General features: G+C 39.3%; 3 protein-coding genes across 3 annotated transcripts in view; 2 read left to right on the forward strand and 1 right to left on the reverse strand.

Moving 5' to 3' along the window:
• Nucleotides 1-3,391: 3,391 nt before the first annotated feature.
• Polr3C (RNA polymerase III subunit C) lies at nt 3,392-22,619 on the reverse strand. Its single transcript, XM_071672701.1, has 9 exons — nt 22,423-22,619; nt 20,712-20,833; nt 19,255-19,391; nt 15,365-15,524; nt 13,572-13,715; nt 10,940-11,130; nt 10,066-10,223; nt 4,349-4,516; nt 3,392-3,687 (listed from the first exon to the last, which is right to left on the reverse strand). The coding sequence occupies exons 1-9, from the start codon at nt 22,567-22,569 to the stop codon at nt 3,541-3,543; spliced, it is 1,374 nt and encodes a 457-aa protein (XP_071528802.1). The 5' UTR covers nt 22,570-22,619; the 3' UTR covers nt 3,392-3,540.
• A 14,660-nt stretch (nt 22,620-37,279) lies between these two features.
• Nucleotides 37,280-48,744, forward strand: LOC139754504 (uncharacterized). Its single transcript, XM_071671784.1, has 7 exons — nt 37,280-37,853; nt 38,468-38,555; nt 40,912-41,063; nt 42,874-43,065; nt 43,320-43,805; nt 44,488-44,560; nt 46,812-48,744. Exons 1-7 carry the CDS (start codon nt 37,680-37,682, stop codon nt 46,958-46,960), a joined length of 1,314 nt encoding a protein of 437 aa, XP_071527885.1. The 5' UTR covers nt 37,280-37,679; the 3' UTR covers nt 46,961-48,744.
• A 20,845-nt stretch (nt 48,745-69,589) lies between these two features.
• The window catches only part of AdamTS-A (ADAM metallopeptidase with thrombospondin type 1 motif A), a 733,635-nt gene continuing 731,135 nt past the window's right edge, over nt 69,590-72,089 (forward strand). The window contains exon 1 of the mRNA XM_071671786.1: nt 69,590-69,872. Coding sequence (XP_071527887.1) covers nt 69,701-69,872 — 172 coding nt within the window. The 5' untranslated portion in view covers nt 69,590-69,700. The remainder of the gene's footprint in view (nt 69,873-72,089) is intronic.

Genomic DNA, 72,089 nt, shown 5'->3' on the forward strand with positions numbered 1-72,089 from the left:
ACCCCATCCATAAACAAATTAAACAACCATGGAGACATCACACACCCCTGCCGCAAACCAACGTTCACTGAGAACCAATCACTTTCATCTCTTCCTACTAGTACACATGCCTTACATCCTCGATAAAAACTTTTCACTGCTTCTAAAAACTTGCCTCCCACACCATACATTCTTGATACCTTCCACAGAGCATCTCTATCAACTCTATCATATGCCTTCTCCAGATCCATAAATGCTACATACAAATCCATTTGCTTTTCTAAGTATTTCTCACATACATTCTTCAAAGCAAACACCTGATCCACACATCCTCTACCACTTCTGAAACCACACTGCTCTTCCTCAGTCTGATGCTCAGTACATGCCTTCACCCTCTCAATCAATACCCTCCCATATAATTTCCCAGGAATGCTCAACAAACTTATACCTCTGTAATTTGAGCACTCACCTTCATCACCTTTGCCTTTGTACAGTGGCACTATGCAAGCATTTCACCAATCCTCAGGCACCTCATCTTGAGTCATACATACACTAAAAAACCTTACCAACCAGTCCACAACACAGTCACCCCCTTTTTGTAATAAATTCCACTGCAGTACCATCCAAACCCGCTGCCTTGCCGGCTTTCATCTTCTGCAAAGCTTTTACTACCTCTTCTCTGTTTGCCAAATCATTCTCACTAACCCTCTCACTTTGCACACCACTTCGACCAAAACACCCTATATCTGCCACTCGATCATCAAACATATTCAGCAAACCTTCAAAATACTCACTCCATCTCCTCACATCACATGTACTTGTTATCACTTCCCCATTAGCCCCCTTCACTGATGTTCCCATTTGTTCCCTTGTCTTACGCATTTTATTTACCTCCTTCCAAAACATTTTTCATTCTCCCTAAAATTTAATGATACTCTCTCACCCCAACTCTCATTTACCCTCTTTTTCACCTCTTGCACCTTTCTCTTGACCTCCTGCCTCTTTCTTTTATACATCTCCCAGTCATTTGCATTATTTCCCAGCAAAAATCATCCATATGCCTCTCTCTTCTCTTTCGCTAATAATCTTACTTCTTCATCCCACCACTCACTACCCTTTCTAATCTGCCCACCTCCCACACTTCTCATGCCACAAGCATCTTATACACAAGCTATCACTGCTTCCCTAAATACATCCCATTCCTCCCCCAAACCCCTTCCATCCTTTGTTCTCACCTTTTTCCATTCTGTACTTAGTCTCTCCTGAAAAATACTTAGAAAAACGGAAGGATTTGTATGTTGCATATATGGATGTGGAGAAGGCATATGATAAGAGTTGATAGAGATGCTCTGTGGAAGGTATTTAGAATATATGGTGTGGAAGGTAAGTTACCAGAAGAAGTGGAAAGTTTTTATCGAGGATGTAAAGCATGTGTATGAGTAGGAAGAGAGGAAAGTGATTGGTCCCCAGTGAATATCAGTTTGCGGCAGGGGTGCATGATGCCTCCATGGTTGTTGAATTTGTTTATGGATGGGGTTGTTACGGAGGTGAATGCAAGAGTTTTGGAGAGATGGGCAAGTATGCAGTCTGTTGTGGATGAGAGGGCTTGGGAAGTGAGTCAGTTGTTTGCTGATGATACAGTGCTGATGGCTGATTCAGGTGAGAAACTGCAGAAGCTGGTGACGGAGTTTCATTTCCAACACATCCACCCTTCTCCGCACAACCTTATCTATAGCCCAAGCCTCACAACCATACAGCATTGTTGGTACCACTATTCCTTCAAACATACCCATTTTTGCTGATTGAGATATCTGTGCATTTCAACGTATACATACATATACATACACAGATATATACATATATATACACATGAACATATTCATACTTGCTGCCTTTATCCATTCCCGTTGCAGCCCCACCATACATGAAATGGCATCCCCTCCCCACACACGTGTGAGGTAGTGTTAGGAAAGGACAACAAAGGCCACTTTCGTTCACACTCAGCCTCTAGCTGTCATGTGTAATGCACTGAAACCACAGCTCCCTTTCCACATTCAGGCCCCAGAAAACTTTCCATGGCTTACCCCAGATGCTTCACATGCCCTGGTTCAATCCACTTACAGCATGTTGACCCCGGTATACCACATCGTTCCAATTCACTCTATTCCTAGCAAGCCTTTTACCCTCCTGTATGTTCAGGCCCCGATCGCTCAAAATCTTTTTCACCCCATCCTTCCACCTCCAGCTTGTCTCCGACTTCTCCTCGTTCCATCCACCTCTGACACATATATCCTCTTTGTCAATCTTTCCTCGCTCATTCTCTCCATGTGACCAAACCATTTCAATACACCCTCTTCTCTCTCAATCACACTTCATTACCACAAATCTCTCTTACCCTTTCATTACTTACTCGATCAAACCACTTCACACCATATATTGTCCTCAAACATCTCATTTCCAACACATCCACCCTCCTCTGCACAACCCTATCTATAGCCCTTGCCTCACAACCATATGACATTGTTGGAACCGCCATTTCTTTAAACATACCCAATTTTGCTCTCTGAGATAACGTTCTTGCCTTCCACACATTCTTCAATGCTCCCAGAACCTTTGTCCCTTCCTCCACCCTGTGACTTACTTCCGCTTCCATGGTTCCATCCACTGCTAAATCCATATGCATACACACACATATTCATACTTGCTTGCCTTCATATGTATACCATTCTGGATGTATTGATTCATAGGGAAAAGTATTGTTTTAAATATAGCATCTACAGAAAGCCAAATAATGCAATGTCCTATGAAAAACATAAATTTGGTGAAGAAATAAAAATACTACATTTATGAACTGTATCCAAAATCTTTTTATTGCATCTATAATTACAAAAGAAAATCATTCTTAATTACAAAGAATACACACTAAAAATAACATACAATTACATAACTTTTATTTGCAATCTATAAAAAAGATTGAAAAATAAATTTCTTAATCAGAAGTTTAAAAGAAACAGTCAAAAACACTGGAAAAATTGAGTTAAATTAAGGAGCACTTCAGTTAACATGTCCTAAATTCATTTAAAACCAATGAACATAATCACTGGTAGCATATCAAATACTGAAATCATGGAAAAATCCCAGGAGAAAAGATGAATTGCAATATACAACTCTTTATTTGTTCATAAGATCAGCCTAATTTTTATGATTCTTCTAAAAAAATCAAATCATCATGATCTTTTTCTTTCCAAATTATCTAAAGAATATATAGTACTCACAAATAGTAAGACAATGTATATGTAGTAAATGACTTTATCCACAAAATACTAAGTTTACAGTGATTTCATCTTTCAATTTAAATTGTATTCAAAATATTCTTTCAATTTGACATATCAAAAATGCATGATTACTCTCTTCCTACCAAATTCCATCAAGTGTACCTTATTCAAGCAATGAGGGTTATAACACCTTTTCTTGAGATACATGGATTTACTCATCCACATCCAAGGGTAACATAATGCATGCTCTTTATGACATAGCAGGTAACAAATTACACCACATGACTCAAACCTTTTGAATCTGATAGTACAGGAACATCTGGAGAATAAATATTGTTTCATCTAACCCCATCTCAGCATCAAAAAGTTTATCCTGAGTGGCAAGCACTTGCTCAACCAGAGCACGTTCACTTGGAGTCATCATTTCCTCAACCTGAGAGTAAAAGAAAATATGGAGTAATAAGACTGATCAGCTACCTCGCAAACGCGGGAGACAGCGGCAAAGAAAAAAAAAAAAAGTGATCAGGAATGAATCTGAATCACATAAAAAATGGCTCTCAAATATAACCTAAAGAAAATCTGTAAGTATGTACTTAGACTTCTTCCTGTGTCTGAAAACTGGCAAACTTGCTTTTCTTCCAAGAACAGCCCTTTTGAAACTGAAAGTGAAATGCATTAGCTGAGGAATTCTTCTTGTTAATTTGGCGATTAGATAAAAAATAAAACCTTCAGTATTAAACACAGGTAATGTATATACTGAGAATATGAAGTTAACCAACATACAAATGGATAAAAGTAGATATCATGTAAAAGAAGTTAATGGAATGAAGAAAATCATGTCATGTATAAAAATATAAGAAATACCACTGCATGCCATTACATGGTGAGGGTGACTAACAAGGTACTCTAACAAAAGGGCAACAGGTGCACTGTCATTACTTCTCTAACAGTACTGCTTTTATGAATAATCATGGGCAAAAAAATTAGTTATGTATCTCTCCTTCTACCTTAATTAACAATAGACACCCTTAGAAATGCTGAGCCCCAAGTAGTTGGCCCATAGAAAATGTAGGAATTAGTACAAGAATTCTCACCTCTTGAATTTGTTCATCAGTACCTCCTGACTGCTTGAGGTTCTCTACAATAGAGTCGACTCTTGTACGTTTATCTAACAAGCGACGATTATCGATAGCTCTTGTCTCTCGTTGCACCATCAAATTATACAATGCCTTGTAACACCATTCAAGCACCATACGTACAACCTATAGAGAGAATAGACAATTAGATATTTAAACACTGAAAACAAGATTCACAAACAGAAAGTTTTACAATACCTAATTTTTCTTGTCAAACAAAAAGTTCTGCAATATCTTTTTTTTCAATAAGGAACCTTAAGTAAAACCAAATACATAAATGATGTTTGCTTCCCTAAAGCCATTAAATAATCCAATGAAACTAAGTAAAAAAATGTCACTTTATAATGACATAAATTCACTTCTGAAAATATGTCAGCTTACAGGCAGACTTGTTAGCAATGATTGGGTGGCTGTACTTCCACTCGCAAAAAACCACTTCTGATACAGAAAGTCAAAAACAGTATTTTTTGTCAATTCTGGGTAAAAATTTTCATTTTAAAAGGGAAATGTCTAAGCCATACAAAAAAATCAAAGACCACACTAACTTGTTGAAAGAGGCTGAGAAAACATTATTCTGGAATGATACAAGGTGTATTCTTCACTTCATTTAGAAACTTTCAATTTAAATTATATGTTTCATTATGCTGTATATATTTCATTATTCTGAACACAGAATGGAAAAAGGTGAGAACAAAGGGTATAAGGGGAGTGGGGGAGGAATGGGATGTATTCAGGGAAGCAGTGATAGCTTGCGCAAAAGATGCTTGTGGCATGAGAAGCATGGGAGTTGGGCAGATTAGAAAGGGTAGTGAGTGGTGGAATGAAGAAGTAAGATTATTAGTGAAAGAGAAGAGAGAGGCATTTGGATGATTTTTGCAGGGAAAAATAAAAAAAAAAAAAAAAAAAAAAAAAAAAAAAAAAAAAAAAAAAAAAAAAAAAAAAAAAAAAAAAAAAAAAAAAAAAAAAAAAAAAAAAAAAAAAAAAAAAAAAAAAAAAAAAAAAAAAAAAAAAAAAAAAAAAAAAAAAAAAAAAAAAAAAAAAAAAAAAAAAAAAAAAAAAAAAAAAAAAAAAAAAAAAAAAAAAAAAAAAAAAAAAAAAAAAAAAAAAAAAAAAAAAAAAAAAAAAAAAAAAAAAAAAAAAAAAAAAAAAAAAAAAAAAAAAAAAAAAAAAAAAAAAAAAAAAAAAAAAAAAAAAAAAAAAAAAAAAAAAAAAAAAAAAAAAAAAAAAAAAAAAAAAAAAAAAAAAAAAAAAAAAAAAAAAAAAAAAAAAAAAAAAAAAAAAAAAAAAAAAAAAAAAAAAAAAAAAAAAAAAAAAAAAAAAAAAAAAAAAAAAAAAAAAAAAAAAAAAAAAAAAAAAAAAAAAAAAAAAAAAAAAAAAAAAAAAAAAAAAAAAAAAAAAAAAAAAAAAAAAAAAAAAAAAAAAAAAAAAAAAAAAAAAAAAAAAAAAAAAAAAAAAAAAAAAAAAAAAAAAAAAAAAAAAAAAAAAAAAAAAAAAAAAAAAAAAAAAAAAAAAAAAAAAAAAAAAAAAAAAAAAAAAAAAAAAAAAAAAAAAAAAAAAAAAAAAAAAAAAAAAAAAAAAAAAAAAAAAAAAAAAAAAAAAAAAAAAAAAAAAAAAAAAAAAAAAAAAAAAAAAAAAAAAAAAAAAAAAAAAAAAAAAAAAAAAAAAAAAAAAAAAAAAAAAAAAAAAAAAAAAAAAAAAAAAAAAAAAAAAAAAAAAAAAAAAAAAAAAAAAAAAAAAAAAAAAAAAAAAAAAAAAAAAAAAAAAAAAAAAAAAAAAAAAAAAAAAAAAAAAAAAAAAAAAAAAAAAAAAAAAAAAAAAAAAAAAAAAAAAAAAAAAAAAAAAAAAAAAAAAAAAAAAAAAAAAAAAAAAAAAAAAAAAAAAAAAAAAAAAAAAAAAAAAAAAAAAAAAAAAAAAAAAAAAAAAAAAAAAAAAAAAAAAAAAAAAAAAAAAAAAAAAAAAAAAAAAAAAAAAAAAAAAAAAAAAAAAAAAAAAAAAAAAAAAAAAAAAAAAAAAAAAAAAAAAAAAAAAAAAAAAAAAAAAAAAAAAAAAAAAAAAAAAAAAAAAAAAAAAAAAAAAAAAAAAAAAAAAAAAAAAAAAAAAAAAAAAAAAAAAAAAAAAAAAAAAAAAAAAAAAAAAAAAAAAAAAAAAAAAAAAAAAAAAAAAAAAAAAAAAAAAAAAAAAAAAAAAAAAAAAAAAAAAAAAAAAAAAAAAAAAAAAAAAAAAAAAAAAAAAAAAAAAAAAAAAAAAAAAAAAAAAAAAAAAAAAAAAAAAAAAAAAAAAAAAAAAAAAAAAAAAAAAAAAAAAAAAAAAAAAAAAAAAAAAAAAAAAAAAAAAAAAAAAAAAAAAAAAAAAAAAAAAAAAAAAAAAAAAAAAAAAAAAAAAAAAAAAAAAAAAAAAAAAAAAAAAAAAAAAAAAAAAAAAAAAAAAAAAAAAAAAAAAAAAAAAAAAAAAAAAAAAAAAAAAAAAAAAAAAAAAAAAAAAAAAAAAAAAAAAAAAAAAAAAAAAAAAAAAAAAAAAAAAAAAAAAAAAAAAAAAAAAAAAAAAAAAAAAAAAAAAAAAAAAAAAAAAAAAAAAAAAAAAAAAAAAAAAAAAAAAAAAAAAAAAAAAAAAAAAAAAAAAAAAAAAAAAAAAAAAAAAAAAAAAAAAAAAAAAAAAAAAAAAAAAAAAAAAAAAAAAAAAAAAAAAAAAAAAAAAAAAAAAAAAAAAAAAAAAAAAAAAAAAAAAAAAAAAAAAAAAAAAAAAAAAAAAAAAAAAAAAAAAAAAAAAAAAAAAAAAAAAAAAAAAAAAAAAAAAAAAAAAAAAAAAAAAAAAAAAAAAAAAAAAAAAAAAAAAAAAAAAAAAAAAAAAAAAAAAAAAAAAAAAAAAAAAAAAAAAAAAAAAAAAAAAAAAAAAATGAAAAATAAAGTACAGGCCACACCGACCGCCCCCCCCCCACCACGCTCCCTCGCCCCGGCCCCCTCCTCTCTCGACTTTCAAACTCTCTTTAACACAGTCCCACAGCAACTTCTTTGTAAGAAAAGCCACCTCTTCATTCCTCTTTCCCTTTCACTAACCCTGGACTTAACCATCTGAACATTCCTTACACATTAAGTCCCCACTCCTTTTAAATTAATTTCCCTCAGAAGCAGAATATCCTGGTATATTTCAACAAACATAATACCTAATCTCTCGATTCTCATCCTGGTTACATCCAAACACGTTCAACACCCTAAATGAACCATCAAGAAAAAATCGATGCTTGACTCTATCTTCTGTCACTATTTTGGAAAGTGATGATTCAAAGTGGGAAGGTTTGCATCTCCCATCCTTGATAATCACATAAAACAACAGGTTGGAGATATACAAGTAGAATTCTCAGCACCCTATCCCTATGGTGGCTGATTCGAGTAAGAAACTGCAGAAGCGAGTGACTGAGTTTGGGAAAATTGAGAGTAAATGTGAAGAAGAGCAAGGTTATTATGTTCAATAAGGATAAGGGACAAGGTAAGTGGGATGTAAATTTAAATGGAGGAAGTGAAGTGTTTCAGATTTCTGGGAGTGGACTTAGCAGCAAATGGAACTATGGAAGTGGAAATGAGTCACAGGGTGGGTGAGGTGGGTGAGGGGGTGAAGGCTCTGAGAGATGAAGAATGTGTGGAAGGAGAGAACATTATCTCGGAGAGCAAAAATGAGTAAGTTTGAAGGAATATTATATGGTCGCAAGGCATGGGCTATAGATAGGGCTGTGCAGAGGAGGGTGGACGTGTTTGTAATGAAATGCTAGAGGACAATATGTGGTGTTAGGTGGTTTGATCGTGTAAGTAACAAAAGGGTAAGAGAAATGTGTGGAAATAATAAGTGTGGTTAAAAGAGCAGAAGAGGGTGTGTTGAAATGGTTCGGGTATATGGAGAGAATGAGTGATGAAAGATTGACAAAGAGGATATACATATATGTTAGTGGTAGAGGGAACAACGAGAAGAGGGAGACCAAATTGGAGGTGGAAGGATGGAGTGAAAAAGATTTTGAGTGATCAGGGGCCTGAACATACAGGAGGGTGAGAGACTTGCAAGGAATAGAGTGAATTGGAACAACGTAGTATACTGGGGTGGACATGCTGTCAATAGACTGAACCAGGGCATGTGAAACATCTGGGGTAAACCATGGAAAGGTCAGGCAGGGCCTGGATGTGGATAAGAGCTGTGGTTTCAGAGCATTACACATGACAGCTTGAGACTGAGTGAGAATGAATGCAGCCTTTTTTGTCTGAGTTATGAGTTGGGTGAGGGGGTGGAGGATCTGGGAGGGCAAAAATAGGAATGTTTGAGGGTACAGAAGTCCCAACAATTATATGGATGTAAGGCATGGGCTACAGATATGGCTGTGTGAAGGAGGGTGGATGTGTTGGAAATGAAATGTTTGAAGACAATAAGTGATGTGAGATGGTTGGACAAAGTAAGTAATGAAAGGGTTAGAGATGTATGGTAATAAAAAGAATGTGGTTCAGATAGCTGAAGAAGGTGTGCTGAAATGAGAAAAAGTTAACAAAGAGGATACAAATGTAAGTGGAAGGAACAAAGAGAACAGGGAGACCAAACTGGAGATATAAGGATGGAGCAAAAAAAATTTTGAGTGGTCAGGGCCTGAACATGCAGGAGGGTTAACGGCATACAAGGGATAGAGTGAAGTGGAATAATGTGGTATACTGGGGTTGCTGTCAGTGGACTGAACCAGGGCATGAAAAGTGTCTCAGGTAAACCTTGGAAAGGTCTGTGGGGCATGGTTGTGGATAGGGAGCTGACTTTAGTACATTATGCATGACATACTGAAAGGATGTGAGCAGATGTGGCCTTTCTTCACCTTTCCTGGCGCTAACTCACTAACAATGGAAATGTTGATGAAGTATGGAAAAATGATATTATTATTCATAATAATAACAATAATAATAATAATAATAATGATAATAATAATAATAATAATAATAATAATAATAATAACACAGGAGACAACGACAAAGTATAATAAATATAAAATATATAATAACTAATGAAAGAATAGATAATAAATAACATTATACAAGCAGGGTGGTGTGACACATGCAAGGGATAAAGCAAATAGGAGAGATATGGCATACAGGTGACAATGCACCATGGGAAACCATGGATAGGTCTATGAGGCCTCATTGTGGCTTTGGTTTCAGAGCATCTTACATGACAGCTAAAGTGGATGCAAGCAAGTAAGGCCATTTATTTCTGTTCCTGGCACTACCTTGTTAATAAAGGAAGTGGTGAACATGTATGAAAAAAGTATATGATAAAAAATATGACTAATGAAGGTGGGTCTGTGTAGAGGTATGTGATGTCACCATAGTTGTTTAATTTGTCAATGGATGGGATGGTGAGGGTGATATATGCAAGGGTCTTGGAGAAAGTGGCAGATCTACCATATGCTGGGGTTGGGAGGACTGGGAGGCAAGGTAGATGCTGTTTGCAGATGACAGCATGCAATATGATACTGAATTTCTTTAAATTTTATCCCTTTGTTTAAGTGTTTATCAAAAAACACCTTTTCTTTCTTGTCAGCTTCAAGTGACAAATTTCATATCATCACCGAAGTAAAACCCACAAAAAGAAATTCATTCAGAATCTTGATACTCTAAATCTTGAACCAATGGTATACGTTTTCCTTAATCTATAACTAACCTGAAAATACGAGCTGCTTTAGAACCAAATCTTTCTTGCACAATATTGTAAATTAGAGTGTAAGTGAGAGACTGGAATGCATTGGCCATACTTAATCTGTACTGACCACCACCAGCATCACCAACCCGCTGGACACATTCTCCACTCTGCTCCTCTGAGAAAAAAGTATAACAGCATAACAGATATCCACTATGTGTCCTTGTCAAATGCTATGGGTATAGGTACCAATATTTCTAAGAATATTATATTTCTCTGCTATATACATACACATGAAATTTGTAATAGAAATATAACATCTAAATAGATTTCAAATTTCAGTGATCTTGTAACTGACAGTATTATTCTCATAAAATGAAGAATTAATCAATTACAGAAAAATAGACAACAGTAATAATATTTGTTATGTACTTCAAATCGATAAAAGGAGATAATCATAATGTACCATATACAATAATGCAATGAAAATGTGCACTAGATACAAGTAGATCCTGCATTGCACTTTATGGAAGATTAGACTACAGATTTTGTCTTAGCACTGTATGTCTCATACAAAGCTGTAGACTATATGCTTGTGTACTGGTGACAAGAGGTAAGATATGGATAAAAGTGTTCGATATCAAGCAAATGAGCATGAAAACATCAGAAAAAGATACAAAACTTTTTGCAAGATGTAATAAGTTCAGGAATGCTTGAGGAGTGAGCATGAGCCAGCCATAAATTGGAGAAATTACCAGAAAAAACGAATTTTTCCTTAAACAATATTCTCATCATTGTTCCTTTATCGGTGACAGTGAACATGTTTTTCCAAAATCTATGAATGTGAAGTCTTAAAAATCATGAAAATTTATGAATTACTGGAAAATATCTTACCTAATATCTTAAAGTACTGATCTAGATACTTCAGATCCTTGAGTTGGTCCCTGATCTCTGCTGCTGTAACAACATTCATAACTGGAGCCCAGGGATCAGAAACTTTGTATGACAATTTTAACATAGCACCCAAACATTCTCCTGCCAAGGGGTCAACTCGTCTCACAATGCTGTTACGAATTTCACTGTCCCTGTAAGATTTTCAGTTTAAGCAAAGAAAGTTTTGCATTCATCATGGATGAAATACACATCACTGTCTCTACCCATCAATCTAGCAGTTGTTCATGATGCCTTTCCATACATTAGAATTGCTATCAGTTACACATCTCACTGAAGGTGACTTTTCACTTGAGTTGCAAACATAAACTGGCATACTCCAGTGACATCAAACATTCAAACAAGAGACATATAGAATCTTCCCAAACAAATTACTCGCTAAATGTTTCTCACACATATTCTTTAAAACAAACAAATGATCCATACATCCTCTACCACTTCTGAAACGACACTGCTTCTCTCCATTCTGATGCTCAGTACATGCCTTCACCCTCTAAATCATTATCATCCCATACAACTTACCAGGTATACTCAACAAACTTATGCCTCTGTAGTGAGAACACTCACCTTCATCCTCCTTGCCATTATACAATGGGACTACACATGCATTCTGCCAATCCTCAGGCACCTCACCATAATCCATACATACGATGAATATCCTTACCAACCAATCAACAACACAGTCACCCACTTCCTTCATAAATTTTACTGCAATACAATCCAGTCCAGCTGCCTTGCTGCTTTTCATCTCACACATTGCTTTCAGCACCTCTTCTCTCTTCACCAAACAACTCTCAATGACTCTTTTACACTGCATACCACCCCTACCAAAACACCCAACACTCTATCATCAAACACATTTAACAGTCCTTTAAAATACTCACTCCATCTCTTCACTTCCTCACTACCAGTTATCACTTCCCCCTTTACCCCCTTCACGGATGTTTAATTTGTTCTCTTGTCTTTTACATATCATTTAACTCCTTCCAAAATATCTTTCTATTTCTCCTAAAGGTTGATGATACTCTCACCCTAACTCTCATTTGTCCTCTTTTTCAACCCCTGCACATTCCTCTTGACCTCTTGATCTTCTAATTATATGTACTCTTTCCCTGTAGATCGCCCAATGCATCTCTTTTCTCTTTCACAAGCAACTCTACCTCTTCATCTCACTACTCACTACCATTTCTAATCTGCCCACCTCCCTACTTTGTATGCCATGTGCATCTCTTCCAAATGCAATCGCTGCTTCCCTAAATACCTCCCATTCCTCAACCCCCAACCCTCTTCATTTAATTTCACCTTTGCCATTCTACATTTAATCTCTCCTGGTATTTCTTCATATAAGTCTCCTTTCAAAGCTCGTTCTCATCACTCTCTTCTCCCCAAACACTGTTTCCTCTTTTCTGAAAACCTCTACAAATCTTCACCCTCCCCTTCACAAGACAGTGATCAGACATTCCACCAGCTACCCCTTTCAGTATATTTATATCCAGAAGCCTCTCTTTTACAAGCCCATCAATTAATATGTAATCTAATAATGCCTACTGACCGTCTCTCCAACTCACATTCATATACTTGAGTATATCCCTCTTTCTAAACCAGGTATTTCCAGTCACCAGTCTTTTTTTCCAGCAGATAACTCCACAAGCTCTTCACCATTTCCATTCATATTACTGAATACCCCATGCAATCTGATTACATTCTCAACTGCAACATTTATTACCTTCACATTTAAATCACCTATCACTAATACCTGGTCTTGCACATCAAAACTGCTGACACACTCACTCAGCTGCTCCCTAAACACTTGCCTCTCATTATTATCATTCTCACAGCCAGGTGCATAAGCACCAGTAACCACCCATCTCTCACCATCCACTTTCAGTTTTACCAACATTTACTTCTTTACATTCTATCACGCACTTCCACCAATCCTGTTTCAAGAGTAGTGCAACTCCTTCCTTAGCTCTTGTCCTCTCATCAACCCCTAACTTTCCTCCTAGATATTTCCAAGCCATTCTTCCCCTTTCCTCGTGAGCTTTGTTTCACTCAGAACCAGAACATCCATGTTTCTTTCTTCATGCATACTAACCATCTCTCCTCATCTTAGTTACATTCACACACATTCAGACACCCCAGTCTGAGCCTTCAAGAGCCTTCAAGGAGGATAAGCCCCCCCTGCCTGGTTCCTTCTGTTTCCTCTTTTAGAAACTGAAATACAAGAGGGGAGGGTTTCCAGCCCCTCTGCTACTGTCCCCTTTAGTCACCATCTACGACATGCAGCAAATACATGCCCTCAGGGAGGGCAACAATTTAACATAAATAAGCATTAATAGCATTTATCATGTCTAACTTTCTCTATGGAAGGATAATGTATAACAGGTTAAAAAACAAAACCCTGTTATGTTTTATAAATCGCTATCAAAATATAAAACAACTCAGGTAAGCAACTAAAGTCTCCTTTGATAGTAGAATATCTTAATAACACTTTGAACCACAGCCTGTATCACAGGACACAACCAAATCTAAAGTTAAGATTCAAGGACTGAATACATAAACATCTGATACCAACCTGAACTCTATGTGGAACCTATCATAGTTGAGCCTCCAGAATACATTAATGTCTGGATGTGTGACTGTGGGCTTCGTGTTTTCTGTGTGGCGATGTTGGATCTCCTGTTGTAAAGCTTTCAGATCAAGCAATTCCGAGGGCAAACTGTATAAATGAAAGAATTGATTCCCAGTTCATATGTAACATTCATTAAACATTTATCCATATATGTCTGTCTTTCATTTTCATATCTAGTTTCAGTTACATGAGGTGAATCAAGTGCACACAGCTACTCAAATCACTCCCACACCTATTCAAACAATGATCAGTGTTCTCAAGTAAAATATGGGCTACCATGCTAATACAATTGAATTTTACTTCTTTCCTTAGCATATTAGGATCATTCATCAAGTGTGACAAGTCTATTTGCAAATCCACCTTCACAAAAATGACTACAGCAAATTGTCAAAAATAATTCCTTGGTATCTTCACCTAAACTGCCTCTTACCTTTATCAATTCAGTAGCTACATCTGTGCATCTCCTCTGCAATATCCTTCTTTTCTTCATATCTCTAGAAAAACATGCATATATCTTCTTAAATCAACCTATTCTTCCATGCATTCTCTGTGGGTATACTGTACCAGTTTAAGACTCTCAGCCAAGTGTATTTCATATGATTCCTTCTCACTACATAACTTTCTCCTACCTTCATTCATTACTCTTTCTACACTCTTAATCCTAGCTATGCCATATAAACAGTGAACCCGTATTGCTCTTATTTATTTTCTACCTGAACCAGAATTAGAAAAATGTTACATGGAAGAGTTGTATCCCCTGTGTTACAGCATACTGTATTTACTTCTATCTTTTATACATGTTCACCACTGCCCGCATGAATGAGGTAGCGTTCAGGATGGACAACTGAGCCTCAGAGGATAAAAGACCCTCATTTGCCTCTTTCCTCTGTTCTTTCTTTTGGAAATAAATACAGTAGGGGAAGATTTCCAGCTGCCCACTCCTGACCCTCATAGTTGCCTTCTATGACAAGGAGATACAGGAGTAGTACCATTTCTCTCCATCTCCAGGGATAACTATATTCACTAGAGATAAAATAAGAATGGTTGCTGAAAATGTTTGGAAATTATAAAAAGAAAAAAAATTGTACTGATTAAGGTCCTGACTAAACCTTTTAGAAAGGGATATACCTTAGCAAAAGTCCAAATTCAACAGCATAAAGTGCAGTAAACTGCTTGATCAATCTGCCCTTATCTTTATGAGTAATGTTACATGCATCTTCACTAAAGCAAGTTTTGCTTCCCAACAATAGATGGAGGGATGGCAGGGTAAATGGATGGACAGATAACAATGAAAGCAAAAAACAATCCCTATGTGTCTGACATAAGGCCGGCAACACAAAGAATAAGGTTTTACATCCACACTCTGGAGTTTAGGACAAGCACTCCATCATATGAACTATCCTCATACTCCACACTTAAATTCTTTTATCAAAGCAATCAGTGCACCTCAAATACTGCCTTAATACACCAACACACAACTGTTTTGTTGAAATATTAGTCTCTTCATGAACAAATCCTGAAGTTATGTAATCTTCCTGTTCCTGTTCAGTAACAATCCATAAAAGGCAACCATACCATCAAAGAAACTATGATAGAAAGTAAGGAAATCTATAGAAATCATTCTTATTTGAGATTCTGCCTATTGTTATCCAATTGTAATTGTGTAAAGTGGCACAACGGTTGATGAAACAATGTACATTAAGGAAAAAGCAATATGTATCAGTTTATTTCCCTACCTATATAGTTCTTCTTCTTTGATGGTGAGAACAGGTACTTGTTTGCTAGAATCTTGTGGAGATGGACATCGTTGTATAAATTCATTCTCTATTAGCTTCAAGAGATGGTTTCTGATTGTTACATGCCGCTGCTCATAGCTACTTCCACTGCTTCCTACATCTAAAAAAAAAAAGGTGACTAAAGAATGATTATGAATTGGTCTATTCAACAAAATATCAAAAATTCAATAGGTATTTTGCAGACCTCGTCTGCCTCACGGAATGAAGCAATCCACACCATATCATTGTAACTGCATCCTTACTACCAAAGAATATCACAACAAAGTATGGTCAAAACCCTTCCTGTGATCATCAATAAAACTAATATCACATAGCCTACTTAAAAATCAATGCAGTATTACAGATGTTATTGCATAAATGTAACAGGGAGAACTACCTATATTATCTATGGAATAATCAATTCATAAATCTAGAATATAACTGAACTACTAGCAGATGATTTAATTCATCTTTGATTTATACATATCTGCCTTTCTCAATTCAAAAAGGAAGCATAATCAAAGCGATTAAGTATAATGATAAAAAAATACATATATGTAACAAGAACTGCTTATATTATCTATGGAATAATCAATTCATAAATCTAGAATATAATTAGACTACTTATGGTGAATTTAATTCTTCTCTGTTTTATACCTAAGTGTCTTTTCCAATTTAGTAAGGTAGCATAAGGAATACATGAGCTCATCTAAATACATGCAATCTTTACCCATCACGTTTAAAAACTTAATTCATGTGTCTAGAATAAAACTATATATGATAACAGATTCTTCTATAGCTTACTTTTTCTTTTCGGCAATATCTTACAGCAGGCTAATTTGGTTATTTCCCAAATATCTTTAAAACTAACACATATGGGTTTTTGTAATTCATATAAGGTAAACAGTACCTTGACACATGATTATCCATGGCACATTAGCAAGCAACCCCATGTATCCATGGGATGCCTGATCTATAGATCAAGCAGCTAGCAGAGAATACCCACTCCCTGGATATAAAATAACTTGAATCCTAAGCCAGTAGCCATGCCAATGCAGTGTTTGAAAGCATGAATTGATCAAGTGAGCATAACATGATCCCAAACAATCACATGTTGACTGCAAATACTTCAAAAATGAATGAAGAAACAATCTGACATATGAATTATTTTGAGCAGCCTTGATGTAGAATTTCTCTTACATTGTGTAGTAACTAAGAAAGCTTTTTCCATAATACTAAAATGGAAAGGAGACAGTCTGATAACATAACTACAAATGATGACAGAAAGAAATATGAACATAACTGATAAACTAAAGTCTAAAGTTTTCTTGCAGTTTGTAATCCTTTGGCCTAAGCCTTCAAAGGAGGCTTCATGGCTGGCAGTTATGTTTTTTCTTTTCATACCTGATTGCCATTTCCTGCATTGGTGAGGTAGTGTGAGGAACATACAAAGAAAGGCAACATTTGCCCACATCTGTACCCCTCCTATTATGTGTAATGCACTGAAATTGCATCTAAACATCTTCATCTTAAAAACTGTAACTGTGTCTTTCATAATCTTAGGTGGCATTCCCTAAAGTTGAGAATACATAAAGCATGAAATCTTCTACCATGCATCATTCTGGTCTTATTCAACACACAGAGTGAATACATGACCTCAGTATGTGAGAATCTAGTAAGTTTCTTTAGAAACAATAAGCAATAAATCAATAAAGGTATAACCAGTGGTGAGGATATTCCCTCAAAGGCCCAGTCCTCTGTTCTCAACGCTACCTCGCTGATGCGGGAAATGACGAATAGTATGAAAGAAAAGAAAGATGAACAATTCAATACATTCATTGTGATGCTGCATTTGCATCAGACTAAACTGGAACTCAGTTTTATATCACTATCTAACTATCAGTAAACAATCTAATAGTTTACTGAATTTCACAGTGCATACAATTAACAGAATATCAGTTTCATAAATCAGAGCGAACTTTTGAATGAGTCTTTGTAAGTACAATGCATACTTGTCAAACTTATTTTTCCAACTGCTTTAGACTTATAAAAAAATTGAAATCAATAAAAACTTAAAGACACTGAGATAAATAATGCAACAAAAGTAGATTCTCAAACACTTGGCTTGAAATCCTGAAATTCTGGCAGAGCTTTTGAAACATTTACCCCAGGGATCCCAGACAAGAGAGAGTTTTTGCTCATCAAAAACCTTGTATATATATGTACCACACTGGTCTCTCATTCTCCAAAAGACAGTGAAGGTAGGAATGAATGACTGCTGGGTGCAAAAGAGATACCCCAGGAGCTAGTATACAGAAGTGGTAAAGTCAAATAACCACTCTTATTAGGGTTCAGCTTCAGTAACTTAGAAACAGCAAATATCAAAGCAGCAAACCTTATCAGTGAATTTAGAATTTGATGAGCAACATGATGGACAAGTTTAGAGGGGAAATATAAAAAAGAAGTTTATTCCATTCTTCTCAAAGTTTGATGTAACACAATAATGGTGGGAAAGATTCATCTGATGAAGACTGGCACATGCAAAGAGTTAGGTATTGCCATAATTCAACGATGGTGCAAGAAAATTGGCCAAAAGCATTCCTTAAACAACTGTCCAAATTTCCCTATCAGGCACCTTGTACCCAACTAGATTATCATGACTTCAAGTCAAGTGACCAAAAACATGAACAAGTGTGCTGATCACTGACAATGGAGTGCAAAAAGAACTTCTAAGATGTACCACAAAACATCTTTGCTAAATATCACCTCTGCTAAACAATGAAATGAGGCAAAGCAACTGAGTTTTGACTAATCACACAAATTCATGTCTTCATTTATGTGTCTTCAAGGGATTTACAGAACCAGCTAAGAGCAACACAGATTGAAACCTTATGCCCCTACTCCCTCATACTGTCAACAATATATTTCCATTACTCCATCCCCCTGCTTCATATCATCCACAATTCCTTTTCATTTCTTCAAACTTTTCTGTTCCAATCAGCAGGAGGGTTTGGAGAAATGGGAAGGAATGGTCGATGATATATCAGTTATACAATGTTAATCATGGACATGATATATCCTGACATCAGAAAAACTATATATAATTATCAACGGATCATTTTCAGTAAGAACTACACACAGAAATAAGGGTGATAAGTCACATTTTGTGATAATCCATGAAACTTGGCTGCTTCCTGATGAAGAGTACAGAACAAATTACCAATTGAACCACCATCAAGAAGTTATCCATGCACTCCAGTGAGACCCTTCAGCTGACCCCAGATCCTTTATCTGATTTGAAAATATCATATGAGCATTACCCTTTTATAATCTTTGAAAACCCTAGGTCTTTCTAACCATATTATCCTTTCTTTTATTCATCCATATCTATATTCAGTCTTACTCATTTTCAATGCACCTTATGAAGCATAAAACTCATCTTTTATACAATATTCCCATAATTCAAATCCATCACATTTTACATTGATATATTACAGTGAAAAATATGTCTTTGCTATAAATTCAACATAAACTCCCTCTTTGCATCTTTACTGCTTTACATTACTCTTCTAGACTTCACTTATATCTATCCAACATCCTAATTCTGGAACAATCATGTTTGATAAGCAAAACTTTGCTCCTTCACACTCAGGTGTGATGGAAAAAAGGATAAGGAGATAAATGCCTATACCGAAACACAGACAAGCATTAATCACTTACACATCCCTTCAACTAAAGGGGCGTATAGAAACAAACACAAGGTATGACCAAAAATGCACTTTAATTCATCTATACCTTTGTAACTGCTACATAAAATGAATCAGATCATGAGGAAGAAACTTTGACCTTACCACTATCAGATGCTTCCAAAAGTTTAACACAAGACGTAACGATAATATGTGAGGCAGTAGCTTGTCCTTCCTTTAATAAAACATCTACTACCATTTCCCCTTCCTCACCAAACTGCTCTCGGACCAGATACACATATCTGCAATGGGATTGCAAGTAAATCACTCTTGCAAAAAATTGTTTTTGTGTAGCAGTGAGGATGAAGATTATGTATTGCACAGTCAAGCCACAACTTAAAATCTATTTACATACAAAAGCTAAGCAATGGACACAGATATTTCTGAAACACTTTAGTCACTATATATAAATGAAGATCAAACAGCTATGCTCAAAACATTTGCCTAAGATCGCTGTATGTTTGTGTAACAGTTGCAAAACAGATGATTTACCCAACTAGATTTAACCAATGCTAGAAAATGCATTAGCAGCCTGATCTCTGTTTAAGGATACAAATTAAACTGCTGGAAACAGTCCAAGAGGAAAGAACAAGGATGATACAAGTGAATGAAATGAGTTATGAAGTAAATTTTCAATTTCAATGAGACAGAATAAATGGCTCACAAATTCATAAGGAGCCAAAGTAAGGTTAATAAAGGCAATATACCAACTTATCAATCTATAATAAAAACTCCATTCTAATTCATATTGAGTGGATCAAATCCACAATTACACTTTTTGAAGGATGAGTTTTGCTAATATGGGGCCTTCATTCCTAACTCCACAGGTTGGTCAAATTACCATATGACTTACATAAGAAATCATAACAAGAAGCTTGGGAAGGGAAACATCAGGAAGGGTGTGCAGACATATTTCTTCAGCATACAAAGTTGTAGCCATGTGGATCAGGATAAGCAAAGATAGTAAATGCAGTGGCAATAGAAAACTCAAAAGTCTGTAAAAAAGTAAGCTGCAAACTGCTACCTCCCCATATTTACAAATAGCAAAACCACAAATACATAATCACATTAACTCATTCTCTTTCGACTTAAACATTTATTTTCTACAACAGTCAAATTTGCACTATTGTTCATTTCAAATCATTCATTTTACTATCATATGAACAGATCACAAAGGCTCAAAATCTTGGTTTAATAGACCTTTGACTGCTGCATAGTCAGTCAAACTTATTCTTTTCAGAAAACAGCAGGATAAGCTTCCTTGCACAACCATTATACTATCATAAATCCCCTGGGGATAGGGGATTAAGAATACTTCCCACGTATTCCCTGCGTGTCGTAGAAGGCGACTAAAAGGGGAGGGAGCGGGGGGCTGGAAATCCTCCCCTCTCATTTTTTTTTTAATTTTCTAAGGGAAGGAACAGAGGGGGCCAGGTGAGGATATTCCAAAAAAGGCCCAGTCCTCTGTTCTTGGCGCTACCTCGCTAACGCGGGAAATGGCGAATGGTTTGAAAGAAAGAAAATCACACAGAACACTCTACAAGATACTAAAACATCTTAACCTGGGAAACCGCAGAATTAGAAGAACTCGGTCATGCAGTAAGGTATAACAGGGGATTCCTGGCCGCCATTCCTCCCATGTCACTAAGTTATGTTTCACCAGGACTGCTATGGCCTCAGCTACCTGTCATACATATAAAAAAAAAAAGTTATCAAACAGTTCTTCATTATGGTTGTTATTTGTTTTCTGTAGTTACCTACCAAAAGACTTTACAAACTAATTAACATGAAACCAGGGATCATTAGACATTACACATTCACCACAATATCATATTAATACATTCCTGAGATTTTCTTGAAAATATATTCTATATCACTTAACAATCTCAGCTATGGTTGTAAAGAGAAGCTAACTTCCAATCAGTAAGATTGACTGATAGATTTTTGGCTGTTGTTCTATTAAAGAAACAAACATATATCAATATACAAGTTAAAACATAAATTGAATCAATTTGAAAAAAAGGGCAAATAAGGCTCCTCTATAACAATAAAACAATAAAACTCAGAAACTTAATGATTGCTTACCCTTGCTAGGATGGGTTAGATAATGGTTCAACAATCTATAATGTAGAGTCTTTAAAACCTAAGCTAATCTAAAGATCAAGAGAAAATGTGAGGTTACTGATAAAGAATATTATATAAACAATCAATCAGGAATAATAATATCACATAAGTTAATAAGGGTTATGAATACCAGAAAAATAAAAAGGTTAATAAAGGTAAAAGTAGTTAATACACTTCCAAAATATCAACATAATCTGTAAAAAATTAACCTATCGTCATTCAGTAGCAGCAATAACAGTATGAATATACCAACATTACATATTTTCAAGTGAGATCGAACTGTCACTTACCTGCGTTACCTGTTTATTGACATCCAGCACTACTATGATAATTCTTGACTGTTAGATACATTAGGTGGAGTTTTCAGAGGTTCTGATGATTTTTTACAGGTGTATTACCTAATTCTACAATAGTTATCCCTTCACTTTTCCCAATATACTACTATTGTCTTATTCAATAACTATCAATACGAAAGATATGTTATAGCAGTCTACACGTATTATTGTAATCGCATCAGAAATGATAGTACAAATATACCTACATTATATGTGTCTCCTGCTGGATATCACATGGCTGCTCGCTGTGTCATCTGTCTGTTGACATTCAGCACCAATGACCATTATGATAATTCTTGACTGCTGAGTTAGGCAAGGTTTTCAGGGATTCTGATGAATTTTATTCATGTGTAATACCTACTCCTACATAAGGAAACCCCAAAGTTTCCCTTATATACTACCATCACCTTATTCAATAACGATCAGGACAAAAGATAATATATAATTGTCCTCTATAAGCATCACTATAATTCCCAAGTAAGTAAGTAAAGCCCCTAAGCATAAGTAGCTAACTATCTCTTAAAGCTACTTTCGATAAAGGGGTAAAATATATGTTCTTTGCCTTTATTCTATAATTTCCCTCATATTCAAAGCCTGCCTAATAAGTGAGTTACTGACTTCAAGACTGAGACACTGAACGGCAATAATACATGGTTTAAATCAATTGCCCTGATAATGAAGAGTCCATTTTGTGTTTCATCCAAATCCATAGACGATTTCTGGAGTGCCCTTAATGAAGAACTTCACCAAGTTTCGTCAAGGTCCCTCCTATACTTAACAGGATTCATTTGCAAAGTACGGTACTAAAACTTACTTTATATAAGGGGAGTTTAGCGTATGTTTTTATTACTCGCAATGGGTTAGAGCCCTTCTGGAACAGTACTTCACCAACTGTGGCCACAATATTCCCAAAGTATTCATTAAGTATTTTATGACAAATCTTCTGTAAGTAATATGACATTTTCCCAAATGCCGCATACACGTTGTTGTCACAATTCTCACCAGCTGATCGTCAGCAGAGATTGCGAGTACATTAAGAGATATGTATATAAATATTCAAAGTAATATATTGTGTCTATCATTTCAAATGGTTGTACGATGACTAAAAAAATATCATATGAATTGTATGCTGAAAATCACAATACTCGTATTCGACATCTTTTAAACATAGTATTTATAAAAACTTTAGCCCTGTACTACCTACTTGTTTACAAACATTTCTGCAGACTCGAGGCGGATTCAGATTCGGATTGTCTTAGAATGATTGTGTCCTGTCGTAAGAATGACTGTTATCATCATTGTCGGGTCACACACTGCCAGAACTGCAGGAGTCAGCTCTTTCAATTACCTATTTGTATAGTACGGGGAGGAAATTGTAGTCATGGGTCCCCATCTTGTGAACATTTCTTCCATGCATATTTTGATTTGTTAGGTAATAACTATAATTCTAGTCGCCACTGTTACGATACCAAAGAACTAGGTACAGCTGCAAGTGGACAAGACTGTAAAATGAGTCAAAGAAATCCTAACAAACTAACAGCCGTGAGACACATGCAATAAGAAATCTGATGTACACATCCGTAAGTTATGCACTTTGAACAGTAGAAAAGTAAACAAACAAATATTCTGAGATCCGCTAATTATTCAAATGAGGAAAATAATATTGTTATTGATAAAAAAAAATAATTCTCATTGCCTAGCAGCAAGTAATACAGGAAATGGAAACTAGATGTCATAAATAAGAACCGATTACAATACACTAAAAACAGTTCTGACACTTTTGAACGCTGTAGTAAGACCACAGCTTAAATATGCAATCCATTTCTAGTCCCCAAACTTCAAGAAAAACTGAATCTGGAAAAATAAAAAGAACAGGCTTCAAAGGTGATTTCAGTTTTTGAGAAATCTGGCTAAGATCATATATATATATATATATATATATATAATATATATATATATATATATATATATATATATATATATATATATCCCCCGCTCCCGTCCCCTCTAGTCGCTTTCTGCGACACGCGAGGAATACGTGGGAAGTATTCTTTCACCCCTATCCCCAGGGACAATATACACATATATATACATATACACACACGCACACATACACACACACACGCACACACACACACACATACATATATATACATATGAAAAATGTAAGAAACAATTTAGAAAACAAACTTTTAGCTTGAAATGAATGAAAAAATGAATGACACATAATGGTTCAACCTCTGGCTATGGAAAAGGAAATGTACAATTTATTCACACAAACGTCAATAGCAGTTCTCATCAATTTCACCACTGTATCAATAAGCTTCAATGTCTAAGCTACATTTTTCTCCAACTTCACTATTTTCTTGTCCAAACACCATGCATGAAAACTATCACTCCATTAACACAACTATAACATTTATTTCCCTTTTAAAAGTTCTGGGGAAGTCTGTCTCGATACACTGCGGCGAGGCGACGCGACGCTGACACAATCACTGTCACAATATCACTTCTGCCTCCTCAAGTCAATCTCTCAGCCACAGTGAGAATGGACTTGTTGATACTTTCCCTTGGTGTTGCACAGGTCCTTGATGACCCGGATGGTGCCAGCGTACAGCTTGTTGAAGTACTCGCGATGCTTCGGTGTGAGGCAGCGACGGGTGTAGTTGTCGATACATTTCCAGTCTGAATTATGTTCACCATTTCTCAGACCAACTTCGACCCCCCGATTCTCCAACGCGACACAACACCACAGGACGTACGCAGCTCTTTCTTTACTCGGAAGAGATGCTCCTTCAACTTCGAATTCGTTAGACGCTTCTTAGTATGAACGTGGAGGAGGTACCACCCTCCTTGAGGCAAGACACTTGAGTGCTCTCATGACGGCTTCCTCCCTCCCTCTTGCGACGTCATATATATATATATATATATATATATATATATATATATATATATATATATATATATATATATATATATATATATATATATATATATATATATAATCAGCTGGTGGCTGATTCATGTGAGAAACTGCAGAAGCTGGTGACTGAGTTTGGTAAAGTGTGTGAAAGAAGAAAGTTAAGAGTAAATGTGAATAAGAGCAAGGTTATTAGGTACAGTAGGGTTGAGGGTCAAGTCAATTGGGAGGTGAGTTTGAATGGAGAAAAACTGGAGGAAGTGAAGTGTTTTAGATATCTGGGAGTGGATCTGGCAGCGGATGGAAACATGGAAGCGGAGGTGGATCATAGGGTGGGGGAGGAGGCGAAAATTCTGGGAGCCTTGAAGAATGTGTGGAAGTCGAGAACATTATCTCGGAAAGCAAAAATGGGTATGTTTGAAGGAATAGTGGTTCCAACAATGTTGTATGGTTGCGAGGCGTGGACTATGGATGGAGTTGTGCGCAGGAGGATGGATGTGCTGGAAATGAGATGTTTGAGGACAATGTGTGGTGTGAGGTGGTTTGATCGAGTAAGTAACGTAAGGGTAAGAGAGATGTGTGGAAATAAAAAGAGCGTGGTTGAGAGAGCAGAAGAGGGTGTTTTGAAATGTTTGGTCACATGGAGAGAATGAGTGAGGAAAGATTGACCAAGAGGATATATGTGTCGGAGGTGGAGGGAACGAGGAGAAGAGGGAGACCAAATTGGAGATGGAAAGATGGAGTGAAAAAGATTTTGTGTGATCGGGGACTGAACATGCAGGAGGGTGAAAGGAGGGCAAGGAATAGAGTGAATTGGAGCGATGTGGTATACCGGGGTTGACGTGCTGTCAGTGGATTGAATCAAGGCATGTGAAGCGTCTGGGGTAAACCATGGAAAGCTGTGTAGGTATGTTTATTTGCGTGTGTGGACGTATGTATATACATGTGTATGGGGGGGGGGGGTGGGCCATTTCTTTCGTCTGTTTCCTTGCGCTACCTAGCAAACGCGGGAGACAGCGACAAGCCATTTCCCGCATTAGCGAGGTAGCGTTAAGAACAGAGGACTGGGCCTTTGAGGGAATACCCTCACCTGGCCCAATTCTCTGTTCCTTCTTTTGGAAAATTAAAAAAAAAACGAGAGGGGAGGATTTCCAGCCCCCCGCTCCCTCCCCTTTTAGTCGCCTTCTACGACACGCAGGGAATACGTGGGAGGTATTCTTTCTCCCCTATCCCCAGGGATAATATATATATATATATATATATATATATATATATATATATATATATATATATATATATATATATATATATATATATATATATATATATATGACGTTAGGGGAGTGGGGAGGAATGGGATGTATTTAGAGAAGCAGTGATGGCTTGCGCAAAAGATACATGTGGCATGAGAAACGTGGGAGGTGAGACCTTTCCATGGTTTACCCTAGACGCTTCACATGCCCTGGTTCAATCCATTGACAGCACGTCGACCCCGGTATACCACATCGTTCTAATTCACTCTATTCCGTGCATGCCTTTCACCCTCCTGTATGTTCAGGCCCGATCGCTCAAAATCTTTTTTACTCCATCCTTCCACCTCCAATTTGGTCTCCCGCTTCTCCTTCCCTCCACCTCTGACTCATATACCCTCTTTGTCAATCTTTCCTCACTCATTCTCTCCATGTGTCCAAACCATTTCAGCACACCCTCTTCTGCTCTCTCAGCTACACTCTTTTCATTACCACACATCTCTCTTACCCTTTCATTACTTACTCGATCAAACCACCTCACACCACATATTGTCCTCAAACATTTGATTTTCAACACGTCCACTCTCTTCCGCACAACCCTATCTATAGGCCATGCCTCACAATCATATAACACTGTTGGAGCCTTCCACACATTCTTCAATGCTCATAGAGCCTTCGCTCCCTCACCCACCCTGTGACTCACTTCCGCTTCCATGGTTCCATCCGCTGCTAAGTCCATTCCCAGACATCAAAAACATATCACCTCCTCCAGTTTTTCTCCATTCAAACGTACCTTCCAATTAACTTGTCCTTCAGCCCTACTGCACCTAAAAACTCTGCTCTTATTCACAATTTCTTCCACACACTATACCAGACTCAGTCACCAACTTCTGCAGTTTTTCACTCGAATCAGCCACCATATATATATATATATATATATATATATATATATATATATATATATATATATATATATATATATATATATATATATATATATATATATATAACTTTTTGTATCATATTCATAGCTTGATAAATCAGGACAACCTGGCTCGTTGAGGGAGGAGCCGTAAAGTTTCAGATGTGTTACCTGAAAGCTAATGAAAAAATCAGTAAGTCGCTTGGCCTAGTGCCATCTCATTCTATATTCTCAAGGAATGGGAAAAAAATCTTTGGAAGACCATTTGAAATGTTTAGGTTTATCTGACGAAGAATCGAAGGAAGACAGTGGGAGAGAAGGAATTTACCCTTATATCAGGAAGGAGATAAAGGAAAGTGTTGAACAACGATGCGGTATTACGACAGTGTGATATGTAGGCAAATGAAAAGGCTACTCAAGAAGCAGAAAGACAATCAATTCTGGAGGATAAACTGCCTTAGCAGAAGACAAGGAGAGGTCGAACGAATAACTTTCTGCAATGACTTCTTTTGAGCCTGTGATAGAGTAACCGCCTGAAGGCATTTGACGCTGTACCCCATATAAGAATAATCAGAGAACAATACGAAGAACATTCTCCCAAGAAAGCACTGATTATTACAGGGTTGGAAACAGATGACGCACGCCAAACTGGCCAAAGGAAGGTTACGGTGCTCCGCAGGAATCTTTCCTGGATCTGCTATTATTCTTGATCCTATTTGACAACTCGCCAGAGAGACTTGATTCATATCTAAATATGGATAAAACGATATTAAACATATGATGGAAATAGGTGACTCAAACTTCAATAACCAAGAGAAAAAGACAAGCTCCAGCAATGGTCAGATGCTCAGCTCATTAATGGTATTCAACACAAACACATGCAAAGTTATGAAGGCGGTTGAATACCATACGGGAAATAGGCTTTAAGAAAAGACAAAAACCTTTCATTTTCCTCACTGGATCGTAAAATGTGGATATCGATCAGCTCTTTCAGACGGGAAGGAATAGTTTAACTGGATGACACGACCATAAGTCATACGAAGACGATTCACGAAAGATGTGAGAATGCATTACTACAGCAACTTATCAGTAGAGAATTGGAATAAATTAGATTTAGAGAAGGATAATACAGTGATTAATGTAACATTTCAGTACATACTGTATAACAGAATATAAAAGTTAAGAAACAGCTTCCCATGACTTTGAAACTCCCTCCTCATAGTCACAAATAAATAATGCACATTACAAACACAAAATAGTTTAAGTATAAAGTATTTGGACAAGATGTTAAGAAGTGGTGGATGAATGGAATAAACTGAGTTATAGATATGTCGATGTTAACATCTTACAAGCTCAGAAACCTGCCTGATGGTGGGGAAAGTTCAAGAGATGCGTTTCCCCCTGCCAGACAAATAGTTGAATACATATAACATATCAGTTTCATTGCCTGAAATGTGTAACACTTCCAAAAGAAGTTTATGGCAAGTATATTTCTTAAGACTAAAGACAACGTGAAGAGTGAAATACATTTTTCATGTACTCTATGACCCATATTTTGTTTTATATTTAATTATCGGTGGGTTGTAATGACTATCACAGATTAAGCAATCAAATTCTGAGTCTCTGCATCTAGTTATGGAAATAAGAATTCAATTAGATGATCAATAAGATTAATAATGTATGCCTGATGGTGCAAGAGACGACGGTAGAAAAAATTCGTTTCAGGATAAGCGGAGAGATGAGTCGGCAAGACTGATCGCAAATGAGCGCGGTTTACCTAACGGCAGTGTGTTAATACGTAGGATCGTGAGATGATGCTTGCCAAATCCCGCGAGACCTGAATTAGAGCATGAATACGTTGATTCTGTCGTAAGTAGGATGAACGTGCCATAACCCGGCCGTAGGTGATCAATGCAAGTGTGTGCCAGACGTCCAGGCTGGTGAAGCTTCTTGGTGGAGAGTTCCTTGCAAGTGTATCCTGTCTCACCTGGAATATACTCACGGACACATTAGGCCAATGATTCCCTGCATTCCCAAAATTTCTTTAACTTGCATGTAAGTCGGTAGGTGAACACGCATACTATGGAATTTATAAGCAGCATCTAAGTATAGAGTGAAATCAACGTGAATGTTTCCAGGTGGTGGAAAGGTCTCGATGACGCTGACTCTAGATCTAGAGCTGTGGTTGTTGGTGCTACCATTCCCCGGGAGGGTAGACTCAACCATACCTAGGCTTAACCATGCCCCGGGAGTGTAGACTCAGGCATAAGCTTCATACACATGGCAAGAGAAGGGTTAGGTCATCTGCATCCTTTCTCAAACCTAAACTCTCATTTCTTGGACGTTCATCTTGTGCTGATGGTATATTGCAAGAGTTTGTGACATGGGACGAAGACCCAATATTGAACGGTGGATTAAGACTATCATGAAGTAAATGTTAAATAGGAAGGGAAGCATTGCATGTCAGGGCGGGGATTGAGTTTCTTGGTAATGACTAACAGGAAGAGAGAAGTGGTTGCGTAAAGTATGTAGATGTCAGGCTGGTTAGTCAAAGATAACCAGGAAAAACGATTTTTCTTTACTGAGAAAAAAGACCAAGACTGCACTGAAGTAGATGACCTGTGGGAATGAACTGGATTTAACGTAGAAAATGGGGAATATATTGTGGAGTCCTACCCATTCTGTGGAAGGCGATACTAGGTAGCTAAAGTGTTTGACCTTAGTGATTAATTCATATAACAAGTTACACGATGAGACAACTCTTCATAATATGCGAAGTTAGGGTATTTCCCAATTGGTTAGGGGCAAAACGTCATTGTAGATAAAGTGCATGTACTTGTAATGCGTGAGAGGAATTGTTTCTGAATTGCCCACGTCAAGTATTCTATATCCTAGCCGGAGTTAGGCGACAGTTACAGTAGAAGTCCACTGACCTTGTTCAGAAGTCATACATCTAGGTTCCTGCGTCACACCATGATGGTAGAAGAATCGACTACTGTCAAGTTCCTTCCGTCTTCAGCCTAGAGAAATTTGTTCGTTCTTTCTATATGACAGCGTCTAAAGTACATGCAGACAAACCTAAGTTACAGCGAAGTCCATCTTAAGAAGCATATATTCTGATAAGTTCATCGGCCTTAATCGTGTATTCTGAGCTTAATTAGGGAATAAGTTGGAGGAAAATGTACTCCATCATGGATAAGTCCGTCTTTTGTCGTGCTTCTGACACAAGCATATTACAATCATGTTGAAGGGAGTCGCGTTCCCTTCACACTAAGTAGCGGGTCGAGGGCATTTGTCTGGCTAGGACAGACTGCTTTATAATGCCAGCATCCTTTCTATTTTTTCTTTTTCTTTTTTGAGAAAGAATGCATAGTACAAAGTGATTTACTACAGTAGAAGACACCATATTTCTGGAGAGGGCTACATTCTATTCATGCTGCAGTTACCTAGTACAAAGTGATTTACTACAGTAGAAGACACCATATTTCTGGAGAGGGCTACATTCTATTCATGCTGCAGTTACCTAGTACAAAGTGATTTACTACAGTAGAAGACACTCTATTTCTGGAGAGGGCTACATTCTATTCATGCTGCAGTTACCTTGATAATCAAAATTTGTGCAAGATGATAGTGATTTTTGTATTAACTAGATTGCCCTTGATATTGCTGTTCCTCAATTTGATGAGCCATGTGAAATGAACTTGCCAGATACGATACGCTGTAAGACGTGTCTCTCTCCACACACTAGGCGCAGAAGAGCCTCTGAGTGATGTATTAGAATCACTTGCTTTGTTGGTCTATGATGAAATGATATTTGTCTCACAGAGCGATAGCTTTTGTGGCTGCATAATGATTTTGAGCCTTAGGTACATAAATGACTGAGTAAAAGCAGGGCACTTTGTTTTCATAGACACTGTTTTGAGTGATGATTTGATACAGGGCTCCAGCTACGGCTCAGGGTCAGTGTATATATATATATATATATATATATATATATATATATATATATATATATATATATATATATATATATATATATTTTTTTTTCTTTTCTTTTAAACTATTCGCCTTTCCCGCGTTAGCGAGGTAGCATTAAGAACAGAGGACTGGGCCTTTGAGGGAATACCCTCACCTGGCCCAATTCTCTGTTCCTTCTTTTGGAAAATTAAAAAAAAAAAAAAAAAAAGAGAGGGGAGGATTTCCAGCCCCCCGCTCCCTCCCCTTTTAGTCGCCTTCTACGACACGCAGGGAATACGTGGGAAGTATTCTTAATCCCCTATCCCCAGGGATATATATATATATATATATATATATATATATATATATATATATATATATATATATATATATATATATATATATATATATATATATATATATATATATATATATATATATATATAATATGGAAAGGATCACAATTTTGCACGTGATCAAGATATTCCTATGAGTCCACGGGGAAAAATGAAACACGATAAGGGAACTTATTGTTTCATTTTTCCCCGTGGACTCATAGGAATACACACACACACACACACACACATATATATATATATATATATATATATATATATATATATATATCATACAAACCTTCAACAGCCAGGATTGAACCCGGGACCCCTGTGCAAGAGGCAGGAATGCTAACCGATATGCTATGGGCCTGGCTAATAGGAACTAACTATTCGAATACTAAGTACTTGAATATCCTTCGTGTCACATTGATGAGCAACGGGGTCTACACCTGTTATTTCCAAACGGGCGCACATAGCCAGCAGATAGCATTTTACCGAACCTAACTGTACAACGTGGAGGTATATGAATACGAATAAAGTGCACATGAACGCGCACCTTCATAGAACATACAAACCTCCAAAAGCCAGGATCTCTTTTGACGATGGCCTTGAACATGACTTGCGTTAGTGAATTTCAAAGAATGATCTGATGAACAACCAATGGCTATGCCAGCTTTCTTTTTTGCATGTTTCTAAACCTGTTCATCCGTTACGTCAGCAGCTCTGTCTTCACTATCTTTTGAAGTTCAGTTTTTTGTCTAGAACATATTGTTCGGATCTGGACGACATAAAGAGATGGAAAATGATCCTTTATGTATTACTCAGAGAAAAAACAAAGATTTTTTTGAACCCCAAAGGGTCGATACTCAAGTTTGCTTCGAGCGCACCTTCTGAAGTTGTCGTTGCTGTCGAAGCCAAACAAAGCAAATTGGGCGTGATGAAAGTGAGCTTTTATCAGATGATATGTTCGTCTTCACATGTCGCTGACGCACTCGCTGATTCTACGAGCGATCCTTGACTACGACGTAAAGATAGAGTAATCCTTGTACATTCTTCGTCGAAAATAAGCCGATATAAAGCATGGCCTTGGATTTCCCGGCAGACTCCATTAAAAGACGGTTTAGGTCCCTGATGCAGCACAACCGGAGGCTATTCAGACTTGCTGCCACTCGATATTAGGTCATGTTTTCAGCTCTGTCCTAACTATGCCTTTTGCTTTTTGTAAACTGTTTCATTCTGATGAGACCATTATTCTTGCACTCGATGGATTTGGAGACGATAAAAACATTTACTCTACACTCTCAGCTTGAAAAGACCTCATGAATGGTACACACCACATAGGTGGTATAGACCTCATAGATGGTATAGACCACATGGGTGGTATGTGAAAATGAATCAAGATAGAGAAGAGGCTAATCAGGCTGAAGACCATCACCGAGATGTATCAGAGGTTATTCAGCCACCATAAACTACATTAGGAAAACGTATCCTCTACGTAATCCAATATCTAGCGGGGCACAGTATGACTTACCGTGGCTCTGTCGACAGGTTGTATGTGCCGCGTGTGTTCATGGTTTGGTACAACCGTGTTCTGAGAACGAAGAACGTTTCAAGCTTCGTAATACGATACGCGATTACTGTCTTGGAGAGACATTTCAAAACGAGATGATACAGATGATGGCGAAAGCTACGAGAAAACTTATTCTAAGATCAAAGCCAAGTTATACAGTTCGGTAATATTAAAGAAATTGAATAAAGAAATTGACTCTTGTTCATACCTCTTTGATGAACGATAACTCATAGATAAGTAATGAATCTACTTCTTGGTATATGCCATTGGGCAACTTATGCCAGTGTTCAGGAATTTTGTCCATAAAGAAGTATTTCTCTACAGTGGTGTGACACGTTCATCTTAAGTTCTAACCCATTGTCTCTAAGTAAAGGTTCCCTGTATACTTCGAACAGTGTCTACATCTATGTTACCACAATCTTTGAGTATCTTAAAATCTTCTGTTAAGCTACCACGCACTTATCGCGTCTGTAGAGTGAATAGTTTAATTTTCTATCTCCACATACGAATTGGTTCCTCGTCCGTCATTCTTATTGCTTTTTTTTCATCTCTCTCAATCCTAAGTATTTTTCATAATGAGGAAACCAGACCTCTCCCACTTATTCAAGGTATGACCCTACTTGCAGCTTTCAGGTCAAACGAGGTATCTATTTTTGTAAATTAAAGTCCTCGAGATGAATCTAGACACTGTTTTTTGAGCGGGAGATCTATTTTCTGTCTAGCCTTCATATCGTCACTACTGACGACTCTAAGAACCTTGTTTTGTTCAGCCTCTGATGTGGTATTGCAATTCTTATTTTATTTGTATCAATTGCTTGAGTTTCATGATGTATTACTTCACGTTTATCAAAGTTGACTTTGATTTTCTATTTCTCTGCCCACACTTATAATTTCTTTAGGTTCATCTTAAGTCATCCTCGGTTATCATCTTACATCCTCAGGTACCTGCAGATATGATAAACGACTTCGTAAATAACATCTCGTTACTCATGTATTTCGAAATCTGTGGTTACAGCTCATCTGTGAATATAGGTCGTCTGGATTTGATAAACTAATCGGATCCAGTTTTTACTTCGATGTTTTATCTCATCCACTTTGATCTTGATATCAGCTTGTCATGTTCTGCGCCTGAGAAAAGTTATGCGGTTTTGGTAAATTTGTGACGTTTTCTAATATACAGGTTACGCAAAGCTTCACTTTGTACTGATTCCTCATCGTAAATAAGTCATTCATTTTCTTCCATCAATAGTCATAGTCTTTTTTTCTACTATTGTTTCTGTTCCTCATGTATTTACAAAATTCATTTGGATGACTTATAATGCTTTTGAACGTCCGTTTTTCTTAACTTTGTTTACCTACTCGTATTCTATTCCAGCACTCTCTCCGCAGGTCTCGTGACGCACTTGAACTGTTTAATCTTTAAAAGGGTCGTCAGTGCCTGAGTAACTACCTACAAGGATTCTAGCTCTGACGACGATTTTCTAGCAGATGAGCTTGTAGAGGCGCTTCCAATTGCTTTCGAGTTGTCATGCAGAAGAAACACCTCGGCTATGTAAGCGAAGATTTACTCACGGTTGATCCAAACGAAGATTTTCGAGATTGTTTTACGCTGTGGTTGATTTTGCCACAGTGTGGTTGAGGAAAGGTTTCAGCAACCAAAGGAACATATTTGGCTTCAAACATTGCTAACAGGAAATATCAAGCAAAATTCAGTTGGCTTATAAGATTTTTAGGCTCGTTCTCTGTTCATACATACATACATATAAGTGCATGTCGTACGTGACTCAGAATAGTTTGCGACTTCGCTACAAATTCCGCTTCTCGCTTCTTGGGTTTACATTTTCTCTTGGCATCCATATATTCAACAATCATATAACCTTTCCAGGTAATCCAGCTGGTGCATGTGACCGCTAAATGTACGCTTAGTTTAAAGCGTCGTAAGACATAAAGAGGTTTACGCTGCGTGTGTATTGGGCATCACACGATGATCTGCCTCCGGTCCTGCACATGCCTAGGGCCGATCCTGACTGCACTAGTAGCTTAGGGTCCCGCAATGGTTGCGGTTAGCTTTGGCCGAAACAGTGACCAGTGACTTAGGATGGCATGGATGGCGGAGTTAGGTTGAGCCGCTCAAGTTATCCTCTTAACATTCAAAAGTAGTGACGTCAGTGGAGTGACGCTCTTAGTGAAACCTGATTGGCCAGACATATCCGCAAAGAGGATTACTATCAGCAAGACTGGTCAGGAGTAAAACACGAAGCAGGACACACATACACACACACACACACACACACACACACACACACATTGGGCCTATGTTGACACTGTTGGCTCAGCAGGCCCACAGTAGTTTGGAAACATAAAGTCTTCCTCCACCGCTCACTTCCCTGTCAGCCTCCTATACTTCATTTACTGCAACATGGAGAAGCGCAAGACCTCCCTGGCGCTCACCTTCGTAGACGTCACTAAGACTTTCGACCTGGTCAACCATAACATCATCATAAAGAAAGCCGTCGACGTGGGACGACGGGGTGTCTCGTCCCGTGGCCGGCGGACCTCTTGACCGGGAGACTCCAAGCAGTCCGCTTTAGGGAAGACTCATTGGAATCACTACCCCAAACATGAGGTGTACCACAGGGCACCAAGACTGGGCCGCTCTGCTTCCTCATCCTTATCAATGACTCCTTGAAGGACACAACCACTGCTGGAAGTACGAAGACAACCCCAGCTTTAGCGTCACTATCAACAACTTGCCTGACTTTAGTGCCCTTCAGCATCTCAACACCCTTCAGGAGTGGACTACGGTCAAAGATTTCACCATCAACCACACTAAGACTGTGATGATTCACATCAAACTGGGTGTAGACAACATCCTACCCCTTGACATCACACTAGGCCCTTATATCCTCCGGGCGGTCGGAAACGTAAGTTTCGTGTCTGCACGTTCTCCGCCGACTGAAATCACTAAGCATTCCACCAGTTAAGTTCACGAATGTCTTTACCACCTTCATTCTACCTAAGCTCACCCACGCCTCTCCAGCCTTGTCCTCCTTACTAACAGCTACACAGAGGGACCGAGGGACCAACTAGAAAGAGTGCAGTAAAGGGCTTGCAGAATCATCATAGGCCATTCTTACACCACGTACCAAGAGGCCCACATCTCGCCCAACCTGTCCACCATCTCCGACCAACGGCAGCAGCTCACACGGCAGTTTGGCAATACACTTCTGGCACATCCCCGTCACTGAGACCTCCTCCTCCACCCGGAGCCTCTTCCCCACGGACCGCCGTTCGTCACAACAAGCGACTTGTTCCCATCACAGCTCCTACGAACACACATGAAAGCAGTCCTATACCTATCATTGTGACGTATAAACAATACATAAACAACTGCACTGCTAAGCAAATGAACAGCTCAGTTTTCTGTTAGTCAGGATTTATTGTATGTCAACAAGTCTTACTTTAACTATTCATCACTTGACGTTCAACTAAGTGCATAATGTATAAACCATAGTAACTATTCTGTAAACATTCTCGCTCATCTGGTTCCTGATTATCTAGATCCACTAAACTGTTATTTGTTTATCTATTTACATTCCCTGACATACAGGAAGGACTCGGTGAAATTCACGTTCGTCGCGTTCGTAATGTTCAGCAGCGATCTTATGACGCCATGATGGGCGACGATTGTAAATAATGAATTGAGTTCCCGACGCATTTTCGCGAGTGTGGTGCGGACGCGACCACAGAAGATCGAATACATTATATGTAAATACACCAAAATAATCCTGATTTCGTAATCTAGTAATCCAAAGACCCCCACCACTAGCTCGACCATGCAATACTCGGCAAGCTACTGCGTCACATGATTACTGTGTGGCCATTGGCAATTCAAGGATTGGCCATTTTGATAACTGTTTTTCCCTACACCTCGAAGCTTTAAACTCTATACCCATTTATGTCTTTCCCAATAACTATGACCAGACATTTTTTTTTTTAAAGAACTAGTTTTTCACTTCCAATATTCGCAAATACCTTCCTTGTCTTTTTTCTCCCTCTTCATTAACATTTTCATATATTAGTGAAGGTCAGGCCTTAATGTGGACTTCTGTGCTTGACTGGAGCCTCCAACGTAAAAATAAAGAATAAGGAAAGAGTTATAAGAATACTGCGAATAGACTTCAGTTCATAGGCAAGGAAGAAAAGAGGAAGCTAACATAGAGAAGGAAGTCGTACGCTGAGTGATGCCAGACTTGATTTCGTTTCTCAGTGAAAATTTAGTATGAAATTTCTCGCGTCACAAGTTTTTCCAATTCCCGTTAATTACAAATTAATTTTGTAGGAAATATTAGTAAGTTGAATATCACGTAGCGCATGAAAACAGAATAATCATTTCTTTATAGAAATATTCATTTCATTCGTTTATCCTTTATTTTCCGTCGTTCTCGTCATTCTTTTGAATGACATTTTCCTTCGTATGTACGATCTGGCCTCAATGATCAGAGCAGAACACTATGATGACAGTGTACATGACTGCGAGTGTATGAACAAGGATAATGAAGCTATAAGGCTTCCCTCGCTCTGCTCGTTACTGATGAAAGACGCCGTTACTTAAGCTCATCCATCACCCCTCTCCCCGACCCCCCTAATCCCTGCCCCTCACCATCCCTTGCCAGAGGTTCCTAAAGCAAGTGCCTCAGCCCCAGGCCACTCTGACGCTCGTCCTCGCCCCGTCTGGAGCCATCGCTCTCCGCCCCAGGCAGGCATCGACCACGGAAGGCGAACCTCGGGTTACACTACGCTTCGAGTGTGCTTCACATAATCTTCCAGTGTTGCTGGCCATATCTCTGACGTATCAGGGACTTCATCACCAGGATTCTTAGTATTTCCACAAACTTGGATCACAACATCAGAGTATCGTCAAGAATCACAACCTGCTCTACCAAGGATAAATAATTTTCTTACAAAATATGGAAGACTTTTTCGCTACAACTTGACGACTTTACAGCAAAAATCAGTCTCGTTTCTGATCCCATAAGAATTGCTCAAGAAAGTCGCTTAAAGGAAGTGTAGAGTGCTTCAACCGTCAACACTCGCTACCCCTTTAGGTCACTATGACCACCTCTCTTACAATGAGTCAACAGAGCGCGAGGACCTTCCTGCTGCTGACGGTGTTGCTGTCTGCGTCCAGCGTCCCGTCTGTGGAGGCAGTATTTGGCATTCCAGACTTTCTCGAATTCGGTACTTGTGCCAACGTTACGCTCATGGAAAACTTCGACCCTGTTAAGGTGAGATGAAGAGAACAATTTATGAAGTCAAGGGAATAAACGGGGTCCTATGGTGGATAGAAATGGGTCTGATCAAGGAAGAAATGGTTCGTCATTATCATTTGAATGAGCTAAAAGGAAAAATGGAGAACTGGTCTCAGTTTAGGAGAGTAATATCTGTTATCTAGTGACATATGTGTTTAATCAAGGGAAGTAATAGGAACTTGACTCATAACTAAGCTACGATACAGACCAAACTTATGTAGAAAGACAGTAGGGGCGATTGGTACAGACAACCTGGGCGAAGTGGTCACTCTATAACAATATTGACTCACTTACTGTTAACTGGAAGGGAAAAGCTGGGAAGTATAATACGTTAGGGAAATCATCAAGGTAGGATATGTATACACACCACTAAACTTGTAATGATACAGACGTGAAAATATAAACGTAAGCACGAACCTAAGACGTTAACGCCATTCAGGTAACTTTGAGGCAGGGCTTACCGAGAGAGAGAGAGAGAGAGAGAGAGAGAGAGAGAGAGAGAGAGATTGCTGAGTATTCATATTGATTTTACAGAATTGTGTTGATCCTTGTCTCAAATCATCCAGTAAAGTTCCTCCTTCACCCCACAGTACACGGGCCTGTGGTTCGACATAGAGAGCGTGCCGAACGAGTACCAGTTGACGAAGGCGTGCGTCAGCCACAAGTACTCGTGGAAGGGTGAGCACAGTAACTCCTGACTGTTGTATCATTGCTTGAGACTTTGGACTTGAGGGAAACCATCTGCAATAACAATCCTCTGTTTTAATGTTTCATATATTTGTAGAAGTGTATCATTCTTATGTCATTCATGTCTTTAGATTTTTGTAATACAGAAATATGAATGTTTTGAAACACGTTGAATATATCTAAAAAGCGTAGTTTTCTGTGTGATACACAGCAGTCATCCTAGGGAAACAGTGTACAGGATTATTTCTGGTCAAAAGGAGAGAAAATCAAAGCTTCGAAGCAGTTCAAATTCGCTGTGACAACTTGCTGACGAAAGATGAATCTAACATAGTGGATGATAATTATCTGTGGTGATGCGAAAATCTTTTTTTTTTTTTCGTTTGTAAAATTTTCATATTTTGTTCGTCAAATGTTTCGTGGAAAAAATATTTTGAAAATCTTGAAATGCTGAGATATACTATAATTGTCTTCTGATGTTTAGATAAAAATTCAGGTTGGACAAAGTTGGCAAAAAGAAAACAGAGACACTAAGTTCTTATATCTTATATGCAGTGATGATTACTGGAGCTTAATGGTTATATACTTACAGATTCATCCAAAGGGGAGTGAAGATACTAGGTTTCAAAATACTTTGTCTTAAGGTAGATTGTTTGTTGCTGATAGCTGATGTAGAAAGTTTCTGTAGACTCGATTCTTGCAGCAGTAAGCAGCGAATTTGTTCTGTCCTCCTACCCATCCTGCAGACGTTGACGCATTGCATGATACATAATGCGTAAAAGGTTCAGGAAGTGAGCTCCGTTCACTGAACGAACACAATTAGCGGTGCATGGCGTAGCCTTACCATCCGTCAGGCGTGACGTAGGTCAGGTACAGTCTGTTCGAACGTGCCTCGATGTGCTGACGGCTGGTATGAATTAACACTGCGCACGTCATGCTCACAGAGGAATTCCTTCTTTTCAACAGTCACCATCATATTGACTGGCTATGTGGAGGCGGTAGACCTGGTGTGAGAACGCATGCTCGGACGCAGAAAAACAGTGCTATACTTCTTGTTTATATCATCTAGGGAAGGGAAAGACGTAGAGTTAAAAAGAATTTAGAAAGCCACAGCTCAGATGTCAAATGTTTATACTCAAGAAAATTAGGATCCCCATCCAATATAAGGTGAGATGCCTACAAAAAGCCATTAGTTGGTACGTACTTCTGAATAATTTTGTCACCTATACAGAGGAATACAAATGAATTCCAACAAAAGTGGAAGATACCAGAAGGTCACGTATTAGTGTGGTAAAAGTTTGGAGATACACAGCTAATTCAGCGAGAATGACCTGCAAATTATCAATGTGGGTTAAGGAGGCGCAAATAATGCAAGTCTTGGACCTATGACAAATACTTATAAAGTCTGTTCTTAAACGTATATAAATTTCTGCTTTCAACCACTCTGAGTGGCAAATCGCTACATATGTTAACAATCCTATTGAAGAATAAGTACTTCGCCTTATTCGAGGTAAAACGTTTGCCTACGAGTTTATATCCATTACTGAGCGAGATCAGACAAATCAAAGCTTAAGTAATTTAATGAATCAAGATTATCAAAGCCTTTGATGATTTTGAATGCTTAGATCACGTCGTACCCTTCTCTTTCTAAGCTAAATAGATTCGTTTAATCTCCTCTCGCAGGATTTGTTTTTCAGTCCAGAGTTATCATAGTAGCTCAACGCTGCACCATGACCATGACAGGAGTTTCTTCTTCATTTCTTCGAAGTTTTAGTTGGCTGTGTAAGGCATCAGACGGAGGGAGCGCTTTATGGGAAATATACACTTTGCATATATTTTGCTGATTTTTTACGTCTAACATCTTTTTCAGAACATTCTAATCGAAACTACTACATGTAATTAAATGGGTTATCGAAACTGGTTAACTTTGCTGAAGAATTAACATATCATTGAAGGTGTACAGTTGGATGAGTTGTTTCCCAAGGTTTTGCACACTGAGGAAGGCTAGGCCAGCCTATGTCCACCTGTTGCATTCCAATCCAGTTTTCGCTGAGGAAAACATCGAATCATCCCACCTAAACCCAAACTTCACACTCACAATGAACACGGTTCGACATTTTATTGTCAGACTGTCCAGCAAAAAATGTACACTTAAAGGAAAAAAAAAAAAATATATATATATATATATATATATATATATATATATATATATATATATATATATATATATATATATACAGATATATATATATATATATATATATATATATATATATATATATATATATATATATATATATATTGTGTAACATTCATAGATATCTCTGACCGTGCTTCATTATTCCTTCAGATGATCACATGAACGTGGTATCCCGAGGTTTGTCACAGGACGATCAGAAAATCCGAGTGTCGTTAGCTTTCCTGCCAGATGAGGAGCATCTGCCTCAGGACCCTGCACGCATGAAGGTCATCGCGGAGGGCACGCCAGAGTCCCCTTACCTGGTAAGTTAACGCACCAACTGTCTCTCAGGAAGTACTGTCACCTCCCTTATTAATCCACCTCGTAACGTCTTACACCACGTACTGTCCCTTCCTTGTTAATGTACCAGGTGCTTTCTCTTCCCTATGTTCTCTGCTGCCTATTTCCTTGTTCTTATTACCTTATCTCACCAACAATTGTTGTCGCATTATTGCAACTTTAACAGGCATTGTTTCCTGTTGTTTTCCTCTCAGTCGTATCTCACCTGGCATAAAAAAAGTTCTGTCCTATATCATATTACAACTCTACTTTTTACTTTGTATCAAACAATGTTCGAACTGAGCTAACTCCAGGTATTACACTCTTGGTATCAGACACCAACACCAGTCGGAAAAAGTCCTTCACCAGTTATGTGATGGGCACAGCAGCATGTAAGGCAATGCACTTTACAAAATAACTGGAGGGAAATGTATGGGATCAGAATATTGATAAAACTAAAGTTAAGTATACCAACAGTTATCATACTCATTTTGATAATGATATGATAATACCCGATAAAGTTTATTTCTGATTACGAAAAACAGGTGATATTCAAATGTGTAGGCCCTGAGGATAGCAACACAGATTATCGTAAAGAATCACACGTCATCTTGTTACGCACCAAATTCGTTTGGTTTTCGTGTAAAGCCTGAAAACGATTCAAACTATAAAGTTATCACTGATTAAAAAATCCTTAAATTGTAACATGGTAAGAGTATTTTCTTATCTTTTATTGTTGTAGCTATATATGACTACAAAATGATGTTGTTATTACAGATTGAACCACTGCATTATTAAACATTTTCAAAATGTTCTGACTCTAATAAAAAAGTTGATTGTGTAGGCGTTAGCCCTATCAATTGCCACGGCCATTAAGAGATAAAACAGATATTCTCACAACAACGGACTATCAGTTTATAGATTAATCATACATATGATTGGTAAGGTAAGACAAACATTAAGGACCACATACATACATTGTGAGAGAGTACACAGCCTTAGAATTCCTGAAATTTGAAAAAGTTTAGAAACTTTATGGTTGATGGACGTAACTTGAAATTGACAATTTATGAAGGAGGACCCCAGAGGCATCCGAACAACCTCTTTGCTCAACGCCAGATAAAAAAAAGAAGAAAAAAAGCTGAAACAACACAATATGTGCCTTGCATATGCTGTACAAATTACGTAATAACAAATTGTGGAAGGTGACTGAAGCTGGACATCAGGGAGAGACGGCTTGACAGCTGTTGCTGCCAAGACATGCAACATACTAGTGGTGAGATCCAAACGAACTGGGTAAATGTGTTGTTGGATGCACTGGATATCAACAATGTGGTCATTAAGTTGATATTCGTGCCATAAGTGAAAATTAATGTGTGCGTATTTTGTTTCAGGATATGGGCGTTAAGGAACGCTTCCTTATATACAATAGCTTAGTTGGCAATCAATTTGCTAAGTCATTAATTAGGCAAGCACTCATTGACGGCTAGTCTCGTCATCGTCAGCTTGGCAAGGCACGGCTATCCAAGCTAGTTAACATACTAACATTTAACGTTAACCAACCCACTTATATGTGTTATATTATGGTTGAGATTGTGCGTGTTGCGGTGTTGATATGAAACCTCTAACTGTTTTCCAAGTACAGGGGAAAACTAAGACCTGTACTGACTCTATGAGTGAGGATATGATGGCTGCTCCTCAAGTAACTGGTCTCGCTTTGTATTGTTCAGATATTTTTACCATATGATAAAATCTCTGTTTTTCTATGATTTTAACCTCCTGCTCTCCTCTCAGGTCATCGACACCGACTACCGCACTTTTTCCTGTGTGTACTCCTGCCTGGAGTACTTTAGTTTCCGTGCAGAGTTCTTCTGGTTGTTTGGTCGAACACCTACCTTGCCGGAACACACCGCCAACCGTTGCCACGAGAGACTCACTGCCATGGGAATTGACTACACCAAGATGGCAGTCATCAGGCAGGGCGAGGTGTGACACCCTCTCCTCTTCATCCATGTCAGACATTCAATACTTGATTTCGTTTGAATTGTTACAGACTTTATGAATAGAGTTGATGATAATTGTTAGTTGGATGATTGAGTATGTCGAGTGGAGATGAGTGTACGTTATATCGAACATAAGAAATGGATTGTAGTGACAGTCAAGTAATTTAATATTATCTTAATTTTGTCTATGTACATATGTGTACACATATACAAACTGTGAGTATCTGTCTCCCTCAGACCTGTCCTTATAACAAAAAGCTAGAGCAGTTGCTGAAGAACAATAACCAACTGATGGACAGAACACTGGGCCCAGAGTTACCAAGAGAGATCGTCACGACCCCAGCAACTACCAATCCTCCAGCCACCAACCCAGCAACAACCCGCCCTCCCACCACCACCCCAGCAACCACTCGCCCTCCTGCAACCACCCCAGCAACCACTCGCCTTCCCACCACCACCCCAACAACCACTCGCCCTCCCACCACTACCCCAGCAGCCACTCGCCCTCCCACTACCACCCCAAGAACCACTGACCCTCCCACCACTACCCCAGCAACCACCCGCCCTCCTACCACCACCGCAGCTGCCTCAAGTCCACCCAGTGTGGCAGAGAGCGTTCCTTCATCTATCACCATTACTACCACAGCACGCAGGCCGCGGCCTAGCTTTACCATAACCAGTGGAAGAGCCGCCCAAGGGATCCTGCCCGACACGACGGAGGAGGTAAGTATGTCTCCGTCGCCCTCTGTTGCAGGCAAAGTAATATTGTCATTTGTACCCATATTTGATCAACCATTCTCTTGAGAAGGAGACCTGGAATTAAGAAAATTTTCTGTGCAAACTAATTAGTTAATCATGGGTGAACATGAACAAAGAATAAAACGTTTTGATAAGCGTAAAGAAGAAAGAAAAAGAATTTTTAAATACAATACCGAGATTTTGAGATGTATGAATGATACATGTTTCTCGTGGATAATTAATTACTGGATGCTGATGGTAATGTGAAATGTAACAAGAAGACAATATCATGGCATTTTGCATGACCACATAACTCTTGAATCACAGTGTGGAGAATACTCAAAATATAAGATCAACTAGATTTAGAATAGTTGTAAAGTCTCCTTTAGATGATGATTATGGGAGTGTGGCTGATGGTCATCACCAATGACGTTGCCGTCGACATGCTTCCGCTAAGAGAGGTTTGGAAGTCTAATGCCTTACTCGAGCGGCTCGTGCGGTAGGCTGCACACTGATGTGCAGGAGTGAGTGAGGATGGCGGACATTACCGTGCTCAGGCGACGCACGGCTCCGACTCACCAGCTCTGTTGTCATGTTCGGAGTGAACTACTCATGAGAAAACATTACATTTCACCTTAACTGGACATCTTTTTTTTTTCCCCCTCAGGATATGGATGAACAGAGTGGCGAGGAGAAAATCACAGCTAGCAGGCAGCAGACAGTTTACAGCAATGCTAAAGGTAGGCACCGTGCTGAACCTGCGTCCGCTGGGAGGGGGTCCGGGGGTCCTCATTCCCACCGTTGCTCTCAGATCAAGCGGCGCCATGCCTGGCTCGTGTGTGTGGGTTCTGCATTTTTGTCTGTTAACCACCCATCCACGCCTGGCGGACGGGTCTGATGGACCACTCCTGCGGAAGGTTAGGGTGTGAGCGAGTGAGAAAGCTTAATGAGTGGTGGGATGAGGAAGTAAATTTGTTAGTAAAAGAGAAAAGAGAGGTGTGTGGACGTTACCCGCAGGGAAAGAGTACGAGTGATTGGAAAAGAAATGTACAAGGAGAGCGGCAGTTGGCCAAGATCAAGGTGTGAGACTAAAAAGAGAGGGTAAATGAGAGTTTGGGGTGAGTGAGTATGAGCAAACTTGAGAAAGAATAAGGAAATGTTTTAGGAGGATGTTATTGATGTGAGGGGAACAAGAGAACATATTAGGACATCATTGAAGGGAACAGAACAGGCAAAGAGGTGAAGGTGAGATGGAATGAGTATTTTGAAGGAATGTTGAATGTGTTAGATGATAAGCTGGCAGATGTGGGATGTTTCTGACGTGGAGGTATGCGAAACGACAGTCATAGCAAGTGGTTCGGAGAAAAGAGAAGAGGTGATGAATATGGTGTGGCAAAGCAACAAGAGTGGATGGAACTGCCATTGAATTTTTCAAGACAGGAAGTGATAGCGGAGTTAACTGGTATATCCTGAGTGTGGCTCAAGGTAAGGTGTCAGAGGATTGTCAGAGTACCCGTATATTGCCACGGTAAAATGACAAGGAAGACAATAGTGAATGTTCGAATCACAGTCGTATAAATTTGTTAAGTAAACCCCGTAAGTTGTATGGAAAACTGGTGATTGATAGGATGGCGGCTTGCATGTGACTGGGGAGGATGGACGTGGCTTTAAGACTTGTAGAGGATGTGTAGATCAGGAGTATATGGAAGGAGAAAGTTGAGACTTAATGTATATGTAATCAAGGATGTAAAGGTTAGCAGGGGAGAGAGTCAGGGTGGTTGGAGTGTAGTTTAAGTGGGGAGAACCTGGAGGAAGAGGAGTGTTTTAAAAGCCTAGGAGGAGTGGACATTGCAAATGATGAATCCATGAAAGCTGAAATGAGCCGTAGGATCATAGATCCTGGGCGCACTGACTGTGAGGGCAAAGATGGGTATGTCTGATGGTATTGTTACCCCGATAGTGTTGTATGGATGCGAGACGTGGGTCATAGGCAGAAATGGACACAAGAAGGTGTTGGCAATGAAATGCTTGAGGATAATATGCGTTGCGAGGAGGGTTGATCGAGGAGAAAATGATAGGATAAGAGGATGATGTGGTAGTAAGAAGTGTTATGAGGTGATATTGGCGAGAATGATTCTGTAGCTTCTCCCCGAAATGTGGATAAGATCAATATGATGGTTGGAGAAGGTTGGGTGGACTAATGTGTTCAGTGCCTGTGGATAGGATGATCATATATGTAGCCTTTGCCATGTGATGGATAAGGGGAACTAGTTGGTGTGTGTGTGTGTGTGTGTGTGTGTGTGTGTGTGTGTGTGTGTGTGCGTGTGTGTGGTGTGTTGCAAACGAGATCTGAATATGAATAGTGTTACCTTCAACGTCTTTGTTGGTCGTCCTTTTTGTGCGTTTAAATCTGAAACAAAAAGCAAAAAAAAAACGATCATTTAGTATTGAAACTGTCAGGTAATCAGATGTGATTATAGGCCGATACCAGGATAAGGAGGCAGACAAGACATTCGCTGGATGATGGGTCGTCAAGAAGCTCACTGTAATACTGGCATTACCCTGTTAAACTCAATGACACGCTCACTACAAAGGCTTCACATCGTAAGATGATTACCTCGTTTAAACCCACGTCTGCAAATCTACCACGATCTGATTAGCATAAGTCCAAGTTCACAGTCGAATGTTGAGTATATACCGTCAGTTTCACGTATAATCATGAGTAATTTTGGCCTCCATTGACGTGTATGAATGTGCACGTTTGTTGATGTGCCTTTATGTTTCGTTGTGTATACGTATGTGTATGAGTATCAGTCTGTATGTTCTGCATTCATACATCAGTGTGTGTGTGTGTGTTTGTAACTCTGATAAATGTATATTGACACTAACTATACATGTACGCACATATATTCATAAAGGCTGTTACACACGATTCACGTATATTTTCTTATATACTAAAAACACTGTAAAGTCGTTCTTTCTCTTCTGCAGAGGTGACGCCCTCCGGCGAGGCATGGAAACAAGAGCAGGCGACACAGGGCAGCACAGCGGGCATGACCAGTGGGGTAGGGCCAATGGCCATACTCATGCCCCTGCTGGAGATATGGGTGGTGACCATGACCTGCATGATGGCTCTATAGGACCACGAGCCACCTGTCTCGTTCTGCGGCCATCCCATCCATTCCTCTTCCTTATGTTGTGGATCCGAACCTGCGAACTGTATTCCTTATATAGTTAAAATAAGGTGTAATTGAATTCCTTTTAATTCTTCGTCTACTTTCCGTCTTACTGTTCTTTCATTAAGCATTATTTTCATCTTTTGTCCATGAAAATCGTAGATTTTCTTCCCCCGACGATCAGTATCCTCCTCATAACTGAACCCTTCCTCTTTCTTAATTGCCACAGTCCTAAGACATTATAACTAACTGACAAACACCGTATGTTTAGATGAAGGCCAGATAACAGAGAGATCGTGTGTGGTTTAAGAATTATCTGTCACACCCCGACGTAGACGGCCTTCATGACCTTGGTAGACGGTAGGTCTACAGCTCATGTAACCAACTTAATCTCTCTGTGAAAAAGAGAACCGAGCTGTCTGATGACCAGGTCACTAGCCAGGCTAAGGCCTAAAGTATCTTCAACAACAACAACAACAACGTTACTCTGGTCGAATCATTTGACTTGACTGCTGACAACGTAGCATATTAGTTCAACTCAGGGCTGCATGTAACGTTCCTGTTTATATTCTATTTCCTTCACCTTTCATCATCGCACTCCTGAGAGACCTCTAAGGAACCCCTGTAAATTATTTAGCTTCCAAAGCCCGTCTCTCTCGTCAACAGCCAAGAGAAATAATCTTACTCTAATCTCCAGCCACGAGGATCTAAGAGGGGGTCATTTTGTACTCTCGATGCTGAAGCTTCTTTCATCATGAACTACATCGTCACTGGCACAGATAATACTCCACAACTTCAGGTTCTTCCTCCAATGAACCCAGACTTGTAAGCATCAACTATGACGTTTCTAAAATGGAGTCATGCAGAACTTGTTAACATAATGATGTAGCAAAGACATAATGCCAGACGTCCGAGACATTATGATCATAGATGCACCACTCTAGCACCGTCCCTCCTTACTATTACGTGCAGGGATCAAAGTCATCATGTCTGTTCTCTCATGGAGACACGTTGTATCAAGATGGTTCCGCTGACTCAACATGTGACTATTGGTTTGAACAGCTCAGGAAGTTCTACATACCACCAGCCACACTAGAGACAAAGGAAGACTGTCTGTGTGGCTTAACGGCTTAGTGCTTCACAAAGTGGTGCCAGGGCGAGGCTTTGCCGAACATCAGTGTGAAGGAGCAGAACTACTGAGCACAACAGTGTGCTGGGGAATGTTTGCCTCCTTCTTTTAGACTTTGAAATACAAGAAGGGAGGGGAGTTTCCAGCCCCCCGTTCCCAACCCTTTTAGTTGCCTTCCAAGACACACAGGTAATACTGTGGTAGAATTCTTTCTCCACCACCCCAGGAGACTGTGGTTCAGGTGTATTGCGCATGACAGCAAGAGAATGTGAGTAAATGCGGCCATTCTTATTCTGTTCGTGGCGCTATCTTACTAACGGGGAAAAAGCTATCAATATATATATATATATATATATATATATATATATATATATATATATATATATATATATATATATATATATATATATATATATATGTATATATATATATATGTGAAAGCATTTCACTATCGTCAGAAACTTTGACACGTACGTCCCAGTTTAGAAAAACCAGCAGCTCAGCATATTTTTTCTATAACTGTAATACCTACAGAGTATGTGCATCCTCTGATGGATGTCACATCTGTGCGTCATCAACAGTATACCAAAGGTAATGTAAACAACAAATAAAAAAGTATCATTCATTTTGTTTGTTTATTTAAGAGTAGAATTTGTCCTCATTACATTGTGTTCCAGCTTGGGATAAGTACAGATAAATATGATGAAAACTAACAAAATGTTCACCAAAATTAACAAAATGTTCACCGTTGTTATGTGATCATCACGGCAGATGCGAACGGCTCTAGGCACCGACATGAGCTCCAGTTCAGTATAAAGTGCAGGACGTGCATAACACAGTTACCATCGTCCTGCATCAAGTACTTCTTTAATTTTTAGTCAAACAAGTGTTGTATGTTTTTTCTATATCTGATCAAATGGTGTTCAGCATCACACAGTTTGTTCCAGTTTGATGATATTTCATCTGTGTTTTTCACAATGGAAGGAAGCGAGTGGAAGTTAGTACTGAAGTGATTCTTGACAGTTGTTGATCATCGTCACTGATCGATATGAAGATATCTTCTTCAGTCACTCAACACTGCTATATTTCCTCGAGGATCATTCAGATCTAATCCACAGAGTCATAACTTTATGTCTTCCAAAGAATCCATCATCAACACAGAGATTCCCAGTATGTAATCTGTTTAGCCCACCTGTTATCAACAACATACCAGTCAGAGAGCACGGACGGAGAGGAGGTGCTATACTGTGTTTATCGTTATCAAACCAAATACGTATTAACCACATCAGTCTCTCCGGAGAGCAAGCAGAGGCAACCACTGCAGAAAACTAAGACTCATCGTTAACACAGTGTCCTGAGTGGCCGCTCACATAGACCATAACACACAGTTTGTGTACCATCACTAACAGGTTCCATAGCTACATAACACAAATTTCTCAGACCTCAAAAGATACACTCGTTTCCTTAGACGTGTTTTCCTCAACACCTAAGTGAATTTCTCTATATATAACCACAAATTCAAGATCACTAATGACCTTGGTATCATCAGACTAAGCAGTCTTTTCAATCATTAATAAAAACATAGACTTGCTTGATATGTATCCGCCCACCCACCCAAACCAGCCTGAGCCCGTAGGTCGGGAGGTCAACGCACAGGTGACGGGATCTTACAGAAATCAGAATTCCATGTGATGCTTAACAATATGTGGCAGAGCACATGTGGCCCTTTGAAATGTTAGAAGAATTGTAATTCATACACGCTTGTGTTTCCATGATCATCAGTCCATATGCATAAATACGATAGCAACCGAAGTGGACACAATGTTTGATAACAAAAATATGTACATATTGCTGCATGATCTGTGGAATATGATAAGGACATGCCATGCTGTTAACATGCTTGTCTTTCATGGGTATACTTATGGTCAGTCGATCCGTCATTTCAATGAGCAGATGTGATGATGAACTGATGAAATAAATGTCTTCGTGATTATTCTATTTTTCTATTTTTCTCTGGAAAATAAATTCACTTCAGTACATCGTATTTTTAATGCTGAATACAATTTTGTGGTTGAATATTGTTTTGGCGTCATGAAATCCTGTAATCATGCATTGAAAAAATAAGATATAAGAAAAAATAATTCGCTTCATATTGATCTGGTATCAGTTGTGCAGAGGAAACATTGTCATATTTCACATCATTATCTAAAGTGTAGAAGTTTTTAATCAAATTACATTGACCTTCTGTTATCCAAAGATTTTCATCCTGAAAAAAATACCTTTTTTGTTTTGAGGTTGTTAAGTCCTATATCTGAGAATTTAAGTGATTACATGTTAAATATATTTTATGATTTTTCACTTCATAAATATTCTATTTACTTTTTTACGTAGGAGACTCCAGTCACAGACATATGTCCACATCAAGTCTAGGCATTAGTTGAAATATCAAGATTATGAAATGGAAAAAGAAGAGACAAGGTAAAGTATTTACGAATTTTGGAGAAAGTGATAAACCTGTCTTTTGAAATGTGCCAGGTCATAGTTATTGGGAAAGACATGAGAAGGATAGAGTTCCAAAGCTTTGAGGTGAAGGGAATGAAACAATTATCAAAACAATTCATCCGTGAGTTGCCAACGGCCATACAGTAATTATGTGACGGGGTAACTTGCTAAACATTTCTTAGTCCAGCTAGTAGTGGGGGCACACAAGCAGCTTGCTCTCGCGAACAAAACCAAAGAAATACCTATAAAAGAGGGAAAGTGTACCACCACTGCAGTGTATGACAAGTAGGTCAAGTTTTGAAGTTAAACTGGAAGAGTCTGTAAGTCACAATGCTTTATACCACTACATGTTTAGAATATTTTATGATTATTTGCTTTATAATATTTTGGAATTCGTATGCTAGAGGAAACATTGTGAGATGCTTTCCAGTGTCATTTCAAGTACAGAAGCGTTTGATTCTGTTTATATTCTAATTCTGATAATAAAAGATTTGTTTCCAACACATTTCTATCATTAGTTTTTGACTTTTTAAATAAAGACGACTTTTCTTGTTTCTTCAAAACTTCTCTTCATTGACATTGTTCTACTGACCCCACTGCTCCTTGAATTTGTTTCCATATCATTTATCAAGTAAGTAGTACTGTTGAGAGTACATTAAGGATCTGGAATAACTCTCCTCACCAAATCACTGTGTCCTTAAAGACTAAAATGGGAAATGTATATAGTGTTGACGTTTACCATAAAGATCGTTTTCTTTTAAAGGCTTCACAGTGAGAGGAGATTTAGGGGATACCCCACTAAATCGTTGATGCTCTTCTAAATAAATGGAGGTATATGCTTTAAGTTTTCTGGTAAATATACCACCCTCTTTGTTATTTTCCCTCACCTAGTAATATTTTGACCATTGTAACTTCGATAGACATCTAAGAACCTTTCCTATATTCTTAAGTTTACCAAAACCCGTCCCTTCAATCAATAAGCATATAAACATACATTGCTGTATCTCCAGCCACCTGACCAGGGCGTCGTAGTCGTGAAACCTTATCTTGCCCTAGACAAGGTTAGTTTGAATAAGATCAAGATCTTTAGCCTCCAACATTTTATTATGATGATGAATATCATAAACTGACATTTAGGAAAGTTCCAGGTCTAAAATTCCATTGCTAAGTTCAGAATCTTTTTCTTAAACTCTAACATCATTTCCTCTTTTCTTTCTTTACAAGTGATAAGAGATGAGTGTGTTTTGAACCGTTCTAATGCAGACAAAATGCCCGTAAGTAGCTCTATAGGCGACTCCAATGAGACGAGCTTGATAAAAAGTGGTGCAAGTCGCCTCTTACCTTACTCTCCAAGATGGAATGTGATCACCACACAGCCTTCATGTGACGTCTGATGATGCTGACAAGTTAGGACTGCGTACCTGCAGTTGGATAAACAAACGTTCTGGTATACGTTTGAGCCATTTGATTATATAAAGAAATGACTCATACGACATACTGAGTTAAGGTGCCTTTGATTGGGCCATCTGCCTTAGTACCAAGGCCTCGGGGAGAAGAGATTGCTGAAGGAACATAGCACTGAGTCCCACAACATCAGGTTAGCCTAGCTTTTGCAAACATTTGATACAAATGGAAAGCTTCAACTGAGTATGGAAAGCTTGATAGGTTCATATAAAGAAATGTCGTCAGTATCTTATGATTTTATCAGACTTCTGATGTTGCATTTCTCTTTCTTCCTCTGAAGAACTCTACCATTCATCGTACCATTCTCTTCATTTTTCTCAAGTATATAAACCCAAACTTCCAGACTTCATGTTCTCTACTGTCAGTTCATTTTCCATTTCCTTCACCATTCTCACATTCCATTTTTTTTACTTCCATTATGTGTGGTGGCTTTCACAGTTCCCTGCCATCCGTCTCCCGTGTGTATTGGCTAACGACACAGTTCCTCCCTGGCCTTGTGACACCCTCCCGAGGCCAGACTTTCCTCCATACCGACACCCCTCCTCTGCTCTGCCCCCCACATGAGAGCCACGTCTACTGCCCTTGGCTACCCTTGTAGGGTCTCAGTTCATAGTAGCGTTATGAACCCAACATATACGTCACACTATCACATATTTTTGTACAACAACAAACTTTTATAACGATTCTAATCTACCTTATCTATATGGAATGTCTGACTTAAAACAGTGAGAGTTGTAAAGGATGAAAAATTAAGCTGGTCATTGGTTAGGTGAACCATAGAAAGGGGTACGATCTCATGTATATATATATATGGAAAGAATACGTTTAAGGATGCTATGGTGACTAGCTTACGACAGGTATAGGACACAAGAGTGGATGGGAATGTGTGATGATAGATGGTAAGGACGATGATGCAAGATGCCAATGTTGTTTCACGAGAGAAATGGGAACATATGTCCTTGTTCAAGAATGTGAAATACTGCCAAGGTTTAGAATGAGAGGAGATATGATTTTGATCATATTACACTGATAGAACTCACTGGTGAGATTGTCAAGCTCTTGAAATAATGTAAAGAGAAGATATTAATGTGACGTCATGTGTGCCACTGTAATGTAGGCACCTGAACTTACTATGGATAGGGTCTCTTCTCTAACAGCTTTCGATGTAATTGAAAAAGATATATATGTATATATATATATATATATATATATATATATATATATATATATATATATATATATATATATATATATATATATATATATATATATATATATATATATATATACTCATGTGGGACCTGGTTACGCTAAAATCCTGACAATTCAACTCGTAATAGACATGATCATACGAATACTAGTCATCTAATACCTTTCACCTCACGTGCATGAACAATGGGGTCTGGATCGGTCATCTTTCGTCAGGCTCACATTACCCAGGAGCTAGAGGGTTTACTGTCGCACGATGAGGTATTAGAACAAGAATATAGTATACTGAGCGTGCATTTTCATACAACACACTCTCCTCCAATAGTAAGGATTCGAACCACTACCACAAAATGTGGGAACTGGCCTCCATAGCGTACTGAGAGAGAGAGAGAGAGAGAGAGAGAGAGAGAGAGAGAGAGAGAGAGAGAGAGAGAGAGAGAGAGAGAGAGAGAGAGAGAGAGAGACTGTGTGTGTATTCCCAGATAGGGTACCTTGAGGATAAAACTAAACTGTAAGTTATTACAGAAATGAACTTCTTTTCAGCATGCTTTTCAGTGCTATTGATTACACCTTATGTTACACTCAAAATCTGTAATAATAAGAGAAATATGATACCTATGCTCAATTCCTTTTGAAACATTTCAAACCACCTTACAAAGCTCAGTATGGTGTAAGGATACTCGAAATATTATAGTTACTCCTTCATATATCTTCGTTTTCTCTGAATCCTTCACCCGAAAGATGTCACTAGTCAGTTTTCATTTCACGTTATACCATTGACATGGACAGAAGAAGAGATTTCCTTTCTTTATCGTATTCTACGACCTTGTCTGGTGAACTAGTTGCAGGACAGAATTATAACTGGCAGACCTTCCGATATAACCATAGGGGACAGACGTGTTGTCAGGGAGGACTGCGTAATGAGGTCTACCACCACTCGTAACTCGATGGTGTGTGGGGCATAACTCGTACAACAGGTGAGTTCAGGCGGGCAAGATCCAGAGCTTGTGAGGCGTCATTACGTGTTATGTGGAAGACTTGTTACGTGTTTTGAGAGAGAGAGAGAGAGAAAGAGAGAGAGAGCCGCCATGAGAGATAGTTCGTGGTATCTATCAGTCCAGTGATCTATATTCAGATTCAGGTCTTTCAGAGTTTGGCTAACTTTATTCCGAACCATTAGGTGTGTGTTGTGAGTGTGTGTGTGTGTGTATTAAGCAGGGAGGAGGGGAGGGGGGGGGTGTTATTTAGGGCGCTGGGCTGTAGGTTGTTGCATGTTACACAATCTGGCTCTGGGTGAGTTTGTTCAACACTAGATTACTGTCAGGAGTATATAACGAACACTTGTGAGGTGTTTCCATTACTCTAATTACTCATTATCTCGTTATATTCATTATTAACCACCAGTTCCCTAGTTTTGTATTGTTGTTGGCGTCCAGCCAGTTGGCTCGTATGTCCAGCTGATATTTTAATCTTTGGTTACGATTCGGGTGGTAACTTCAGGGGTGTTACCGGATTCCGCCAGCTTAAAATTATCCCGCGAGGAGGGTCGACTTTGGCGAAACTGTATGATCGGAAGTACAGCTTTCTCGAAGTTTTTAACATCAAGGGAGTCCATTGTTTCCCTGCTGCTGGAAGTAGCGCAGCTTTAGAGCTGCGCGATCAGCTGGAGAAGGTGACCCCGGAGTAACTTTATGACGCGTTCAAGAAAATGTTTTGTGGACAATGACAAATAAATGGATAAATGAATAACTTCAGACTGGTTTAAGCAAACATGAGTAAACCGAATAGATTTTAAAATGTGGTTAATTTTCTTAACGAGCAGACAACCACTAGGTCACTGTTGGCGAACAGTCGAGTTGTTAGGCTTGACATCATTAAGAGGAGAGGTCAGTAATGATTGCCACGTAAGATAATGATAGTAGAACTAGATGGCAACCCACATGTCTACAGTGTTGGAGACATGTTGCCATAACTTTTCTGGTCAGATCGGGTATACATAGTTGTACTTTCTCCTTTGGAATATAGAAAGTCATGATATTTTCCTAGCAATATAAAAGGTAAAGACACGGTATACATTAAGATATGAACGTCTCGTCTTATACGTATGTGTTGAACTAACACAGTCATGACTGGTAGGTGCGTCACTCATATTTTCCTCAATGAGCTTAAGAACTCTGGGTAGAAATAGCGAAGCAGCGACTAAGGATTCCTCCGTAACTGGTACTTTGGCCCAAAACTACAGTCAGTTGTGGGACCTGAAACTTTATAAGACCTTACACCACACGATAAGGACAATAGAAATAGTATACATTCTGTATACGTCCTCCTTTCTGAAGTCGTTGGCTACAAGAAGCTGAATTTAGCTTCTGTATTGAGAAGTTATGTATGATTACAATTATACATCATAGAATACACTCATGATGGACTGCAGGACTGTCGTGTGGTTATTCCATCTGATTAATATATATATATATATATATATATATATATATATATATATACTCAGAGTTTATGAAAGTTTAGAAGTTGGCAAGTATGGTGTGTGGATGACGTAGAGTTTCTTCTGCCCCTCTCTCTCTCCTGGTGACGTCACGATGGCTTGTATAACCGTAATATATTAATGCACTTGATTTCGATTTTGATAACTAGCCTTTATATGTGATATATATGTAATATTTTATCGGTATTACCATCATATTAGTTATCAAAAGTGTAGCAGAATAGAAGAAGAAAACATTGGAGGTTGTGTAACTTTCAGTGTGTGTGCCGTGCGTATGTTGGTGTACACGTGTGTGTGTGTGTGTGTTACATATTTCTGTTATTTAGATATCTGATAATTTTGCGCATGGTATTATCTGTTTCACATATAAACAAGATCTGGAGGAAAAATGTATTTGAATTTAAATGTTGAGTAAAATTGTGTTAATATCTGTCTACATTACTGGCTGGTTGGTGGTTTGGGGTCATGTGTATCACCTGCCACGGTCATTAAGGCCGTCAACCACCATCGTCAAATCTTGAATTCGAGAACAAGTCGCGTTCTCACTGCATGTATCGCCTGTGTCACTGTTGTAGTGTGAATGATTCAGTGAAGAGTATGATGAACACAAGATTTAGGTTAGTATAAGGGAAAAGTAAGAAATTTTTTTTAAAAAGATGTATAAAGAGAGTGGGAAGACCTCCTTGTTGTAGTTCATCCATTCGGCCAGTCTGACTGCTAGTCATGTCATATATAAGTGTGTGTGTGTGTGTGTGTGTGTGTCAGGTCCTGTACATGTATATCATACACTGTCCTTAAGAAATATAATCTTTATATGTATGTAAGCGTGTATGTATGTTATGTTTATGTTAATTTTGCTTTATTTATGCATGTACTGACGTGTGTGAAATTATACAGACCTGTGTTATGAAAACCAGTGTTGTAGTCAAAACACAATGTGACACTTGTTCTCATAATCTTTTGTATGTTCACTTGTCTGTATACACACGATTGTATACAATTTAAACAGGTACCTATCTATTAGTCTATATATATATATATATATATATATATATATATATATATATATATATATATATATATATATATGTATATAACTCAGCAATTGAAACCTACGCTCACACAAACGTACGCGCGAGGTTCAGTTACACAAGAGGTCGTGACGTCACAAAGCGGAGCAGACTGATGCTCATGAAATATGGGAAATAAACGCCACTTGTACGTTTAGATTTATCATACACACACACACACACACACACACACACACACACGTGTGTTACCGGGCTCTGCCTGCAACAGGTTACGCCGCAAGCGAGAAGTCAACTTTGGGGAAGGTGTATCATTAAGAGTAGATTGTCGTCAAAGAAATTTTCACTCCAAAGAACCTCGCATTTCCCTGCTCCTGGGATTAGTGTAACCTTGGGCAGCAAGAGGCTATATAAAGAAGGGCCCGGCAACCCATGACTCTTTCATTGACACTTGTTTTAGGGTAATGATGAATGAATTGTATATATATATATATATATATATATATATTTTTTCATACTATTAGCCATTTCCCGCGTTAGCGAGGTAGCGTTAAGAACAGAGGACTGGGCCTTAGAGGGAATATCCTCACCTGGCCCCCTTCTCTGTTCCTTCTTTTTGGGAAAAAAAAAAAAAATGGGGCGGCTCCCGCAGTACTCAGAGGGCCGGTCGCGTCCACTGGGCAGCACCAGAAATGAAGTGTTGGTGATGGTGTTTGAGCTTGTCTCTGAGGGTAAGTATGACACTCGAGAAGTAAGTGTTCATTGTCTTCAGTGTGGGAGCTCCATCTTGGGTATGAGGGTTCTTGCGATATTCTGAATCTGTTTGTAGTAATGGAAAGATTCGTGTTGTCCAGAATGCAGGCGAGAAGGGATACCTTGAACATGTCTGGGGAGCATGGTTTCAGACGGGAGTGCATCTGGTAGACTGCTGTTTAAGACTGGGTGGGGAAGGCAGTTGTCTTGTGCTTGTTGAGTCATATCGTCTTGCATGTGTTTTGTCAGTTTCGTGACTGTAGGGGAGGGGGAGATCTGTAGTTATAGGGTGCTGAAGCGGGTATACATTTTGTCTGTTTCCTCTTGGTGGTTGGTTGGGAGATGTCTTGGATGGGAAAGATTGGACCAGTGATGTTGGAAAGAAATGAGTGTTGATCATGTATAGGTAAGATTGCAGTGGATTTTGTTGTCGTTGTGCAAGTGTCCAATGTTTGTTGTTGCTTGGGTGCCGGTGATTATTCTCGGTGCTCTGTTTTGTGTAGTTTGTAGCTTTGTTATATCTACTTAGTTTTGATGACCAGGCAAGTGAGACGTAGTTTATGGGTGAAACGTACAAATTGTTCGTAGGGAACACTTGGGGATTTTGCCTTCTAAGACTGCCAGTGTTCTGAAGGCCTTTAGCTTGTTTATGGCCTTTTGTTGATGTTAGTCGTGTGAGGAGTGAATGACGCCCATTTTGATTAGAATTTTACTACGTGAGAGTACCTAAACATCCAAGATGATGGGAGGGTGCGAGTTTGATTCTCGTCTATCATGGCTTGAGAGAATAAAGTAAAACTTCTGAGGTGATACAGACATTTTGTTTTACGTTAGGCAGTGTTGTAATTGGTTGATGTAGTGCTGCATGTTTATTGCAGTGTCAGGGTCTTGACGTCTGACTGTGAGGTCGTCTGCATCTGAGAAGACTTTCACGTTGTGGTCTGCGGTAGGTGACGGGAGACCATGTAGGAAGAGATTCAAGAGAGACTGAGAAAGAACTGCTCCCTTGTGTGGGTGACTCTGGCGTAGTGACCAGCTACGAAGTTGGTAAACCATTTTCATATTTCTAATTATTTTGTGGGAAGGTTTCAAGTATCTGTAGTGTAAGGATTTGTGGGATAGACAGTGTTCAGTGCTTTACTGATATATTGAGTAATATTATGCAGAAGGGTTGTAGGTGGTTGAAGCCGTCCAAGATGTGTTGTTTGAGTTTATAGCGCAACGTGAAAGTGGAGTGGCTGAATTTACTTTGTAGGTAAAAGAGGAGACTCTGATTCTATTGTAAATACGATTTTCGGTAAATTTGAGTACAAAACTCCAATGGTTTATGGTGGTAAGAGGAGAGGAAGCTGGTTGATATGAGATGTACAGGAGTTTTTGCCTAACGTTTGATGGTTGAATATATCTGTAAACTTTCGGATTGCAACTGATTCCAAGTTTTGTATTTGAAAGTTTTGATATGTTGCCAGAACTTGTTGGTGGGAGTTCCTTAAGGTTATTTTTACACGGTGAATATATCTGGATGGATTTTCTTTAGGTTCTTAATGACTGTCATGTTTAGGGATGTGGTTGAATAGTCTGAATTTTGAGCAATGCTTCGTGGATATGTTTGTGTGTGCTTGAAGAGAAATGTTGTTGGTCTAGGTGAGAAGCGCCTCTTGTGTGGGAGGTGGGTTAGTGTGCAGGGTGTTTTTCATCATCATTCGTCAGAGTTGGTTTCTGTTGGTTGTGCAGTTCATAGTGTTAAGGAAGAAGTAACATTTTGCTGTGTGCTTTTGATGATTAGGTTATTGATGACGTCTGATAAGAGTCTGGATTTGTTTATGATCTCTGTTGGTGATGAGTGGTTTCCTTTGAGTTTATCAGGTATATAACTTGTGGGAAGAAATTTGGGATATATATATATATATATATATATATATATATATATATATATATATATATATATATATATATATATATATATATATTTTTTTTTTTTTTTTTTTTTTTTTTTTTTTTTATAATTTGTCGCTGTCTCCCGCGTTTGCGAGGTAGCGCAAGGAAACAGACGAAAGAAATGGCCCAACCCCCCCCATACACATGTACATACATACGTCCACACACGCAATATACATACCTACACAGCTTTCCATGGTTTACCCCAGACGCTTCACATGCCTTGATTCAATCCACTGACAGCACGTCAACCCCTGTATACCACATCGCTCCAATTCACTCTATTCCTTGCCCTCCTTTCACCCTCCTGCATGTTCAGGCCCCGATCACACAAAATCCTTTTCACTCCATCTTTCCACCTCCAATTTGGTCTCCCTCTTCTCCTCGTTCCCTCCACCTCCGACACATATATCCTCTTGGTCAATCTTTCCTCACTCATTCTCTCCATGTGCCCAAACCACTTCAAAACACCCTCTTCTGCTCTCTCAACCACGCTCTTTTTATTTCCACACATCCCTCTTACCCTTACGTTACTTACTCGATCAAACCACCTCACACCACACATTGTCCTCAAACATCTCATTTCCAGCACATCCAACCTCCTGCGCACAACTCTATCCATAGCCCACGCCTCGCAACCATACAACATTGTTGGAACCACTATTCCTTCAAACATACCCATTTTTGCTTTCCGGGATAATGTTCTCGACTTCCACACATTTTTCAAGGCTCCCAAAATTTTCGCCCCCTCCCCCACCCTATGATCCACTTCCGCTTCCATGGTTCCATCCGCTGACAGATCCACTCCCAGATATCTAAAACATTTCACTTCCTCCAGCCTCTCACCATTCAAACTCACCTCCCAATTGACTGGTTTGGTTGGTAATGTGGATGGAGTGCGAGACAGCATGGTATGGTGATGGAAACTGTGTACTGTAAGGATGCTGGCCAGTCTGCTTTTCTGCTCTGTTGTTGTTACTGTGGTCGTGTTGGTTGGGTATATATTATGTATGTATGTTTGTATACCATACCATCCTGCACAAGGGGTCCCATCTGTCCTTACGAGCTCCTACAGGACTCCGGAAGCTGGCCACGTCCACCGGGCGGGACCCCAGGTCATAAAGTGTTGATATATATATATATATATATATATATACATATATATATATATATATATATATATATATATATATATATATATATATATATATATATATATGGTAGAAGGGCAGGGCATCATCTCTGAGGGTCGACTCCTCATACTTGAGGAGTTAAGGAGTTAAGTGACTATAGAAGTACACACCACTCGTGTGGGTATTCACTGTTAAAGCTGTTGCTAATATTTGTGTACATTAGTAGAGAGCTTGGCACTTATGTGGCCCCTCATAACTTACCCTTACATTATTTTCCAACTTTGATTTTCCTGTGGCTTCCATGCTCACTTTATCTATGCTGTTTATATGTATCCGTATCTGACTTATTTGTTGTATGTGTGCACATATGTAAGGATAGTTGTGCATCTATATAAGTTTGTGTTATTACATATTTCTTGTTTGTTTATACAGACGGGGAGGGAGCTTTACACTTGTGGGGCCCCACCTCTCACCCTTGATGTCGTATAGTTTTCTGTATTTTTCCAATGATAACCACAATCACTTACCTTCCTCTTATCTTACTGTATGAGTCTACAACTCTCTTGCTTCAGAAGGGCTTCCTCACGTCCCTCAGTACCTTTCGTTACTTCCATTTGTGTACACTTGTCCTGGACTCTCGGTTGGTATGAGACAACTCCTCTGTTTTAACGTCGTCATGGCCTCTTAGAAATGTGTGTTGTCATCCTTCCCCTGATCTTCTGTCCTCTAAGGTGGACTGATTAAGAGTTTTCCTCCTCACTTCGTTGCTCATTCCACCCAGTTCTGGTACATTCCTTGTTGCATTCCTTTTTCTTCTGCGTGTGTGTGACTCTCTTTACGCATGTTTTTCTGTGTGATTAACTATTAGTATGATACGGGGAGGGAGTTCTACACTCGCAGGGCTAGACGCTTGGATCTTTGTCCTATCATACCACTTATTAATTTTCTCCACTCTGTTAGCATTCACGATGTCATCACTTTCTCCATTCAACCACTCCTCTGATACTCAACCAGTACTTCTTTACATCATTCTTCCTGGTTGTTTTGTCTCTGCATCTTTTGAAGAACTGTTCCCTCTCGATCGACATCAAGCTGGTTTAGGTCAAGTCATCCCTTGCCCTTCTGTCTACCATGGTGACCAAGTTTGTGGCCTCTGTCGCATCCAGGACTGAATTTCATAGGGCGATCATCCAGTGACCTGAGTGACTCAGTGTGAATAGGTGATGCAAAGATAAGTTTGACACTATGTAAAGAATATACGAACACTCTGCCCAACAGTTCACAGACTTGCAGCAACTTGGGCTTGTCAGCAGTTCAGGCTGAAGTGAGTCTTGATTATCTCGCATACTCTGAACTGTCACTGAGGGATGATATTACCAGGCGCTCTGACTTGAGTTACGGCGCCATGTGGTCTTTAATGTGGTCTGTCAGGCATTCCATTTGAAGCTCCAAACCTATCAATAAAGACTTCAACCTGTCTTGAGGTCTTTGTCCCGTTCACCGGAGACCACTTTGTCTACTTCTTGGAGGCGTCGTCAGATGGGAATCCCAGGTCGCCAAAGACCTCTCTTGACCAGAGAGCACGACGCCTTCCTCCTGTAGCGTCTCATGAGGGATCAGTCTCCATATACCTCTGCGGAGTTACTGAAGACAAGTTTGTCCCGCAAGTAAGATATCCCGGAGGACGTCGGGTTAGTGTTGAAACCACTCGTACTCGTCCACGTCAGTGTGCTACCTGCTGCTACAGCTACACATAGTCACAGCAGCGAGAATATATGATGTCTGAGATTGACCCGCTACTCTGAGCTTCAGTCTCCGTCCATCTCTGATCTCTACCATACTACCTGGCTCTTGCTCTTCACCCAATAACGCCCTTTTATAAGTTCTATCTATCTAATTATCTATTTACTCCTGACATGTTGCGCAATTGCTTACTACGCATTTGTGGTGGCCAAGATTTCTGAAACGACTAACGAGAAAGTTTGAAGAGCTGCCCGCCAGTCAACTTGCCACAGCGCACAACTGGAAACACAGAGAGAGACGTGTGATTTAATTAGCTGTACTTCCACTCTTTCTCCTTTACATCTTACATCTACTACACCTTACTTTAGTTAGGTTAGCTGTCTTACGCTGTCGTATAGATAGATGTACAAGGCATTAGTTACATCATGATATTCTGCTTAACTCGTTATGTCATGGAAATATGCGATCAACGCAAACAATTGATTATAAGATTAATATACGACCAACGATTATAATGCACGAACGTAAGGCTTAATATGGTTTATGTTCTAGTTTATGTAGGTTTTGAGAAACGGCTCGAACATGACAGCCTCGAACCCACTCACTGTAACTCTGTTGTTTTAATTCTATTACTATCATTGTACTTTGTTTATATCCTCCTCTGGACTCTTTATTAGGTCTGTGTGCTTCTTTGTATGCGATGACCAAACTCGAGAAGTATAGTATAGTTTTGCTCGTATATACGCTTTGAGACGTTTGCTGGGCATTTTCTTAACCATGACTTTTAATGACGATTTTAATATTTACCGAAGAACGATTTGTAAAGTCACAACCACTGAGCTGGTTGGAATCGCGGCCACAAACAGCTTTATTATCCCTTATTTTTCATCAGTACCTTGGCCTTAACACCCTGGGATGAAAATATAACATTTTGGTCTCTGAAGCCAGAGACGGATGTTCATATATTACTAGTCAAGGGATCCACTTCATATTGACTGGCTTCCCTCCTATACAGGGCCTCCGTGAGCATGACAGTTGATGCTTTAGCCAAACTTGCACTTAGTAAAGGTGTTGAAAACATTAGGTTCTCCACCAGAAACTTCAAAACTGTAATTAGGAAGTAAGTAACTGACCTCTTTGATGTAAGTAGATGACTTCAGATGAGCACGACTAGAAAGCATTTTCCACCAAGATGAAACATGTAAAACGGAACATATGTTTGGAGAAAGTAGATTATAAGTTGATGTAATTGCGCGACTAAGGCTAGGATATAGGCACTGTTGGCGCTTTTGTGTATGCGGAGATGTGAATTATTAATTTTGTGGTCAAAGATTTGGACACAAACTAGAACACTTTACCTTAGAATGTTAGAAATAGAGCCTTTTAGGGATAAATCTAAGCAAACCCTGCAAGAAATGTCACAACATCTGGTTGTCAATAACAAGATAACCTGAAATTTTAAGTTTGTATCCACATTTTGCATCTCGTTGGTAAAATTTACCATATGCAAGACTATGTAACGTATGTAATGAAGCTTATGAACCAGCTTTATAACAGCCTATTGTAATGTTGAACCACTGGCGGCTGAAAAATGATCCCGCTATGAGAAATGATTGCGCTACCGCCCACAGGAGGAGCATGGGCGGCACAGTAAAATCCTTGACATGGTCGCCGGCCGGTCAGTGAAGGCCACGTCCCCGCACATGGACACCTCTTGGTTAACTCGAGCCGAGGTACACCTGTTGGCTCGCTAAGCCTGTCACAGATGTAGTGGTTTACCCCACCGATGCTGGTGCCCATTTATCTACCACCCGGAAGAAGGACGAACAGCTGGGTGAGCTGTGAGTCGTCTGCCCGCGTCTTAGATCGAAATCTGGGCCAGTAAGTTAGCTATAAGCAACGTTAACCCCGAGACAGATGGTCTCCTTTAGCATTCTCTTGCTTTTGTGACCTGGCTGCATTGCTGGTTAGGTACAATCCCGGGTCTCTCTCTCTCTCTCTCTCTCTCTCTCTCTCTCTCTCTCTGCCTGCAATTCATCAACCACGGATCAGGACAACGTCGGAGTTTGTCTAGGTTCACGTGTCAGTTGATATGCATGCGTACGTGTGTGTACGTGATTGCTTTTGCAGTCACCTACATGGATGAGCTTGTACGTGGTGTCTGTGATCGCTATGAAGTGAGTGTATACGTGTGTGTGTGTGTGTGTGTGTGTGGAATACATTAATAATAATAAGTAACTGCAGGTAGAAATATGTGCTGGCAAAGGTTGATCATATATACAGAAAATGTATACAGCAATGCACGGGCGAGGGGGGGGGGGGGAATGTTTTGGATAGCGAGGGAGGGGTTCATGTTAAAGTACTTGTTACAACATTCAGAGGTGGAGGTTGTTAGGTCAAAGTTGTAATATAGTCTGATTGTAGGTTCCGTTCGCATTACTTACTTGGAATGGGACTATTCTTGTAGTGGTATGTACTGGCTTGAATAGGCTCAGACGCGGCCGTGATGCTGAACTGCAACCCGGGACGAGGGATCTCGGGTAGCAGGAGGTGACGGTGGGGTGAAGGTGCATTCGGGTTATCCTGAGTTGTGTGATGATGTGCGTGTCTATGTGTGAGTCTGCGTCCGTTCATAGTCACTGTGTGTTTTTATGTTTTGTGTTGCAGTGTGTAATGACGATAAAAATGAATTTAACCCTAAATATGCTTTGATATCCCGTAGACTTGCATCCGCGCGTCACTCCTCGGCTGTGGATGACGTCATAGGCGCATGCGTGAAGTGTATTCGTGAGTATTGTCTTTGTATAGGTTTTTGTACGACATTCATGTTTCATGTTTTTCACACAATTTCTTCTTGATGGTATTTTCTGTGTAAGCTGATGTCACTGCACACGGCCTTATGACGTGGTGGCAGTGCACATGCCACTGTGTGATCTTTTCGTCAATGATGATGACACATCGTCGCCAAAGGTGACTTATACACACACACACACAAACACACACACATACACACACATCAATGCATGCACGTAAATTCCGCCTCAGTATCATAAGAGGTAGCTTATTCGCAGAAATATGTTGTAATTTTGTTATCCAGTGTTTCATCAGTGCACACATGGTTTCATTTGGGATACCTTGATGCAGGAGTAAACACTCAGCGTCGCACCGTCGCTGCTTTATATTCATTTGATCATGTTTTTCAACCGCTGTGTTTTCTTGGTTCACGTAATCCATTTTCCAGGTGGTCAATAAAAAACGGTACAACGTGTCGAGTGTTGTAGTTGCCCTTGTCTGAATGTAAGAGACTTTTGTTATTGTTTACACTGTAATGGGAATGTGTCGTGGATCATCATAAACCTCTGATCTTTATATATATATATATATATATATATATATGTTTATGTAGGATGCATCTCTGTATCTCTCATTTGACCAGTATTGAGTGTATTTACCCTATTGTATTAATACAGTGTTTATATAAAAAAGGATGGAACATATAATGGAGTATATCCAGTGTAACCTGAGTCATGGAGACGTTGTGGTCACTCGTGTGGCGGTCAGTGTTGTCATCAGGCGAGCCAGCGTCCGGAACCTGTACAGTTATCCTGGTGTGAGAGTCTTGTGTTTTCGCCTCTGATGCCGCCCACTTTCGTCGTTGCTGTTGTTATCTTGGACGCAATTTTTTTTCGTGAGTTTTCCTCGAGGGTAAATTAAATTGGACATCATCAGACGGAGAGTGTTGACCGAGGACTGTGTCTGGGGCCGAGTGATCACCATGACTTGGCTCTGTAAATATTGCCTCTCGTGTTGTCTTCGTGTCCAGCCCGCCGCCCCGCACCTGGCATATTGCAGTGATGAGTCTCGTAAAACTTGGTCTGGGATTCTCTGTACCGCTCGACGAACTTATACTTTGAGTTTATATATATATATATATATATATATATATATATATATATATATATATATATATATATATATATATATATATATGTATTCCTACACTGGTTATGACGGATATACAGATATTCCTTGGATGTACTTTATGAAGGTCTGATCCTCATGCTATATGTCTGAGCCACTAGCAGTGTCGTGTAGCTTCGAATCTGTAAACTTGCTAATTAAGGTCAAGTGCTGATCAGTGAATACATAGCTGCATTATCTAGCGAAGGTAGATCACATACTTGTTACGCTGGTGAGTTGACAAAGGGGATAGAGTTCAAGCTAAGCAAATGCAAAGTTGTGAATATTTGACACGATGGAAGAAGACCTTGATTTGACTATGATGTAGCAGGATACAAGCTGGAGGGGATCTATGGCCAGAGCACTAGGCCGGGAGAACTGTGAAGGAGGCAGACTGTGTATTGATCAATGTCTGAATTGCATTTGAGTACATGGGTGAGATTTTGAGTAAGATACTAACAACTTATATAAGTCCTGAATTAGAATATGCATCTCAAATGTGGTTACTTCACTTAACATGAATATCTGATATTGAGGTCCACAGAAGAGCAACAAAGATGTTAACTGAAGTGAGAAAATGTTGTTATAAGGAGAGGTTAGAGGCCACACGGATGCCCATCATGGGAAAGAGACTTGTAAAGGAAGATCAGATCACAACCTTCAAGATTGTACACTGGTCTGAACGATGCCAGAGAGGAAGAGCCAAAGGTCATGACGGAAATTAAGTAAGACTTCCTGCAAAAGATGTAAAGAATTATTTAGAATTTATTTCCAGTATTCAAACCTTCATTTGTCTGATTGTACTGACAAAGCATTTTATTGAAAAAAAAGAATTTCTACAGAAGTAGAATTTTGGTTCAGCGGAATATGCTAGATGATGAATCTGTGAATGGAGAGAGTATGCAGGATTTTAACAGCTGTGCGATTATAGAGAAGGTTGGAGACAGATGCACACTAGTGTTGACCTTCCCCCCCGTACTGTGCGAAATGGAAATTACCTTAGGTGGTCCTCCTTCTTCTTTCTCTTCCTACACGATACCCTATTACCTTCAGCCAATCCACAACATGAAGGTCCTCTCAAATGTAGATGACCAACCTCACAATATAACAACACCCTGACACCACAGTAGTAACAACACCCTGACACCACAGTAGTAACAACACCCTGACACCACAGTAGTAACAACACCCTGACACCACAGTAGTAACAACACCCTGACACCACAGTAGTAACACCACCCTGACACCACAGTAGTAACACCACCCTGACACCACAGTAGTAACACCACCCTGACACCACAGTAGTAACAACACCCTGACACCACAGTAGTAACAACAAAAGCGTGCAGCACTTTATTTACAGAATTAGAACAATGGCTCACGCAGAACAGACGGACTGTATCTCCACAGAAGTCTTCTGTCACTCTTTATCCTCTGACTGACACGAATCAATCCCATCCCCTTCAGTCATCATGAATGAACGATCACTCCCACCGAATACAACACCAACCTTTCCTGGCATCATATCCAATACACGCATTACATTCACTCCCCACACCAATAACATCAACACACAAGCAACACTCAAACTGAATGCCCACAGAACACTAACTGTTGCCGGATTTGGACAAAAATAAGAATCCCTTGGTATTCTTTGCAGACAGTTCATACATTCCATTCTAGATTATATCTCTTCGGCCTTGTATTCCATCCACTCAAAAGCAAATATAACAAAGCAGCAAACATCTCAAAATAGTCCACATAACAATCGGTATAAACCACAATATACTCACCACTTACACAGTTAAGCAAATATTCCCCGTAATTCAATTCCACCTCAACATATGCGGCTTTCGATTCTTTCCATCACCCAAACTACTCCAGAGCTAACCATCAGCCCCGAGCTTGAGATAAGAAGCTTGCCCCTGCCCCATACTTCCCTAACATCGACTCGATCCTCCATCCTCAACAAATATAAAACAGACAAATCACACGTAAATATCTCCACAAGCACTAAACATCCGACCTTCCGTCTTAAACTTTGACCCACCAGACATAAACCCATCAGAAACCACTCTCCCACAGACAAACAAGTCACACTCGCCCGCTTACGTCCCGGACATCGGCCGTCGCTACGTCACTACCAACTCCGTTTCATCGTATCCAAAAACCCATCATGACCACGATGCAACTACCATGTAAAAGACATCGAGCACTTACTACTGTTTTTTTATATGTTCGCTGGGACGGCACTGGCAACTGAGGACCTAATCGACGCAATTGATTTATATATATATATATATATATATATATATATATATATATATATATATATATATATATATATATGTACCTTAGCCTGAGCCAGGTAACCGTTTTATCGACCAACCTCTTCGGTTGGATGAACAGCTGGGTTGGCTGTGGACTGACTGACGCAACCAGGATTTGAACCTATACACTCAACTCTGGGGTGGCCCGTGAATGCGTCACGGTTAGGAACTCTAACCGCTACACCACGTAGGCCCTGTACACTCTACACATAGATGCTGACACTATACGACTTGTCCCGGATGGTAGACATGGCCAACTTCCTGAGTTCTGCAGTAGCCTTATAAGGGCAGAAGGGACTCATAGGGCAATATATATTTATGTATATAATATAGATAAAATGATATATGTGTGTGTGTGTGTGTGTGTTGCCCTTGGCAAGATGGCAGGTGTTGTATGAAGCATCTGTCAGTGAGGGAAAGTGTGCAAGGCAGGAGGTTGTCCTGTGTACATACAGTGCAGCTGTATGCCAGTGTGTGAGTCTGGCTGCGACTGTCCCAGGAAGTGTCTTAACTATTGGTGATGGGGATGTAGGTCGAGATGCTTCCCTCCTTCCCTAAGGTCCAACTTTACTCTCGATAACTTGTGCTTTTGTGTGAAAGTTGCTGTTTGCGAGGTGGTGTTGGTGGGTCGTTACTTGATATATTCATTTTTCACTGAATGATGTAAAATTCATCCACCCAGTGCCATATGATTTTCCCCGAGCATCTAAATCAGTGAGGAGGGGAAGTAAAAGCAGAAGTCTGCGTAAGTGTGCGTGTGGAGGTAGGTCGAGGTGTTGGAGGAGGGGGGGAGGAGGAGGTTTGGCGTAAGTTGGGGTGTGCAGGTAGGTATGTGGCTGGGGCGGGGCGGGGCGGGGCGGGTCGGCCAGGGCTGGCTAGTGCTGGGAAGCGGGCAGCTTGAGCCCAACTCAGTCCTGTGGTGAGTGTGGGAGAGTTAACACGGGCGGCGCTGCTGCTGCTGCTGGTGCACATACTGGCGGGAGATGTGTTGGGCTCGTGCACGGGGCCACCCATCATGACACGTGCACTACATTGGCCAGGCCTCCTGGCCTCAGCCGTCCTGCTTGCTGCTACTACTGCATGCGCCATGTGGGCCATACTGGCCACCCCGGGCCGCACTTCTAGTCACTTGACCCTAGTTGATAGGGCTGAGGACGCTGCCTCAAGTGGAACACCGAGAGCCCAAGGTAGGTGGCTCGCCCGGCACTACTAGTGTCTAGGGCGCTCTGCTCCTGTCGGGTACTGCGGCCCGCCCGCCGCTCGCTTCTTCGGCCCGGGCCACGCTGATGGGTACTCCTGGTCGCTCAGCCGCCCGGCCCGGGCCACGCTGTTGGAAGCTCATGACATTTTGTTGGCTGCTCAACTGAATGGCCCGGGCCATGCTGCTGGGCACTGCTGCATGCTTAAGCTGCCCGGCCCGGGCCATGCTGCAGGCTGATCAGTTGTCCTGCCCGGGCCATGTTGATGGGTGCTGTCGCCTACCCAGTTCCCTGGCCCGGGCCACGCTGCAGTGTATTGCTGACTGCTCAGCTGTTACTGTTAGCAGTGCTGCTGACCGGCCCGGGCCATGCTAATGAACACTGCTGCCCTCCCATCTGCCCAGCTCGGGCCACGCTGCAGCTTGGTCCCGCTGGCCGCTCAGCTGCTCGGCCCGGGCCACGCTGCTGCTTGGTCCTGCTGGCCGCTCGGCCCGGGCAACGCTGCTGCTGGGTCCTGCTGGCCGCTCGGCCCGGGCCACGCTGCTGCTGGGTCCCGCTGGCCGCTCGGCCCGGTCCACGCTGCTGCTGGGTCCCGCTGGCCGCTCAGCTGCTCGGCCCGGGCCACGCTGCTGCTTGGTCCTGCTGGCCGCTCGGCCCGGGCCACGCTGCCGCTGTACGTCCCATTCAGTTGCCTGAGCCTTCCGGCTTGGTCAGCTAGCCTGCCCGCGCCACGCTGCTGCTCACCTGGTACTCCTGTGCAGCAGCACGAGGGGTTCCTGAGGACGGATCATGGGCAGCAGCCTGGGAGCGCTACAACAAGGACTGGCTTTCCTGCCAGAAATGGATGAGCTCCTGGGAAGGGGCAGCAGAAGGAGGCTGTCTCACTTTGGTGTGGGCAGCAGAAGGAGGCTGTCTCGCTTGCCTGTGGTGGGCAGCAGAAGGAGGCTGTCTGGCCTGCCTGTGGTGGGCAGCAGAAGGAGGCTGTCTGGCCTGCCTGTGGTGGGCAGCAGAAGGAGGCTGTCTGGCCTGCCTGGGGTGGGCAGCAGAAGGAGGCTGTCTGGCCTGCCTGGGGTGGGCAGCAGAAGGAGGCTGTCTGGCCTGCCTGGGGTGGGCAGCAGAAGTAGGCTGTCTGGCCTGCCTGGGGTGGGCAGCAGAAGGAGGCTGTCTGGCCTGCCTCGGGTGAAGTGTCTTGCCTGTTAACACGTGAGCCTGTGTTGTTACCCACCCTTGCCTCTGTCTCTCCTTCTGTGTGTGTGTGTGTGTGCCGATTTGATCTGATCTCTCTCTCTCTCTCTCTCTCTCTCTCTCTCTCCACTAAATAATCCTTCTTGCTGCTATAGCGAGAATTATTAGAATGCTGTGTGGTGTTTAATGTCTGTAATAGATTCTGTATGTACCATCCTCGTGTGACACTTGTTCATCACCCTCATTGTCCTTATTTTCTGGCCACACGTGACACTTGCCCCAGCGTCGCTGTCTGTTGGGCCAGGAGCTCCACTGGCATTAATGGTTGGATCACAAGGAAATAAATGGACCACTACAATGGCTCGCCAGTGATCCACTGCTTACTCTGTGTCTGTAGTCAGGGTGAGGAACACCCTGAGGATAGGAGAAGGGGAAGGTGCTATGGACAGACGGATGGAAAAGGTGTGACGGGCGGATGGAGGGTAGGAGGAAAGGGAGAGGAGGGAAGGAAGGGAGAGGAGGGAAGGAAGGGAGAGGAGGGAAGGAAGGGTGAGGAGGGAAGGAAGGGTGAGGAGGGAAGGAAGGGAGAGGAGGGAAGGAAGGGAGAGGGTGGCATTCCGAGCGTCACTTACATACTGGAGGAGGCGGGCAAAAAGTGGGTCAGACGGACGGCCAGATTTAGCAGACTTCACCTGATAGGAGGCTCATCCCCCGTCCCCAGTGCCTGCCTGCCTGCCTGCACACCCCCTCCTCAGCCAGCCCCTCCCGCCTCAAGGCGTATACCGCCTCCCCCGCCTGCCTGCTATACCCAGCGTGTGAGCCGCACTGCCCTGAGGTAGTCCTTGCCAACCCTTCATGAATTACTATTAACTACCCCTAGCACTTAGCAGCTGCCAGGTGCACACTCTAAGGTACACATAAGGTACATATTGAATATGTGCATGTGTTAACACGAGGGTACGCGGTAATACTGATCAGGTGTGCGAGGGTGAGGTTGTCCTCTGATCTGACGCGGCTCGT

Source organism: Panulirus ornatus, chromosome 17 (assembly GCF_036320965.1).
Source record: "Panulirus ornatus isolate Po-2019 chromosome 17, ASM3632096v1, whole genome shotgun sequence".
Classification (NCBI taxonomy): domain Eukaryota; kingdom Metazoa; phylum Arthropoda; class Malacostraca; order Decapoda; family Palinuridae; genus Panulirus; species Panulirus ornatus.

Bases quoted from the DNA above. Each gene is read 5' to 3' on its own strand.
- LOC139754504 (XM_071671784.1), top strand. From the start codon at position 37,680: ATGACCACCTCTCTTACAATGAGTCAACAGAGCGCGAGGACCTTCCTG. The intron at 38,556-40,911 runs GTGAGCACAGTA...TTATTCCTTCAG, and splicing joins CCACAAGTACTCGTGGAAGG to ATGATCACATGAACGTGGTA. The intron at 41,064-42,873 runs GTAAGTTAACGC...CTCTCCTCTCAG, and splicing joins CGCCAGAGTCCCCTTACCTG to GTCATCGACACCGACTACCG.
- Polr3C (XM_071672701.1), bottom strand. From the start codon at position 22,569: ATGTCATATTACTTACAGAAGATTTGTCATAAAATACTTAATGAATAC. The intron at 20,834-22,422 runs GTAAGTTTTAGT...TATGTATGACAG, and splicing joins CTAAACTCCCCTTATATAAA to GTAGCTGAGGCCATAGCAGT. The intron at 19,392-20,711 runs GTTAAGATGTTT...ATCCCATTGCAG, and splicing joins CTAATTCTGCGGTTTCCCAG to ATATGTGTATCTGGTCCGAG.